The sequence below is a fragment of the Panicum virgatum genome, chromosome 1K (assembly GCF_016808335.1).
Source record: "Panicum virgatum strain AP13 chromosome 1K, P.virgatum_v5, whole genome shotgun sequence".
Lineage (NCBI taxonomy): Eukaryota > Viridiplantae > Streptophyta > Magnoliopsida > Poales > Poaceae > Panicum > Panicum virgatum.
The window spans coordinates 43,477,177-43,534,554 of NC_053136.1; the positions used below are offsets into that span (position 1 = coordinate 43,477,177).

Here is a 57,378-nt window from a genome sequence, read left to right on the forward strand (position 1 = left end):
GGCGCTGCACAAATCGTCTAGCGACTCCGGATATCTTCTAAGGGCTAGATCAGGGATTCATGTGGATGCTATTGACAAGAGGAAACCACACATAACCTTCTAGGATAAGAGATCGATCCAAAAATCCTAATTTACCTTGAGTGAGTCCTTACCTCCCCACAATGACTTGATTCTACAGCACAAATTCTATCTAGGCCCTACCCTAAGATGCAAGCACATGTTCATGCCCAAGGAACTACCTAACTCTCCCTAGAACAAGAGATCAAATCAAACCACTAGCCATTACCTTGGGGTCCTTGCCTTAAGAGCTTGAATCCAAGCCAACCAAGGATGAAGCACTTGGAGAAGATGATTTTCCCCACCCGATTGAAGCTCCCTTGGCCTTGGATCAATGGAGGATGGTTGGATTAGGGTCCTAGGGTTTGAGGTGAGAGTGGAGGAGGAAGAGAGCTCGGGCTCGGGCTGAGCACGGCTCTGGTGAGGGAAGGGAGTGGTTGGGAGAGAGAGAAGAGAATGATTTAAATGCTGTGGGGCCCAAAACCAACAGCTCGATTTAGACCGGTCAGACCGGTCGCCCATACCGGTCAGACCGGTCCGGGCTGAACTGGCCCAGACTGCCAGAAAACTATCGGTTTGATTATTGGTCGCGAGATTTGGAGCTAACGACGGTGATTAATTCAATTAATTCATGGATTAACACCTGAGTGTTACAATCCTACCCCCTAAAAGAAATCTCGTCCCGAGATTTATGGAAGTGTTAAATTGCAATAAATATAGAAGGGTAGGTACCTTGGTAAGTTTGTAACAACTCCGGATATTTGGATTTAAGAAACTCTTCGGTTTCCCAGGTGGCCTCTCGCTCGGAGTGATTGCTCCACTGAACCTTATAAAAATTGCTGGTTTGATTCCGTGTGACCCGAGTCTTGAAGTCAACAATTTTTATTGGTTGCTCCGGGTAGACAAGGTCGGGCTCCAGTTGCAATTTCTCGACGTCAATTACCTTTTCTGGAACCCGGAGACACTTCCGGAGCTGGAAGAGATGGAAAATATTATGGACCGCGGATAAGTGGGCGGGAAGTTCCAAGCGATACGCTACCGGCCCACATTGCTCAATAATAGGAAAAGGCCCAACATAGCGAGGTGCAAGTTTTTCTTTTACGCCGAACCGCTGAATCCCTTTCATTGGAGAGACCCGAGGTAGGCACGATCTCCCACTTGAAACAGGACGGATCGACGTTTCTTATCCGCGTAACTCTTTTGCCGGGACTTTGCAATCTTCAAATTTTCCTGAATGACCCGAACCTGTTCTTCTGCTTCATTCACCATATCCGGTCCAAAGAAAGTCCTTTCTCCAGCTTCTGACCAATTTAATGGCATTCTGCATTTCCGTCCATATAAGGCCTCAAATGGAGTCATCCTGATGCTCTCTTGATAACTATTATTATATGCAAATTCGGCCAGAGGTAGGCATTCATCCCACTTCTGACTGTAGGTGAGTGCACACGCCCTGAGCATATCCTCCAAAATCTGATTAATCCTCTATGTCTGTCCAACTGTCTGAGGATGATAGGCTGAACTGCGGATCAATTGTGTACCAAGAGCGGCATGCAAGTGTTCCCAAAACCGGGCCATGAATTGAGTACCCCGGTCCGAAATGATGGTCTTTGGAATTCCATGGAGACTCACAATACGATCCATATACAGCTGAGCGTACTGCTTCGCCGTATGTGTGGTTTTTACCGGTAGAAAATGGGCTGTCTTAGTGAGGCGATCCACAATAACCCATATGGAATCATATCCCTTGGAAGTCTTGGGTAAGCCGACAACGAAATCCATGCTGATATCTTCCCACTTCCAAGAGGGAATACTCAAGGGCTGTAAAGGGCCAGCTGATCTCAAATGGCTCGCTTTAACCCTCTAACAGGTGTCACATTCTGACACATATCTGGCAATTTCCCGCTTCATTCTGGTCCACCAGAAACGCTGCCTCAGGTCTTGATACATTTTATTACTACCTGGGTGGATGGAGTACCTAGAGAGGTGAGCCTCATCAAGAATCTGCTTCCGTAGCTCCAAATCTTTAGGTACCACCAGGCGATTATTAAACCACAACACACCAACACTATCTTGGCGAAAACAAGCAGCCTTAGGGTCATTTTCCCTAAGCCTCTGCCTGATCTTCTCCATGCCCACATTATTTTTCTGTGCAGCCACAATCCGATCTCGAAGCGTAGGTGCAAGGGTGAGATTGGCAATAGTACCCTCAGACACCATAGTCAAGTTCATCTTCTCCATTTCTTGGCACAAAGTGTCATGCACCGCTGTGGCTGAGGTGCAACTGCAACTTGCCTTGCGACTCAATGCATCGGCCACCACATTTGCCTTGCCTGGATGGTAATGGATCTCCAGATCATAATCTTTAATCAGCTCTAACCACCATCTCTGGCGCAAGTTCAATTCACTCTGGGTAAAAATATACTTGAGACTCTTGTGGTCCGAGTATATGTGAACAGAATTGCCCAGAAGATAATGGCGCCAGATCTTCAATGCATGTACTACTGCTGCCAGCTCCAGATCATGAGTGGCATAATTCTTCTCATGTCGCTTGAGGGCTCTGGAGGCATAGGCAATCACCCGCTGATCCTGCATAAGGACGCAGCCTAGGCCCGTACCTGATGTATTACAACAAGTATTAATGGCCGAATAATATCCGGCGGAAACAAACAGGGATGAGAACGGAGCCAAGACCCGTACCATAAGACTAGCATTATTTCTGGCCGTTAGAGAGTATCGTCCGGATTGTGACAGTATAGCGCACATGTCCATTTCTCTAGATTCCTCATGCTGGTATAAATTTGCATGACTTGCAAACCGTATTATGAAAAAACTAGTGTATCAATCCGTGCTCCCGCACGGGCTAGTTAAAGATATCTAATAATTATCTATCTCACGCTCTCTTTAACCAATTTAATATTCTAATTCAGTACTGTAAAGATACATATTTATCATTATATAATTGTAGTAAATGTGATAGGTTTATTTTTGAACAATTTTTCTCACTTTGCATCACACATCCATATATGTTTGATATATATTTAATTGAACTTTGTTTGAGTTACGTGAACAACATGAAAATTAGTATTCTTATCTCTTCTCTTATACATGAATATATGGTGACACACACATTATGGTTAGTATTTTTATATAAACTAGGCGTATAGCCCGCGCATTTGCGCGGCTAGTATTGAAAATTTAAAAATTTGCATGTCGTTGTATCCTTACTTAAAGTTTATACTATTTTTTTTACCATACATCATCATGTTCATTATCGTAAATTATGTCGTATTATTGATTAAAACAATTCAATTATGATCTACCTATAATAACAATTTGATTTGTTGAGCTTTAATAATATTATGCAGATAATTATTCTTATTTTTATTTTATTTTGATTGATTGTTGTTAACTTTAGTTTTTGTTAATAGTATATACTTGTAACTGATCCATAGCTAAATGGTATTTTATATTTAATTTTTCATAATGGCATTGTGGGTGATTTTTAATTAGACACAGGGGTATTTTAGGCTAATTTTTATCGTAATGGCAGTGGTGGGTAATTTTTATTCTTCTCCGATTAATGTGGGAATTTCTAGGCCTTGAGAGCGAACGTGGAGGCTCCGTTTGTTGGCCAATTAATAAAATAATAGATAATAACATAAATAATATATTAATAATAATAGAAATAGTAATTTATAATTTTATATTAATTTTATTATAATAATAAAATTTTTATTCAGATTTTGGGTTTATTTTAACTTTTTATTAAGTTATCATTGGATAATATATATAAAAATTTAGGGGCTTATTTGATATTATTTTATAATGGCATAAGTGGATAATTTACATGACGATTAGGAGGTTACTTTAGATTATTTTTTATAATGGCAGAGGTGAGTAATTTATATACATATTTAGGATGTTACTTTAGTTTATTTTTATAATGGCATAGGTGGATAATTTATTAGAAAAAGATTACAGATCCAATGGCTAGAGTTGCCGAATTGATGGCTAGCTGTTTCTGATTTTTGTGAGAATTTACAGAATTTCTCTATTTTTTTAGATTGTCCACCTAGATTCTTAGGTGGCTTCACCTGGAAGCTTCAAAAGGAGCTTCCAATTAGTAATAGTAAGAAGCTACAAGTTGGGAAGAGTTGCTCAAGAACCATGCAACCTCTGAAGAAGAATATGTGATCATCAGTACACAGACAATTCTCTGAATGATTGCATTGTGCTGGTGTGAGCATGTATACATGTAACTCGCTTCACTGTAATAAGTAGTACTTGTCCTGGACGATATGGCCATCAACTGGATATGTATCTGTATGTGTCCGTTGTGTGTTAGAGTATACTATACGTTGATACGGACACTGTACCCTACATCTACGTCAAGGGCTCGCTTGCCCATTAGCTGCCTGCCAACGCTTGACCCATGGGACGGATTCTGATGGAGTTCGCGTGTCTGTTTCAGATGCTAGCTGTTGCAATTGAACCTCCCAAGTTGACTCTGCAATCTAATCTGATACAAAATTTGAACAGAGGAAATTAAAAAGAAACTCGCGCTTCAGTCGCTCGATCATCAACATTTCAATCTCGGCGCAGATCTGGTCACAGAGTCATGTTTTGTTTAGTCTTCGAGATAAGATACAGCTTGGTTTGTTTAGTCGGATTTCAGTTTGGAGCATTGAATACAAGAGGACCGAGCTAAACATTGAGTTCTCTTCTTGACGAAACATATATATACATATCCCAAAACACCATACCACCATCAGACTCAGGATCTGAAAACTAAGGTTATATAATATTGTGGCACATGCTATAGTTAACTAGATATATTTGCTCGTATCAAAACAAGGAATCTGAAGCGCTATGTACAGACGGTATTGGACCATTGGTTGTCAGAGAGGTCCACAACTAACCTGGATTTAAGTATGAGAAGTGGCAGTTCAGAAATGATGAATGATAAGGAAGCTTCTTGCAATGTTGCACCATGCATTGTTTGCAAGTACCATTCATCTATCTCCAGTTACCTGTAGCGGCATCTTTGAAACAGCGTAACGATCCAAATTTTTTTGTGCAGCAGTTGTACTTGTTCTTAAAAAAAAAAGAATAGAAAGAAAGGCCGCCACTCCGCATGCCGTCGTAAACTAGCAATCATGGATTCATGGGTGAAACTTCTGTAGAGTGGGATGGGCCTTGCTCCCAGGAGCAATCATGCAGTAGTGGCGGCTACTGTGCATGTTGTTAACAGGCGATGGTGGAAGGTAGTGGTCACATATAAAATTAAAAGTAGTTGAATTATTATATAAAAAACTTGATTTAACTCTGCATGTGTGGGTGGGGACTGCTAATGATAGTAGCTGCTGTGATCCTTCCACTGTTTACCCTGCTTTTGCCAGTGATTAAACTGAAACATGTTTGAGTGGTCGGTATATCTCCTAAGAAAAAAGATTGGTACATCAGCACATGTCATTAGTAAGACTAAGTAAGATACTCTGGTTTCAGCAGCCAATGTTCAGATTTTCGGAATAGGTTATGGTTGGACAAGGACAGTCGTCAGACAGGCACATATATAGCACATAGTATCATTAGTCATTACACTTTCAACCGTGCCGCCATCAGCTCCTCACCGCAAACGTCCGCGTGGTGGCGATACGACGTGCTACGTTTACACCGCTAGCAACAATTTTTTTGAAAGGTACAACGCTAGCAATATTGGAGCGAGGCGCGGCTGGAATAATCTTCGCCGGAAAGCGTTTGCGCGCTAGAAAATGGAGGGAGGGGGCTCTCGCGCGTTCCATCAAGTGGGGAAAAAAATCCAGTTTCAAAAAAAAAGTGGAAAAAAAAACCAGTGCGTCGGCGGGGCCACACCTGCCCTGCTGCGTGCTGACAGTGCGGCTCTGTGCGTCATCGCCGTGGCACGACCTCCCCCGTTTTTTTGCCCCCACGTAGGATGTCGCCAACCACGGCGGACGTGTCTACGCACATTCTAAATATTTGTAGGAGTTGTTACGATCTCGGACAGAGCGTGCATGGCTGTGCAGATCAATCATCTATTCATCTCGTCAAACTTTCACGGGCATGCCCATGCATGCGTCTACGTCACGGTGAGCAGAGCACTGTGCACACGCGCCGCCCCAATTGGAAGAAGCGCTCCGCCCCTCTCACACAAGAATCCAAACGCTTGCAGACCCTAGGCTTGGTTGAACTTCATCAGGTCACGACTGGGACACTCAAAAAAGAAAGGAAAAGTGAAATAAATAAAGCGTTTTCTGATTGCAATGATCATTTGAAAAAGTGGATTGTGTGTGAGACTACAAACAAGCACGACCTATTCGTGCTGCGCTTTTCTATTCGACCAGCTGGGCAGCCCCATGCGGGCGCAGACGGGCGGCGGCCACGTACACGGGACACCGCATCCCCCGATTTGTTTAATTTGGACACCCCCAGCCGGGCCGTGCAGCCGCCGCGCCAGCAGATAAATCCCTTTTCCTAACTCCTGACAGCTAGCAGGAGTCCGGAGCCGGGATAAATCGAAGCCGTGACACGGAGCGGCGCGGCGGAGTCAGCGGCAGCACCCGGCTGGGAACGGGCGCCGCCGATGAGTTGGTGCGCGCGATCCCCCGCCCATGCATTGACCAGACGGCCCGTCGGTGGCAGACGCGCCGGCGCCGCGCGGCGCGGGAGGAGAGCAGGAGGAGACCGCCGCGCCCGCGTGCCCGTGGTCTCGTGGACGCTTCGCCCCCGCGCGGTTCGGGCTCGTGTCGTCGTTGGGTCCGCGGCGCGCGGCAGGTGCGTGCGAACGCGTACCGGCGACGGCTCCGCGCCGGCCGTGCGCGCGTTTAATTGGGGCCTGGGGGGGGGGGGGTGGCACGGCGCCCCGGCGGTACACGCACGCCGGAGTTGGCCAGCGAATCGCGCGGGGGGTGGGCGCGCCGCGCGGCGTCCCGAGCCCAACGGTCCGATTTGAAACCAAACCAAGCTTCCACCAGCCTCATGCTTGGGCGGAGCTACCTGTTCTGCAATTGCAAGGCGTTGAATAGTTGGGGGCAACGTGACGACCTCCCCCGGCCGGGGATGCAACTCGCGCCTTCTTTTGGACTTGGTGCACGCCCGCGTTGAATGCGGGGCAAAGGACGCTCGGCGTTTGAGTGAGAGAGTCGGTCATCTCCTGGTCCTCGACTCATTGGCTGGCGAAGCTGGAATCGCTAAGCTGCTCCGGCTCCCGTTACTTTCTTAGCTTCTATTTGAAGCAAGTCTCTTTCCGCTGTAAAGGGAAGGGGGAAGGGTCGCAAAGTCGGATAAATATATTTTTGCTTTTTAGACCCTGCCGCGCGCAGCAAAATGAGGGGGGAAATGCAAAAGCGCGGGGAAAGAAACGAAGAATAATCCAGGAACCAAGAATGATTCTGGGCCTACAGGCTACAGCCTACAGGTGTCTTCCCAGTTACGGTGGATGCCGATTTTACCTGTCGACAAGGCCATCGGAGGCAGACGCGTCTCGTACTGCTAGTAGCTGCCAGTTAGGTAGAAAGTGACCCACGTCCAATATGGGGAAAAATTAGCCGAGCCTAGGAAAGTGACGGCCTCCGAGAGTCGTCGTCATCGTCACAGCCTCACAGGCTCACTCACTCACAGGCGCGCGCGCGCTCCCCCCCGCGCTGGGGGCTGGGGCGCGTCTCGAGCCGCATGCTACGTCACCTCCTCCACTGGAAATTTTCCAAAGCTGTTTGAGTGTAGTAGCGGCCAGTGCTTACTTATTCTGCACTTCAAAGTTCAAACAAAGGCCGTCATCTCACTGCTGGCCTCGCTTGGTACCGGATCACACTGGAGAAGTTGGGCGTGTTCTCGTGCCAGCCCCGTGACTAATTCCAATTTTCCAAGGCCTTGCATCGCACGCTGCGTGCTTAATGCCTCGCTGCCTGAGTACTGAAACTCTGAAGGCAGATGCAGGAAATTCAGAGAACGCTGATTAAATCGTCCTACCAACGTCTCGATTTTTCCATAATGCAACGGACTGGTAACGCGAGGAAAATTTTGCTGTGATGACAGCGCCTCTTGTTTATTTCGCAGCAAAGGGGGGGGGGAGAGAGAGAGAGAGAGAGAGAGAGAGAGAGAGAGAGAGAGAGAGAGAGAGAGAGAGAGAGAGAGAGAGAGAGAGAGAGAGAGAGCAGAGCAGAGCAGAGCACGGGGGCCGCCTTGGCCTTGAGGAAGGGTTTCGTGCCTATAAAAAGTCCTACCAACTGCGCGTCCTGTTGACAGGCCCCAGAGCGCTCCATTCCGAAGGCGTGTAGCCGAAGCCCCTCCTGTAGCGGCAAATAGCTAGCTGGTCTGCTCCCTCTCTGTTCTGCTGCTGCCGCCTTCCTCCTGCTGCTCGGAGTCGGGGGCTCGGCTCAGCGAGCTCGCGGTGGTGGTGGGCATTCTCCGGCAATGGTGTGCAAGGCGTGTGACAAGCCCAAGCCCAACTACCGCAAGGGCCTGTGGTCGCCGGAGGAGGACGAGAAGCTCCGCGACTATATCCTCCGCCACGGCCACGGCTGCTGGAGCGCGCTCCCCGCCAAAGCCGGTAAGACCAACCATCCGCCGCCGCGCGCGTCTGCATTTCTGTCGGGTGCGAGGGGAGCGTAATTCAGGAGGCCTCGGGTGCATTGCACCCGGAATTCAGAGCTTGAGCGGCGGCAATTGCCGATCGGCGAGGGCAAGAAACAAGAACGGGGTCGTTATCCGGAGGAATTAATTCCTCCGGGCCGGCCGGCTCACTCTGAACTGGAATTGGCCGGCTCTGAGAGAGAAAGTTCTGCCGCCTGACGTTTTCGTCACATGTAGTAGTAGTGTAGCACTAGTAGTATACCTCCATTTCATCTTACCATAAGCAAACGCGCATTGATCTTGGAACTGAGAATTCTCCGTGGTGTCGGCGTGCGTGCGTGCAGGGCTCCACCGGAACGGCAAGAGCTGCAGGCTGCGGTGGATCAACTACCTGCGGCCGGGGCTGAAGCACGGCATGTTCTCGCCGGAGGAGGAGGAGACGGTGATGAGCCTCCACGCCACGCTCGGCAACAAGTAAGCGCCCCTGCAGCTAGCTAGCCTGAAACGCCGCCTGTTCTTGGCCCTCCTCGCCCGATTCGCGCAAATGATTGAGGCGGCACACACTTCTCCACGTTGCCCTGCCTGCCCCCGCCACCTCTCGCTTTTGCTAGCATAATTTTCGACCACACTGCTACGTAGCAGCAGCAGTAGCAGTATCCCTACCCTTAGATCGTCCCTGCTGTCCCGGCTCGGCACGACGGCACCGGCCGAGCTGGCGACCTTCTGGAGCACGCAGAAAAGAACAGCGCGGGACTGATAGGGAGAACCGGTGACAATGGCCGCCGGGGGGCCCTTTTTTCCCGTAGTGGAGCCGATGCTGACGTGCACGCTCCACGACGCTGCGCGTTCGAATTTCGGGGGAGATCTTTTCCCGTTTCCTGCTCCTCCCGCTCCGAGAGCGCACGTTGGGAATTCGATGATTAGAACGGCTCTCTTTGGCGTAAACATTTGTTTATTTGCGCAAAAAAGTGTGGACCTGTGGCGTAACAGGGACAATTTTTTTTTTAACAAGAGGGACAAGTTGCGCCGGCGAAAATAATTCGGACCTAGCTTGGAGACGCTAGCTGCTAACATGCCATACACACTACAGTATTGAGTTGCGTCCGGCAGCAAGTTATCGAAAACCCATTTTTCCCCTCTTTTTTTTGTTTGGTCTGTTTGAATTTGTTTATCCTCGCAAAAAAAAGAATTTGTTTATCCTCTTGTTTTATTGGGTGTCGAGGGAATCGGAGCCCCTTTCGATTCGTAGAAACAGCGACGATAACATGCCGTCGACTTCCTTGGACAGTTGGACCAATCCCGTGTCGGCCTGCGAGTTAATGAAAACAGCTGCTTTGACAAAATCCCAACTGGCACGTAGCAGCCAGGAGGCTCACGAGAAAGATTAGATTCTTTATTGGGGGGGGGCCTCGCAATTATGCCCGCCAAAAAAATCAAAGGCCCGGGGGGACCCCCGCGTGAATAGACTACGTACACGCTTGTCACTCTCAGCCTAGTGACACATTTTTCTTCAGGCCATTGGCGGCACGGCGGAACCCCCTCCGCTCGTAATGCGAAAGCGGGGCGTTTCCACTAACCCCACCGACAGAAAAACGGGGCGCTTGGTTGAGTGAACCGCAAGGCTGTGCGTGGTGACATGCGAGCCTGACTGTTCTTTTGCAACGAAACGGGATTGATTTTGTGGCTGCTGCAGGTGGTCGAGGATCGCACGGCACCTGCCTGGCAGGACCGACAACGAGGTCAAGAACTACTGGAACTCGTACCTCAAGAAGAGGGTCGAGGCAGGCGCCAAGGAGGGCCCGGGCACGCCCGCGCCGCCCGCGACCAGCTCCGGCGCCGGCGACACGGAGGACTCGCGTCAGAGCGCCAAGCCCGGGGAAGACGGCGCGGCGGCGGCCGACGGGCCGGCGGACTCCGGCGGCTCGTCGGAGCCGCGCGAGTCGTCGTCGGCCGACTCGAGCTGCCTCACGGGCCCGCCCGCCGCCGCCTGCAGGCCCCACGCGCCGCCCGTGGCGCCCAAGGTGATGTTCGCGGACTGGCTGGACATGGATGTGGTGGACTGCCTCGGCGGTGGCCCGGGCGCGGCAGCACCTGGTCTGGACGCTGCTTCCGCGGGCGCGGTTGGTGCGAGCGACCAGCACCACCGCCAGGTGATGAGCCAGGGGTCCGTGCAGGTGGACGGCCCGTGCGGTGTCGATGTGTCCCTGCACGGCTTCGGCGACAGCGGCGCCAGCTGCTGGGAGTTCCAGGAGCACTTCGACGGCATCGGCATCGGCATCGATCAGATGAGCACCACCGGCTTCTGCGACCTGCTCTCCATGAGCGACTACTTCGGGCTCAACTAGGATCGCCCCGGGTTGGTGGTGATCGTTGGTGAACGGATTTGCGGGGTTCTTTTTTTTTCGAAAACTTTATTTAGAAGTTTCGGTGAAAGGCTTGTTTGTGATTGTAAATTATTGTCGTGTACGTATAGAGGAATTTAAAAAGCAGATAAAGTCAAGGGCCATGATGATTGTTGCCGCCGTGTAAAGTATTGCCGTGTTTGTTGAGGTTTGCTTTGGAGAGTACAGCACCGACGGAAAGGAATGAGGAATTAGGAATAGAAGAATGCTGTAGGAGTTGCACGCTTGCCTCTAGCTACTGGGCTGCACAATTTGTGGTTTTGTTAAGTCAAAAATGGGACATCATCTTTTTGTGCCTTTCTTTCTTTTCTTTTCGGGGTGATGGGAGCTTATTTCTTATTGCAATCATCTCTTGTTAGCACTCTGTCGAAAAGGTATCACCTACGCAAATCTCACTTTCACGGGCCCCCCTCGAGGTGGCTACTTTCTTTTTCTCCATTTCATTCATTTGCGTAGGGATGCTAGCCATGCATCTTTACATTATATTGTACTATACTATCACCATGTACATATTTGTACTAAAATATTGTTATGGTAATATAGCTTTATTAGGATAAAACATATAGTTTCGTAAATCAAAGTCTTCATTAAAAGCCATAGACGCATGCCTACGGACAAAAATAAGAATGTCTAAAAGGTTAGTACGGGATAGAAAATAGATAATTACATGCCGAATAAAGTCAAGCGTGGGGTGTGGCATCATTTGAATTGTTTTGGATTTATGAACGATCTTAATCGCTCCGCCATTAACTTAATTTTTTTTATCAATCTAACACCTGCAATTTCTTATTTATTTGGTGTCAAATTATATATGAACTGGAAATCTTATTAAATAATTCCTGGACATTGAAAGCCACAGTAGATAACTTGTACTATCCTCGGAGCCAGGCCTTATGATGGTATACGAGTGCAGTGCGCGCGCTATTGCGCGCGTAGTATTTTTCTTTGATTCCGTTTGGCAATATTTTTTTTTGTTTGCATTTGTTGAAATTCAAGTAGAGTGAACGTATTTTAAGAGTATATTATATGTAAGCAAAGATAGTATATTACGAATCGCGAAGAATTTAATGAGGTCTTTAACCGCATAATTTGATGATAATTGCTGTAGCATCATTGTAGCTAATTATTGATTAATTACCATCACCAAATTCATCGCGAAAAGTTATACCTATCCTAAAAAAAGTTTTGCAAACAGACTTCATTTAGTACTTCATGCATGCAAGGTTTTTATCGGCGGCGAATGTTGGTTTTGTTTGGTTTTCTAGATTTAGAATCTAGAACGCACTTTGACCACTAATTAGAAGTATTAAATAAAGTTAGTTTATAAAAGTAATTCCAGTACCCTGCGCTACGAACTATGAAGAATCTAAGTAGACCTTTGATCGCATAATTTGAGGATAATTATTGTAGTTTCGCTGTAGCCAATGATTGATCAATTATCGTCATCAGATTCGTCGCGAAAAGTTATACTCATCCCTAAAAAAGTTTTACAAACAGACTTCATTTAGTACGCCATGCACGTAAGATTCTTTTCTAGATTAGATTAGATTAGTTTAGAACAATTATTGATCAATTACCGTCATCAGATTTGTCGCGAAAAGTTATACCCATCCCTAAAAAAATTTTGCAAATAGATTTCATTTAGGACTCCATGCACGCAAGATTCTTTTCTAGATTAGATTAGATTACAAGTTACAACAATTAAACAGGGCCGTTGGATCGCGATCGGAACAATTAAATAGGGTCGTTGGATCGCGATCGGACGGGCGGATGAACCGTGAAGAATCTAAGTAGACCTTTGACCGCATAATTTGAGAATAATTACTGTAGTGTCGCTGCAGTCAATCATTGATCAATTATCGTCATCAAATTCGTCGCGAAAAGTTATACCCATCCTAAAAAAGTTTTGCAAACAGACTTCATTTAGTACTCCATGCATGCAAGATTCTTTTGTAGATTAGAATAGATTAGAACAATTATTCATTGATCCGTTATCATCATCAAATTCGTCGCGAAAAGTTATACCCATCCTAAAAAAGTTTTGCAAACAGACTTCATTTAGTACTCCATGCACGCAAGATTCTTTTCTAGATTAGAGTAGATTAGAACAATTATTGATCAATTACCGTCATCAGATTCGTAGCGGAAAGTTATACCCATCCCTAAAAAATTTTTACAAACAGGCTTCATTTGGTACTCCATGCACGCAATATTCTTTCCTAGATTAGATTAAATTGGAACAATCAAACAGGGCCGTTGGATCGCGATCGGGCGGGCGGCCGAATTTCGGCCGACGTGGCCGGCCTGGCCGCCCGCCGCCGTCCGGGGCTTTCATATATAGAAAATCCTAACAAAGTTTTGCAAACAAACTTCATTTAGTACTCCATGCACGCAAGATTCTTTTCTAGATTAGAGTAGATTAGAACAATTATTGATCAATTACCGTCATCAGATTCGTAGCGGAAAGTTATACACATCCCTAAAAAAATTTTACAAACAGGTTTCATTTGGTACTCCATGCACGCAATATTCTTTCCTAGATTAGATTAAATTAGAACAATCAAACAGGGCCGTTGGATCGCGATCGGACGTGCGGCCGAATTTCGGCCGACGTGGCCGGCCTGGCCGCCCGCCGCCCTCCGGGGCTTTCATATATAGAAATAGCATCACACGAGTTATGGATGCCAAAATGGTGAAAAAGAAGATGTATATTGTTTTTTTTGTGTTGTTCAATGTGAGTGCGGGCGTGCCTATAGGCTTTTGTAGCTTATATTCAAAAAGATATTTCGAATATTTCGTATTTTTTTCTGGTGTCTCAACAAGCAACTAATTCCCTGTTTAGTTTCCAAAAAAAATTTAAGCAGTATCTGTCACATCGAATGTTCGGACACATGCATGGAGCATTAAATATAGTTGAAAAAATAACTAATTACACAGCCTAACTGATTAGCACGAGACGAATCTTTTAAACCTTATTAGTCTATAATTAGATATTAATGGTAAAAAAACAACGAAAGTGCTACAGTGTCAAAATTTAAAAAATTTCACGGCCTAAATAGGGCCAATTATAACAGACGTTGGGGGTGTCTCTGCAAGTTTCACCGCAAGACTGCAAGTCCGCAACGCGCCTGCCGCCTAGCCCGCCCGCCGCCTACGCAGCGGAGGTGCGGAGGTTGCCACACGCCAGGGCCATTCTCGTAATTCCTCCTCCACTAATCCTAACCCACCGTTGCCCTAGCTTCGACGATCCGGCGACGCTCCCCCTCCTCCCCCACCCACGAACCCTCCTTGAGGGGTTCGAATTTGCTCCTGATCCAAGCGCCAAGCTCCTAGATTCCGCCTCCCAAATCATCTTCCCGATCCGATCTGCCAGTTCCCCTTCGATCCCGCATCCCCCGCCGATTCCTGCGAAGATCTGAGCCCTCGCCACCATGGATCCGCGCGCCAGGTACCCTCCGGGCATGGGCAACGGCCGCGGCGGGAACCCCAACTACTACGGCCGCGGACCGCCGCCGCAACAGCCGCACCAGCACAACCACCAGCACCAGCAGACGTCGGGGGCGCATCACCACCAGCAGTACGCGCAGAGGCAGCAGCAGCAGCACAACCTCAACCACCCCCAGCAACAGCAGCAACACCACAATCACCACCAACAACAGCAGCAGTGGCTGCGGCGGAACCAGATCGCCCGCAGGCCCGCGGGCGCGGCCGGTACCAGCGAGCCGAAGGCCCTGGTGCCATCCACGGCCGCCGATGGCGTGGATTCGAGGTGAGACGACTGGAACTTAGGCCTTTGGTGATAGGGCCATGTTGCCGTGGTGCGTGGTGCTCTTTACCATGCTGGAATTTGTTCCCCTGGCGAAATTGAACCAAATGCTGCTTGACACTTGCTATCTGTGCGCGAACTATGATAATTTATGTTTCACATAGGCATTTCTGTGGTTCGTAATGCCCTAACACGTGATTTGACTTCTGATGCCACATACGTTGGGATGGATAAAACTAGGGTTTGCTGCATTTCAAATTTGTAACTAAACTGGGCCGGTAGTATTACCCTGTACCTGTAGGTACTGATATTTCCCAATCGTTTGGTTTATTTATTGCTGATGTCACATGATTATTAGCAGTCACACTTGTGGAAATATTTGTTCAGCAACTATGTTTGTTTCTGTGCAGTTCACAAGATTGGAAGGCTCAATTGAAGCTGCCGCCTCAAGATACACGCTACAGGACAGAGGTAGCATGGCATTCCAAATCTCTACCCCCACCCCACCCCAAACACAACACACACAGCAACTAATTGTATCACACTAGGCTTAGAAACATTTAGTTCTCTTCTGCACCTTGTCCAGTTAGTGATTGTTTATTCTAGGACTAGGAAAAAATTGACGCAGGGCTCCATTTTTTGTTGCCCCAGTTCTTTGTCCATTGTGCCGCTTTAGAAAAATTCAGAGAAGTTTTTTTAGTTTTTAATGTCTTAAATTACAAAGTTACAGTGGAATAGTAATTCTGATCACCTGACATTTCTGAAAGACCTACTCATCCATGAATTATCTATAAAGACACCCATATCGTGTAGTTATGTCACATGGGTGGTTGATAGTAGCTATTTATATTACCAGGATCCACTTCAATTCATGTTAAGTCTTGATTATGCATTTGCACTGGTACGGTTTAACTCATGAATTTTATGCTGCCCTGCTTTCTAAAGAATAAGTGAACAAGACATGCTTTTTGAATAAGGGAATAAGAACGTGTCCTTTTAGTTTTTGTTTTCCAAACAGCAAACGAAGTTCTGACCAGCTATGATTGGATTTTTATGTTATTACCCCCCCCCCCCCCCCCCCAATTCTTGCTTTACTACCTACACTCTTGGTCGTATGTGGAGCCTTATGCAGTTCATGTACCACTCTGCATGCCTGATTTATTATCTTCTTTTCCTTTTCTTTTAAATTTTGTTCAGGATGTTACAGCCACTAAGGGAAATGAGTTTGAAGACTACTTTCTCAAGCGTGAACTCTTGATGGGGATATATGAGAAGGGATTTGAAAGACCCTCTCCTATCCAAGAAGAAAGCATTCCTATTGCTTTAACTGGTAGTAACATTCTTGCAAGAGCGAAGAATGGAACTGGCAAGACTGCTGCGTTTTGTATTCCTGCTCTGGAAAAGATTGATCAAGATAATAATGCTATTCAAGGTCTCTTCTAGACTCTAGAACTTTATTTGATATCTAACAGACTTTTGTATGGTCTAAGCCTCTAATGGTTGCTGTAAGATTGATCTTGTGTACAGTTGCGTCATTCCTTTTATTTTCAATTAGTCAGGTGCTTTTTTTATGTGCATGGCTTTTCTTTGATATTTAGGTATACTTTCTTTTCATTTCATTTTCTATAACGCTTCTGTATGATTTGCAGTTGTTATATTGGTTCCCACAAGGGAATTGGCTCTACAGACATCACAAGTTTGCAAGGAGCTCGGTAAACATTTGAAGATTCAAGTTATGGTTACCACTGGTGGAACCAGCTTGAAGGATGATATTGTTCGTCTGTACCAACCTGTACATTTACTTGTTGGAACACCTGGGCGTATTTTGGATCTTACAAAGAAAGGTGTTTGCATTTTGAAGGACTGTTCGATACTTATTATGGATGAGGTAATTTATTTTAAGCTTTGTCTAAATGCTATCGTGTTGCTAGTTTGCTAAGTTTTACCAGTCTTGTGCTACATGTTATTCAGCAATGTATCTTGCCCCTTGTTTAATCCATTAATGTCTACCCTTTTGGAAGGAGATATTCAGCGTTACATTTTTAATTAACAACCAACACTAGTGACCACCATAAGCAAAAATTGTCAAGAAGCCACCGAACCGTTGTTGGAGTTGCACACTAAATAGATTACCTAGTGTTTGATTCTGCCTGCCCCTATCGAGATCCGGATTCCACCCTGAACTTGTTTGTCAACTAGCTACCTTTTGCAGTTCACATAGAATGAATTTTTTTTAAAAAAATATGACAGGGAAAATCTGAATATTAGATCTAACTCATAAATAGCAGGGGTTTGTGTTGTATGCAAGGTGGGAGCTCTTTCTTGGAACCAACCTGTTCATTGTGTCTGTCATTTGGGCTCTGTTTGTTGCATAAGATGTGTAAAATAAGAAATAGCAAGGTGGCTAGATGATCCTGATTCCTGAAAGATCATACGTCTAGACTCTTGATGCTAACGAGTCCATGTAAAAGAATCAAGTATGAACTATGAAGCTATGGTTCTTAAAGCCAAAAGTAAAGTTGCCACTGAACTTATTTTTAGACTTCTGTTGTTTTGATTGTTTCATTATTGGGATTTGGTCCTTCTGTCTTGGCCTTTCCACCAAAATAATACTCGTGCTATTTTTCAGGCAGACAAGCTTCTCTCTCCTGAGTTTCAACCTTCTGTGGAACAGTTGATTCGCTACCTCCCTGCTAGTCGACAGATTTTGATGTTCTCAGCAACATTTCCTGTGACTGTTAAGGAGTTCAAGGACAAATATCTGCCTAAACCTTACGTGATTAACCTTATGGATGAGCTTACACTGAAGGGAATTACACAGTTCTACGCGTTTGTTGAAGAAAGACAGAAAGTTCACTGTCTTAACACCCTTTTTTCCAAGGTTTTGCTGATGAACACCTCTATTATTTCATGATGTTTATTTGACTTGGCATTTTTCTTCCCTCTTAAATCATATAGCTTACATGCAATTTATTTCTTGATTGTTTTGGCACAGCTTCAAATCAACCAGTCAATAATATTCTGTAACTCTGTCAATCGTGTTGAACTATTGGCGAAGAAGATCACAGAACTTGGTTATTCTTGCTTCTATATTCATGCGAAGATGCTGCAAGACCATCGTAATAGAGTTTTCCATGATTTCCGTAACGGGGCGTGCAGGAACCTTGTTTGTACTGGTATGTTGTTAATTTTCTTGTGGGCTCGCTCTCACATAGATTTTTTCCTTGTATTCAAGCTTATCGGTAGTTTAATGTCAGTTTTAATCACTTCCCTCCCTGTTGACATTTGCCAGTTTGTAGCATAATTCTGAACCACTAAATGTCGTTAAGTTGGTCCATAGCTCACAATACGCACTAACCAAGGAAGTATTAGACACAAGCAATAAATCAGTGTGAAATAACCATCATACCTGTACTGAGTGACACAATGCAATCCGCTTTCTTCTTCCCAAGTAATTTGAGGTAGAGAGGGAAACATCGCACTTTTTTTTAACTATAACCATGCTCTTTGTTTCCTCAATAGACAAACATTTTGAAATGTATTCTCCCAAGGCTGTAGACAAGAATAGTGAAACAGAGGGAGTGCAATAAGATTACAAACCTTTATACTAATTTAGTTCATGCAGTGAATACTGAAATGAGAAATCCTTTCCATGTTTTTGGCAACTTTTTGTTATATTTATTAGTTATTAGAATATTAATAAGTGAGATTATAAGAAATGGATGAATGCCATGCATTCTGTTAAACATGTAAAGGAGCATTCTTAAAATCTTCTTCTAGCTTTTGTACTTAACTAGCATGTAGGTAGTTTGGTGCACTGCTTGGTCTCTGTTTCTAAAAATATTTCTGTCCCTTTTCTTTTGCAGATCTTTTTACAAGGGGAATAGATATTCAAGCTGTCAATGTCGTTATCAATTTTGATTTCCCGAAGAACTCTGAAACATATCTCCACAGGGTAGGATTGAACAAACAGCGCCTTTTTATTTTGATATTTTGACTCACCATCTGTTTTGGCAGTTTTGAGGCACCTTGAAATATAAAGTGCTTACCATTTATTATGTTAACGGCTTATCCTTGTTCATATTTAGGAACCAAATATATGACTTGCATTTTACTCTTGGTTTCCATGTCTGCTAATTTTAACGCTCCTTTTTTTACCAGGTTGGTAGATCTGGGAGGTTTGGACACCTTGGTCTGGCTGTGAATTTGATCACCTATGAGGATCGGTTTAACTTGTAAGAAGATTTTCCCACTGCAAGTTTGTTCACCTTTTTAATTCCCCACTTTGTTCTGACGGTTTCATTTCTTGGAACAGGTATAGGATTGAACAAGAGCTCGGGACTGAAATAAAACCAATTCCTCCTCAGATAGACCAGGCTATATATTGCCAATAATCTGATAGTTTTCACCTTCAGTCATTTCTCCAGGAGTAATAAGGAGGCAACTTTTGTAAATACCAGCTCATCAGGTAAACCTTTTTTTTTTAAAAAAAATTGGGTGTGTTGTCTGCCTCCATGATCCATTAGCACCCGGTACTAGGTTCTTTAAGCATAACTTCACTAAGGCCTCAGCAACGCTGTTTCATCTGATCTTTTTGCATACGCCATAGACTGGTTCCATGGTTTTGTTGCTAGAGCACTTAAAAATTGCTCATAATCTTTGATAAATAAAATTCACAGTTTGAGCTATATAATGCTATCATTTTTTCCTTTTAGAAATACATGTGGAAGTATGAACTAAGTGATTTTTACTGTTTGCTAGTATGTTTTGACCTGCAATTTTTACATATTAGTAGTCTAGCTTTAGTTTCTTGCTCCTTGGCAACTTAGTTCAGACCTGACCTCCATTGAGTCATCAACTTTTTTAACTGCTTTACACATTTAATATCTTGTCATTCACAAAGTGGCAGAGCTTTGCACTGTTGTTGTAGATTATTAATTCATGAATTTAAATGGTTCAAACTTCAAATCTAAATTCAAATCTGAAGATGGTAACATTGTTTCCCTGAAATTCCGTTGCTGGAGGTAATTTAAATGTCACCCATTTGGTTTCTACCCTGTGATCAGAATACCTGCAAGATTTCAGTTGGTCGTGTTTTATGTGTTTCGTGTGTTTAAGCCTGTGGGAAGAGCCAGTATCCAAAAGCTTAGCTGACCTTCTGTTATGTATGCAGGTACTATGGTGTGAACTCCTGTGGCGCATCGAGACAATTTTATGTTGGTGGATGACGTGAGATGAGGCATCCAACATTTCTGAAAACCTTGTTATGCTGACACTATTGTGGCTATCTTGAGGGCGTACGTCCTGCCACATTTAGGCACATAGTAGTGTATATTGCTAGGTGCCTGTTCCTAGGGCTGTCCCGGTCTAGTTTCTTTGTATTTCTCACTTTTTTTTTGTCAATCTGTGTCGTTAGCTGTTTCTCACAGGACATTTTAACCCTGTTGCTGGTTCTGGGCTTGTGGCCTGTGGGTGCACGCAAGCGTGTTTCCAAGTCCAACTTGGTGCTATGTGCCGTGGATGGGTAATTGGGTGTGACGAGTCGGCCATTGAACTTGAGGTCAGAAGTCTGAACTGTAGTAGTTGACTGAAGGTGTGTGTCGTGTGAAGTTGAAACAATTTGCCAATAATCTGTGGTACGCTGCATCATGGTAAGCTGTCTTTCCCTTGCAGCCATGCCACTTAGCTTGTGCCATGTCGTCATTTGGATTCTGTAGGCCTTAAGTGAGCATGTAATTGTCGGATAGAACGTTCTTCACCTGCCTATTGTCTTGTGCAGAATTGTTTTGTCAGGCACATGCAACATGTCAAGGTTATGGGTACTACTGTTTCATGATGTTTCTATCATAATAAGATACTTATGTATTCTCTGGTGTTTTTGCACCTAAATTACTGGGCTAGATGTGCTCTGGTTTAAGGAATCCTAGAAAAAGTTTGTTTCTTTAATCATTTTGAATTTGAACATTTCATATATTAGTGACCACCTGGTTGTCCTTTTTTCAACGATCATTTTCCTTGCCTTAACAATGAAGCCTTTTCGTTAACAGGGATGCTTGCTTATTTAAAATGGTTAACGTCAAGTTGCCTGTCGATCAATCAGTTTGTGTTGTTTAATAAATTTAATTCTGTTCCTCGTCATAACGCTACATTGGGGCTGGTGGGTTTCCTTATCTGTGCCGATCCACATGGTTCAGATATCGCGACATGTTAATGCCAATAATAAAAGGGGAACTAGATCATACGCAATGAATGATGCAAGTTTCGTGGATTGAGCATTGATTCACCTTCCCTATCTGGACGAACCCTTTTTTTCTCCATGGCTTTGGCCCGGTGAGATGAAAGTGGCAAAATGATCTCTCCGTCTCTCCACCCTCGTGACACACCTTTCTTGCTTCAGTCCGGGCAGCATGAGGGTGATCAAGCAACACCCATGGAAGCAAGAAATAGCCATATGCTTCTGCAGTCCCGCATGCACTGGTGCACACAGCATCAGCAGGTCTTTCCTCATTCCTCCTATTGATTTTGCAGTTTGTTTTGAGATTCAAAGCGTTGCCTGCCACGCCTCTTTTTTTAGACAACTTTCTGTTTGCCACCATATATGAGGCCAGCAACAAATAGTAGTACCTTGCATTCACAATTTGATGCAAAGGAGTAACAGAAAGAGAGTACCACCGAATTAGAATTATGCGCATCAGCACATATGGATCTCGATCATACGCACATGACGACAGGACTAGATGTTCTTACCCGAGCCGCCGAGCACAGGTCTACAGGTGGTGATTCTGAGCTCTGGCGACTTCATGAATCATGAGGTATACTACTTGTTGAGTTCCATCAATACGCGTAATCTCATCGGGAAAGTAGTAGAGCTTCTCGCATGATTGAGCCAGAAAATTCGCAGCATTACTCTGGTCGGGACCATCCATACATCATTTTGAGAGAGAAAAATACTAGTATCCACGCTACAGAGTAGAGACCCTGTGCACACACACAAGTACCCTGTACCGCCAGCAAATTTAAAGTGAGCAGTAGCAGTGTAGCACTACCAGCGTTGAGCGTACACATCCATCCAGCCAGCGCCCGGCGGAGAAAAGGAAACCTAGCAGCGGCAGCGGTGCGGTCCTGACGTCCTGTTGTGTCCTACTCCCGAGCCCGCGAGCACCTGTCCGGCCGCATCATGATTCGATGCCCCTCGCCACACTGCGGCAGGCCAGCAGGCAGCAGCAGCGACGGCCAGCGTCCGCAGCGAGACAGGAACTCTCTGAACTCCGCATTTACTCCGACCCCCTTGCTCAAAATCCGAGCTACACTCGTAGGTCAGGCCCCCGCGTTGAAGGCCAGTCCATGCCCTTTACGTCTTCATCCCCGCGTCGTCGTCGTCGCCGCCGGCCGGCCCGATTTATTTACTCGGCCGCAGTGTGGTACACACCTGCGCGGCCCTGCTCGTCGCTCGTCGGCTCTCATCGCCGTCCCCTGTGGACGTGCGATGCGGCGCCTCCCATCCTCACCCACTTGTGCGCCGGATCCATGGCGAAGGAAAATCGTCGTGTGCCGGTCAATCGGAAGATAACTATTTTCTGCTATCTCGGTGTTACTTACGCTAGGTATCGGAGTACTTTCTACCGGAGGCGGTTCCTCGGACTCGCTCACACCGACATGCGAGTCCTATAGCAACTAGGATCCACCTGTCGGTTGGGAGTTCCTCTGCAGTACTGTTGAGAAGTCTCGTCTCTTACTCACCGCGTTCGGCAGGCTGGAGCTGGAATGGTGTGAAAGAAAAATAATGTTGGGCTGGCTGGAGCTGGAGCTGGTGGCTGGAGTGGTGTGAGAGGAAATTACTGTAATGCTGGAGCTGGTGGCTGGAGTGGTGTGAGAGGAAACTATCATGAGTTGGAGCACTCTCCACTCTAGTCAAAACGTGTTCGACGAGATTGGAATCTAGGCTGTGTTTAGATCCGTAAAATAGTGGTAAAAAAGGTCACATCGTACACTGTAGCACACTGTAGCACTTTTCGTTTGTTTGTGGTAATTGTTGTCCTATCATGACCTAACTAGACTAAAAAGATTTGTCTCGTCGTGTACATCAAAACTATGCAATCAATTTTTTTATTTACTTACATTTAATACTCCATGCATGAAGCAAAAAATTTGATGTGATAGGTGAATAGTGAAGTTTGGAGAGAGAAATTTTAGAACTAAACACAGCCCTAGTCTACTTACTCTAAAAAAAGGTAGCGACAGTTCCGAAATCTGCTTCTTTTATGCTCCCTTCGATCACAAATATAGTCTCATATATCTTCATAATTTTCCGAACATAATATACTGTTTGGATCACCCAACTAGAGCTAACTAGCTAATCTTGGTGCTATCTGATTCAAACAGGTTCAGTTAATTTTCAGCCAATAACTATATACCTGGACTAGGTACTTCCACCAAGTGAGCAGGAGCAGTGTTGCACGACCAGCCTTTCTTAAGATGCTTTGGAACTTTCTTCCAAGATCTACTCCGCCAATCTGCGAAGGAACTGATCCTGAGGCTAGGCGTCAAGTGTTCTAACTCCGACGGTTGTAAGACAACGAGCCAGAACTGTTTAGCAAACACGCAGGAGTTAAAAATGTGCTGGACTATTTCATCGGCTTGGTCGCATAGGGGGCATTGTTCTGGACGAGGGAGGCCCTTTTTCTGCAAACGATCCGCTGTCTAACAGCGGTTCCTAATTGCCAACCACACAAAGGTCTTGCACTTGCTAGGAGCCCATGATTTCCAAAGCCTCTTCCATATCCATAGTTCAAAGGTGACCGAGCCAATAAAGAAGTTTCTGTAAGCTGATCTTGTAGAAAATAATATTCCTGAGATTTCAAACTTCCACTGGTGCATATCGTCAGGTATGTCGAGATTCCACTCATTTAAGATATCCCATAGTTGGTATTCTGCAAGACCATGCCATCCTAGTGCTCCTCTGATATCAGCCACCCAAGTGTTATCTTGCAAAGCCTCTTTCATAGCTCTTGCTTTTCTTAACCTCAAAGGAACACATTTGAAGACATTTGGGGCCAAGTCTTCTATGTAGCTACCATGCAGCCAATGATCAATCCAAAACTTCGTATTTTGTCCATTGCTAACTGTGGTCACAATCGATAGAGCAAACATGGCAGTGGTATTCGGATGTACTGGGATTTCTAGACCAGTCCATGGCCGATTAGATTTGGTCTTCTCTAACCAAAGGCAACACATTTGGAGGGCCCATCCCATAATCTCAAGATTGTGAATATTAAACTACTTTTATTAGACACAATATGCAATATATTTTGATTGTTCATTTATTTTGACATTGCAGATGTTGATATGCTTTTCTATAAACTCGATCAAAGCTAGAACATAGGAAATATTTTTAGTTGACCAATCCTTTCTATTTACTATCATTCAATCGGTAGCGTAGTTGTGTATATAATCTTTTCGATCCCTAAGGTTAACACTTAAAAGTGAAGTGGCAAATCCACAAGCAGGTTCGTGGTGGCCACAATAATCTTAAGAGGACGGGACAACGGGACGTTATCATGTTGGATTGGTGGTGTCAAATTAAAGTCGGATGAAAGGAGACGATCTCAAGCAAAGCTAGGTTAACATGGTGAGGGCGTGAGGGCAATATACGTGGAGCTATGCTGGGACACGGTAAGAGACTTATGGACTGAGTCCAAAGGTGAGGAGGAAGAGGAAAGAAGTCACGCCAAGGTTGAAAACAATCAAATCAAAATTGTGGTCTTCTTGGTAAAATCATCTTTTAAACTTAACATGCTTGAAATATAACATTATAGAATTTGTTACCACATACTTGCTTTGTTCCAAAAGGCCAAAATAAGTGCATTTGTGGCTTTGTCTACCACCCTATTTTTAATACTTCCACCATTTTAAATTATTAGTCATTTTGGCATTCTCAGATACATAAATTTTACTACGCATCTAGATATAATATATATTTAAATGCATAGAAAAACAATTCATCTAGAGAAGTCAAAACGACTAATAATTAGGACAGAGGGAGTATCACACTACTAAAAAAAAGTCTCGGTTGGGAAGGGACTTTAGTCACGGATTGCCAACCGAGACTACCAATCCGACTAAACGATGTGGAAGGTAAAATAATGGACAAAAGCACCACCAATTCTGCACTTCACGGAATTTGTGCCTTGTGTATAACCTTTTTACCACTCCATCTATATAGAACATGTGGCTTTTCATGTGTTTCCTTTCGAACTCATCCGTGAAGGACCCTTTAGTCGGGATTGGCGATACCAACCGTAAAGGTTTGAAATTTTAGTCCCGGTTGCAGTCACCAACCGAGACTAAAGATATCTTTAGTTCCGTTGGTAGCTTCAACCGGGACTAAAGATCTCTCGTACCGTACCTCCTAGGCGTAGGGTCTGGGACTAATGCCTAAATTAGTTCCAAGACCAACTATGGTCAGGACAAATATCAAAGATCAAATATAATTTATGTACTAGTGTCAAATAAGTATTATTAGAAATATATTTTTATAATATATCTATTTGATGTTATAAATATCGATACTCTTCTCTATAATTATTTGACTTATAATAAATCTAAAGTCCTTGTCCCATGAATATATTTATTTTGTGAGAGTAAGAGTAGATGGGCGAGCTGATCCCTCCTCCCTATGTGTTGGTGTTGCATTTGCACTCCCATGAATCCGCCATGGACCCGTCGCCCCGCCCCCGCCGACCCCGCCGAGCTCGAGGCCGACCCCGCCGAGCAGAGAGAGAGAGTGGGGATTCGAATCCGGGCCGCCGCCATGGATCGACTATGTCTCTGTGCGGGCATCTGTCATGGCCGTCGCCTCCATTGACCTGCCACGGCCGCCGGCCGGGGAGGAGGAGGCGGAGCCCGAGCAGGCCTCACCCTCGCCTCGTGTGGCCCGAGAGGAGGGAGGGCGCTAAGGTCGGTGGCGCCGGAGGGATGAAGGGGTTGTGGCCGCCGCCGCCGGTAGAGGAGGCAAGGAGAGGGCGGTGGAGGGAGTAGGGAGGGAGATGGCGGCACATCGTGCGAGAGAGAGAGAGAGGGGCTGGAGCCTGGAGGAGGCCAGGAGAAGAGAGGAGAGAGACGGGTGTGAACAAAATAGAAATAGAATATGGCACATGAGTTCCACTTGTAATACTCGATATAGAATATAATAAATAGACGTGGACCAACTAAATACAGACAAGAGAATATATACATGAACGAAATAATTTTTTAAAGAATCAAAATTTAGAGCAGCAGCAGCAGTGCCAGCGCCGTATCCAATCAATCAGCCACCTCATCGTCCCTCGGCCCTTCTCCCCTCACGCCACCCTACGCGGCCGGGCCGTCGTCTCGTCGCAGCCAGCAGGTGAAAATCTCCGGCATTAAAGCTCGCCCCGGGGATCCTCCTCGGCCGCAAACAAAACCCTCCTCGTCATCTGCGCCTCGCTCCCTGCTCCCCTGTCTCGCCCAAATCTTTTTCTTCACCCCACCTCTCTCCCCTCCTCTCACATCACGCTCACAGCCCAGAGCGCGTGTGCGCGCCGCGCCATCTCTTGTGCTTGGCGTCAACGCGTTAGTTTCAGCGCGCGCGCGCGTGTGGGAGCGACAGGGGGGAGGGAGCGCGAGCGGTTCGGCGGCGGCCGGCGGCGGCCGGCGGCCGGCGGCCGATGGGGAGGGCGCCGTGCTGCGACAGGACCAAGGGGCTCAAGAAGGGGCCCTGGACGCCGGAGGAGGACAAGCTCCTCGTCGACTACATCCAGGCCAACGGCCACGGGAGCTGGCGCCTGCTCCCCAAGCTCGCAGGTCAGGATTCCAGATCCCCCAGTTCTTCGCAGTCTGAGTCCCCCCGTCTTCTTCCGAGTTCTGCTGCTCGGCCTAGCTCGTCGCCTAGCTAGCTGTTGCCCGAGTCCTTGTCCTTGTGTGTGTTCGGCAAAATCCTCGTCCTTGTGTGTGTTAGGCAAAATGTTTGGTTTATCCGTCAAATTCCTCGTGGGTGTCATCAATCCGTGCTCTGTGCTCGTGCCCCTGGCAGCACACGGGGGGTTGTGCTCGGCTGGCATGATCTCAGGCAGCTGACGGCTTCGCGTTTGCACGCATGCAGGGCTGAACCGGTGCGGCAAGAGCTGCCGGCTGCGGTGGACCAACTACCTCCGGCCGGACATCAAGCGCGGGCCCTTCAGCCCCGCGGAGCAGAAGTCCATTGTCCAGCTCCACGCCATCGTCGGCAACAAGTAAGCCCACCATGCCGTGCCGAGAGCTCGCACGGGCAGGAGTACTGCCCGGGGCAGCGTGCCACTGTTGCTCAAAGCATCGCCGCATTGAGCTTGCCGGATGTGTAGCTCGTAGTAGTATTTACTAGAGCGAGCCTCTTGGTCTTTGTTTCTGCCATGGTAAATGGTCTTGATGGGTCTTTTCTGGTGATGGTTCTGGTAATTAACCTCAGGTGGTCCATGATCGCGGCGCAGCTGCCGGGGCGGACGGACAACGAGATCAAGAACTACTGGAACACGCACCTCAAGAAGCAGCTGCGGCGGATGGGGCTCGCCGAGCCCGCGCCGGGCCCGGCCGCCGGCTGCCCCGCCGCGCGCCACATGGCGCAGTGGGAGACGGCGCGGCTCGAGGCGGAGGCGCGCCTCTCCCTCCTCGCCGCCGCCTCGTCCTCCTCCGGCGCCACGTCGACCGCCGCGGCCACCACCACCACCTCCGCCTCCTCCTCGTCGACCTGCGCCGCGGGGGCCGAGAAGGCGGCGGCGTCCAAGCCCGCTGACATCTTCCTCCGCCTGTGGAGCTCGGACATCGGGGACTCCTTCCGCCGCAGGACGGCCGCGCCGCCGGCGCCCGTCAAGAGGAAGGACGACGCGGCGGTCATCAAGCAGGAGGCGCGGGCGCAGCCGGGCCCCGGGGACGACGACTCCTCGGCGGCGTCCAGCGAGGAGGCGCTGGAGGTGTACCAGATGTTCCTCGACTTCGCCGGCGAGGAGCTGGGGCTGTTCCACGGCCGGCACGGCGGCTTCTCGCTCTTCCCGCCGCACGACGACGTGCTCGCCGAGGCGTCCCTGGACACGGCGTTCTGAGCCAGTGAAGACGACGTGGCGATCTCCACGTACGTACTTTATACGTACGTGTACACGTCTACGGCTTGCTATACGCACCCGCATGCGCACATGTATGCATGTATATACGTACGCATGTGTCTCGCGTATCGCGGAGTACGTGGTAGTGGTACGCACGTGTGGCTCGACGCATCAGGGAATTTTGGGGTTAGGGCAGCAACTGCCTGTTAACTCGGGTGGGCTAATTAAGGCAGGACATCATGGTGTATTATTGCTTGTATTGGGATTCTCCAGGTGCATGGCCCTGGAGATGCTTTAATACATCTAATGATCTTCTTCAGATGATTTTGGAACTGCCTCTTGCACCAGAACCGGCTCAATGAACCTTTGGCCTTGTTTAGTTCAAAAAAATTTCTACAGTATTCATTATATCGAATCTTCAGACACATGCATGAAGTATTAAATATAGTTGAAAAAATAATGAATTACATAGTTTAATTATCACGAGATGAATTTTTTAAGCTTAATTAATTCATGACTAGATATTATTTTCAAATAATAACAAAATGTGCTACAGTGTCAAAACTCAAACTTTTTCACCAATTGGCTGATTACCAACTTATTTGTTTTATTTTAGAATGGATCTCAAACCATCAGTTTCTCTCAAATTCTTCCTACGCAAATTCGCATACCTATCGCAGGATTGCAGGCAACATGACATTCGGGGACAAATGTCTCAGAGTCACTTATTAGCAACCACGCAGACACTAAAAATGTACTCCCTCAGTCCTAATAATTGACGTTCTGTCGTTTATTTGCTTGTCTAGAGAAGAATTTGTTTTAGGGTTATTCTAAGTTATATAGCCGCTTCAAACTGTAGTTGCATTACTTTACTCGAGTCAAAATGAATATTATTTTAGGATTTATGTCCGGCAAACTTTTTTAAATTTTAACCATCATCAATACAAAATTTTGTAATTTGACATTTGTAAGATATATTATTAGACACAACACAAAAAACACTTTCAAAATATTTAATGGCATTTCTTTGAAATATCATATTTTTATCAGAAGCATTGGTGAAACGTGCACCTGCTGTAGCCCAAACAACATGCACTTGGCACTAAATAGAGTACGTTTTATGTGTTGAGTTTTGATGCTTGAGAAAAAAATAGATAAAATGAGTAGTGTTGTCTATAGAATTAGATTCATGAAAGTGAGAGCTTGATTGGTTGGGTATCAAAATCTACCTGGCCAAAATTTTAGCAAGTCTATATTTTAACACTTGTTTAGTTGAAATAAAAAATATCCCACCTAAACAATTATTATTCTAAAATTACAAAAGTTTTGGTAAAAAAGAGTGGCATGCCCATATTTTGGCATCACAAATTTTGGTACCCAACCAAAGAGGTTCCAAATTGCATCACTAGTGTTATGGTAATATACCTCCTCCGTCACATGAACAATCCAATTTTAACATTTAAAAGGTCCCACAAAGAATTATGTCTTAGATATCGGACCACCTCACATGCTAAATGCATGCTACCTAATACTCCCTGCGTCCCAAAATAAGTGTTTGTTTACAAAGAGTAATTTTTTAAGTTTATAGTGAGATTCGTCTAATTAAAGTAATAATATGAAATACCAAAAAAAATATAGAAAGAGAAGCTTATGGAGCCAATCAAATGCTTACTAGATGCTACGTTTCTAGTTCCAATGTATATGTATTTATTAAGAATATAGAGAATCAAATAAATAATGCAGTTTTCAAACATAACTACTGTAAGTAATAAAGGGCAAAGAGATCATTTATCATGATTAGTAAGTAGTGTGTGTCTGAAATTTCTAGTATGGAGGGAGTATATTCTAGTACGTGACATTGATGAATTTTGATTTCCCGTCCTCAATAACATGCATGTTGGTTAATATGCCCGCAGATAAAAAAAAGGACAGAGTTATTTAATTGTTTGGATGAGTCTAGTTTAATAAGGACACCGTACAGTAGTGCTAATCTATCTTAATACTACAATTGCATTTTTTTAGAACATACTGGTAAAGTAGTATATATATTGCATTTACTCGTAACTTTGTGGAGATTTGAAAATGTAAAAAGCAGCCGGTGGACATTGCACGGGAGTCCGTGGGTCCACTCTTGTGCATGTGCCCCTGGATGTTTCGGCTGATGCAACAATGGCACAATGCAACCCCAAGAAAAAGGGTCCATCATCATACGCTGCCGCGCCATACCTGCATGTCCTCCAGGGGATTCGATCATTGCGTGCCCCCCACCCCTAGCGTGCCATGTACTACATGCTGAAAAATTTCACCACCAGTCTACTGATGCTACAGTATTGGCGCGCCGTTCGGATGCCTAGGGTGCCTGGACACTGCCAGTCTCTCTACCCTATAATCTGCCCATGGCGCAGGAAAAAAGCTAGGCCGCCAGCCTGATGAACTCGGCGCGAAGAGATCGCACACGCGTGAAACGAGGTTGCTCGAATCGTGAAACGGGTTTCAGCGTGCGGACGCTTCTTCACCATACGTGCGCACGAGATGTGCATCCAGACAGAGTAACACCGTCTGTGCTAGTTTTACCGTCGCACTGCTGGTCCATTGTGAGTTGTGACATGCTTGCGTGCGTGCTGCTGGCGCCCAACGATTTAGGATCTGTGGGCCAGGTCAAGGCTGAACGGAACGTACAATACGATCGATGATGCTCATTGTGTAAAAACTGACTGACCTACTACCGAACATGTTCAGAGACAAATACATTTGCTCTCACAAGAAACCGGGCAGGCCCTGGTAGACATTGACCACCACATTGCTAAAACTACACGAACTAGAGATAGTACCTCACTGTTTTCTCCGATTCCTCTTTCACTCCCACTGGGTCGTGCAGTAAAACCGTGTGGGCTCTAATCGCAGCCCGGCCCACAGGGGGTGGGGGTCCCCAGCGAACGGCTGTCTTTGACTTGTTTCCGTTCAGTAATTGAACGGGGTCGCGCGGGGGGAGAGGGGTCCAACGCGACGAGAGAGAGAGAGAATTCATTGCCGAGTTCAGGCAATCGGCCAAAACGGGAGCAGTGAAAAGTTTCCCAAACACCTGCAGCCGCCCGTGGCTGGGGAGAACAGAGAAGGTGCAGTCGCAGAGCCTCAGCTCGTGCTCGCCCCTGCGCCAAGGCTAATGATTATTTCCTCTCCGAGATAGTATTAAATGCCACGGCAACTGCTGGTATCATGCATGGTCCTGAAACTGAAATCGCTGCGGTAGCCTGAGTATCCTGACGGGCGCATTCTTGTTACTGGGATAATTAGCTGAAAATCATGCTAAGCCCACGACTGCTCACAGTGTCCCGCTGCAGTAGTCGGATTTAAAACGGAGCGTTGCGATTGCGAAGCAGATGAGCGTGGCATGGAGAGGCCGGAGAGACGATGCGTCGGCTGGCTAGGGCATCCTTGGTCTTTGGCGGCGTCGAACCAACGGTTGCGAATAGTCAGGTGGAAACTGTATGGCGGCCAGTGATGGCGGCTGCTGGGATGCCCTCGGAGCTGGTGGAAGCGGCCGGGCAGGGAGTCTCCGAAGATTAGCAAAATCTCAGCCGCATGGATAGCGTCTCCCGGTTCAAATGCTCATTCTGCCCCCGCTCTATTTTGAAACGTTTTAACAAAGTTGAAAAAAATACCACGACACGTCATGGTAAGAACGAGCTACAAATAAACTCCAAGCCCTACACCTTTGTCGAGTGGGAACAAACAACAGGAGCCCGAGTCCAATGAAACAGCGTCACCGCACAAGCGGAAAGGAATCGACCGTCCGCTCCGGGGCTCTAGAGGGAACGGAACGCGAGCGCGGGCCAGGCAGCAGGCTACAGGCCGTCTCAGAGCCGAGCTCGTGGCCTCGCAGCCGGCGGGCCGGTCTCCCGGAGCGGCCACGACGAGACGAGCCCACGACGGGCCCGGGCGGGACGGCCTTAAATGCGGCTCTGGGCATCACGCATTGAATGCGGGGAGAGGACGAGGGTGGGGGAGATCAGAGGGAGGCCCGAGGTCGTGTCCATGCCTCCTCCATGGCCGTGCGTGCCTACTGCCCTTGACGCCGCGCGCGGCGACGCACGGAGCATCCGCCGCGGACAAGCGTCGGACGGGGCAGTAGGACGGGAGTGCAGCCGGCCGGGAACAGCGTGCGTGGGGGCGAGGAGAAGAGATTTGCAGGCTTGCAGCAGCAGCAGCAGCAGCAAGGGATCATTGATTGCTTGCGTGAATGTGCACTGCCTCTGCCACCCACGTCCGCGGTCGGGGCGATTTGAGCGGGACGGAGCGGCGCCGACGTGGGCGTCTGGGCGAGAGCGCCGGGCGGCCAACCGGAAGGATGGCGACACCGAGGCAAGGCGCAAGCGGGCCGCGGCGAGGCTGAAGCTCCCTTGGTGCACGAGCGTCGCCGACCTCCCCGAGCGACCGCCTCGGCAGCACCACCGGCGATCGGCTGCGTGCGCGGTCGTACGCGGGCCCCGCGCCCCTCGTGCCCGAAAGGAAGAGGAAGACAGCGCAGGGCAGGACAATTACTCCGGCCGGAAAAAGGTGCGCTGCCGCTGCGCCAGGGAGAAGGGGGACTACTGGGGAGAGCGCGAGAGGAAGAGGAAAAGGCTGTGCCGATACGGTGCGTCAGAGCGCATTCAATGGTTGGGGGGGGGGGGGGGGGGGGGGGGTGGCACAATCACAAGTGAGCACCAACGTTTTCTGTGCTCCACCTTATCCTAAGCGAGGAACAGCACGGCACAGGAAGTTGGTTGTAGGAGCTTACCGAGTGTTTGGGTCAGCTCGTCTGATGATCTGAATTGGTATAAGGTTTCCAGTCCGGTTTCCACAACTTGCTTGTTGGGCTAGGGATGGGATGAGATGGAGAAGAAAGCCTAATTATTCTGTCGGTCTTTATGCTTTGTTTAATTTATTTCATGAATCTTTGTGTAAAAAGTAAGTAATGAAGTATCTCGATTCCAAATTGTAGGTTATTTTAGCAAATTTAAATATATATTGTATGGTCATTTTTCCTATGTAGCCAAAATGACCATACAATTTGAATTGCATCTTACTCTTTACATAGGAAAAAATTGTAGTGACCTTTTTTTCTTGAGTCCTTTCTCCGTGCACATTGATGAATCTCACTGTAGCTCTCTACTACTGTATGCCTTGCCCTCGTCAGCGGCCGGTGACAAAAGACCAAACCTTAGGTACTGTGCTCTCAGCAACAGGGACACGTCAGTTTCACTGCACTAGGAAAAATGAGAAAATTCCCAAGTGAGCTATATGGCATGGGACGGGAATCCTGGCGAGCGCTCCGTATCCAACTACAGTCACTGTAACGCTACATGTTGCAGACTCGCAGTGCCGCAAGTAATTGCAAACTACAGGAACTTTTCTTGCGTTTTCTTGTGTGCCTTTTCCTGCCAGATTATCTGTTCGGGGAGCAGTGCTTGCGCAGAGAAATAGAGATGCGTAGTGGTTCAGAAAGGTTACATGAAGAGTTAGCTGGAGCAGTCTGCCTCGGTTGTCTTTTGAAGGTAGCGAGTAATCGGCTTTTGTTAGCGTATGCGTTTCCTCTTCCCTGGGTAATTAGACTCCGCCTTGTGTACTTATTCGTTTGCACTGCTTTTTAGTACAAAGATACGCAATTTTTTACGTATTAGCGAAAAATGCTTGATTTTATGGCACCTTTTAATCCAATGTTTAGGTCTTCTAAAATCTTAGAGAAATTGAAAATAACACAGCGGTACAATAGTTTATTTTGACGAAATTATCAAATAGTCTGAGACAGCTTGAGTGCGTTTGGATTTCTCCAGGCTGGGTAAGGCTACCTACGACCAATTCAGGTAGGGCCGTAGGGGCGACGTCATCTAGAAATGCGCACGGGTATAAGCCTGAGCCGGCGGCCTACACGACGGTCCAAGCAAGAGGCGCCAAGGCTAAGCCCAGCTCTCTCGTAGCCTGCCTTTCGTAGACATCAGCCCACCACCCTACTCTTCGTGTGCAGGGGCCCAGCCTAATCTGGCCCAGCTGTCGTTGCCTACCGCCGCCCGTCGCAGCCGTCTGCCGCGCCGGCCGGGCGGCTCGCCGGCTCCCCGATGTGGCGACGTGCTCGTGCGCGACTGGTCAGACCGCGCGCGGCAGCCCTCGCACTTCTCCGGCGCGGGGTGCTCGGCTCGACGCACCGCGTCTGCAGCTGCGGACCAAGACGTCTAGGCGCCGCCAGATCCCAGTCGTAATCCGGGTCGCACCGGCCGATCACACGCGCCGCCGCCGCCCATCGAGCCGCGCGCGCGGCAGCGCGGTCCTGCTGACGGGAGCAGGCACCTTCTGAACTTTTTTTTTCTTCTGGGTTTAGCTTTCCGGGTTGTTTGCCCCCCTTTGATTATATCAATGTGATCTGCGTACTAGCACATGTTTGAAGGTTTCAATATCAAGTTGTTCGTGCGCAACTTCTGAAGTTCTGAATCTTGACACGAAGGGGATGGAACAAAATTGCGATCTGCAGTGAACTGGAGCGCGAGGCTTATTTTTTAACTGCACATGTGAGTGTTCCTTGCCTTCTCACATTAGTAACAATATAATAGTTCTGCTATATATTTACCGACAGATTTCTGTCTCAGACACAGCACATTTTGCAACATGAAGGGGTAGGCTTTACCTTTACAGAGAATATAAGCAGGGCACATTTACATGGTATGAGTAAACAGCACAATATACTTGTAGCGCGCAAAGAAACAAATAACTTGTACATGTGGCTGTGGCCAAATTACCTCCTGGGCCCGGATCATCAACTTCAGAGGGTTCCTTATGCTCCAAAGCACCCAAGAAATTTCTTTGGGGCTACCCCGGTGGCGCAGTACTTCGCCGCCATCTCCTCGGTCTTGAGAACTTCTTCACCACGCCGGGCCATAACCATCGCTCTCTTCTCTTCGGCCCGCCTGTGGATGACTGCCTTCTTGTTCTTCATCTTCTCAGCGTATTCAGCCTTCTTCTTTTCTAGTGCTTCCTGAACATTAGCACCGAGAGGTCAGACTAGATGTATTTTTTGCTTAAAAAACAATGACATATATAGATTATGATCTGCCTATCACCAGGAGTTTTTTTTTCCTTCTGAAATGCAACTAGAACATCAACACTAAAAACTAAACCTTTTCTTGGCTCTCTCAAAACAAGCACTTTTGAAGACCTTAGGGATAATATATACAATTACTGAACAGGATAGACTCATCGATGAAAACAAGATGTAACAAGAACATTGAAAATGACAGCTTACTTCCTTATTTTTCAGCTGAGCTTCTACGACTGCCTTCTTTGTGTTCTCCCATGAAAGTATAGTGGATACTTTCTTAGCAGCCCTGTAAGGTAGGTATTAGTTAATTTATCTAAAGTCTATGCACACAGTAAGGCGTAACGTCATTAATACCATTTCCTTCAACATTCAGTGATCCAGCTTACTATGTTTGTTTCTCAGTAGCATTATTTGAATTAAAATAATAAAATATATAGCACGGAGGCATATTTAATAAATTAAGAAGGTTGGGGTGAGAGCCGTTCACTACTGTTTGAACTAGACATACTATACCATTACGATTTGATCTCAAAGAGGGAGATTTTAGTTGCCATCAATAAAAAAATTTATAATAGCATTTTCCAGGAACGGGCAGTATTGGTTTGTTTGAAGAACAATTGTGTTCAAAGAAATAACCGAAGGATAAACATACTTGTTCACTGCTTTCGCCTTCTCATTCTCTTCCCATGCTTTAATCAAAGAGTTCCTCTTTTCTGTTTCCACCTTTGCAAGAGCAATGTCTAAGCGTAGATTACTTTAATTAGTCAATTATTCAGGGTTGCATTCAGTAGGAAGGAGAAGAATGGCCAGTTACTTACATTTTTCATTTGAGTTCCTCGGAGTGTCCTTCTCAGCAGAAGGTTTGTCAGCCACCTCTGGGAAGCATAGAAATGTATGAAAATAATTCATAAGTTATTTTAAAATAAATGACTTGACTGAACATAAGGAAACAGGTAATAGCGTTCACAAAATCATGCATACATGAACTTCAGGCACCTTTTTCTGAATGTGTTAGAACAAATCATACATTGTTGAGAATTGTTATAAACTCAAACATACTCCTATTTACTAATCGCAAGCCTATGATGTTCCAACTTTCAAATTGGCGTCAAAGTAATGTTCCCTGAAACATCACTGCTATGGATTGGACAAGGCATTGTTTTTTTCCTGCACTTCGATAGCATCCAACATTATAATACGGTAGATACTTAGTAAATTTCTCCATCCGTATTGTAGAGTACCTTGAAAGAGATGAGTCAATATTTCACTTATATTGAGGTTTGGAGTGAGATTGGATGCTACGCAATTGGCAGGATGTGTTTGTTCACCAGCAGGTCTGCAACTTGCTGTGAGAAAATCAGTTTCTGAAATGGAACGCACACGCCTGCAGCTATCTGTTCTGGGTCAGTTCCGTTATGCCGACAATTGGTGAATTATTGGAGATTTGTAGTAGGTAGTCGTGATGTAGGAAAAAGGTAGCAGCAGAGAAAAGGCCTTTTGGAGACCAAAACTTGGACATATCAGTCTGAAGAGATTTGCTATTGACACAAGGACTATGATCTGCAGAACAGATGTTTCTTGGCTAACTGGACTGATACTATCTGGAACGAAACTGAATTTGATACGATTGCACAACCCAAACTGTCAGCGCTCTGGAAATCCACGAGGAAAAACTGCATGTGCTTTGTTCTAAGAAACTGAAACTCGCATGTCTCTGCTGCTGCTGCTGCTGCTAACAGAAAAGTAAGGTGAAAGGAAGAACTGGTAGCGAAGTACTACTCACTGTCAGCGACGACAAGGGCCTTGGAGTCATCGGCCGGCGGCCCGGGCGCCGGGACGCCGGCCTTCTCCTCTGCCACGGCCGGCGCCGCCTCCGCCTGCTTCGGCCCCTCCGCTGCCATCGCCCAGCTCTCACACGCAGGCGGACCGGCGCACGGAGCCGAATCTTCTCGAGTTGTTTTCGCCGCTGCTGGGCGTGTACGTGGCCGCACGCTGGCGCTCCCTGATAATATATAGAAGCGTCGCCCGTGCCGGCCGGGTCTAGCTGCCGTGGCCGGGGGGGGGGGGGGGGGTGCGGGGGGGGGGGGGAGGCTCGGAGCTTGGAAAAAAAAGGGCTTTGCGAGCCGGCGTGCGAAAGCAAACGCGAGTTGAGTGGAGCCGTAGGACACCCGCTGTGCAACGGTCTCAACCGCTCGTTCCAGAGCAGCAGACAGCTTTGAGAGCCGTCTTCCGTGGAGGCTGAAAAATTATGGATCTGTATCAGCCATGCATGTTCTCTGTACTTCTGTGGCTATTGCAATGGTGCGCGCATTTGTCGCCGCGGCGACGGCCGTATCGGATCGGAGCTCGGACGGCAGCCGGTGGCGCTGGAGTAGTTGGCGTGTTGAGCTGTGGAAGTTTTGACGGGCATGGTGCCATTTGCCGAGTTCTTCAGGTGGTGTGGCTGTTCAGGACTGAAAATCGGTGCAGCTTCCTGACAGGTAACTAGGTGAGCGAATTGATGCCACTGTGTGGTTGGGTTCTTCTCTTTTTTATTGAATCAGAAATCAGATACCATTGTTTGACAGCTGGGATGCGAATGATTGTCGGCGCTAATCGAGCTTGGATCCAGTGCAAAAGCTCAATCATAAGCCTCGTTCTCCTTCCTTTCAGGTTCCTGCATCCGTCTTTTCTCGTTTTATTTCAGGCACATGCTGATAATCTGCAAAAACAACCGCACAACGATCGGCTACTTTTTGGTACGCGTTAAATCCCCGTCAGGACGCACATTGGCCTATTGTTTATGCATTGCATAGTCTGATAATCTCCCGAGTAGTGTTCTTCTGTCGCGTTGTCTCCTTCCACCGAACTTTCTTCAGAGACCTTTTCCCCCCTTCGATAAAGACTTGCATTTCTCAGTGGTCATGAGTCATGACAGTATGGATGATATCTGGCAATGAGCTCCTGATGGTAATGGTTGTCGATTATCATTGCTATTATAAAAAAATGAACATATTCTGACAACTTTAACGCGCTACAGCTAGCTAAGCATAATCTTGAAAGTTCTACGATCTATCTATAAAAAGTGTATGAATCGTTGGTTTATTATTTTTAAGACACTCAAACTTGGGAGGAGTTTATCAACTGGCCACTACAGAAACTTCAGCAGAAACATGTACGAGTTAGTTTTGCACAGTAGCTGCGCAACTTCGTCGCCAACGCTGACAGTTTTTGACGAACCTGTTCATGTTTGGAGGCAGGCTTCGTATCACGCTCCCAGCGTGAGCATCTCGCACTTTTGTGGTTGGAAACTTGGAACACGCGTACGTGTCTAGTACAATAGCACAGTGTTCGATCCAGCGCACGATTGGGCCACTCGTCAGTTGTCACGGCAATGTGGTGCACGGTCTTCGTGGCTTGTGTTCAGCTTCTTTTTACTCACGAGATCGACTGGCTCTTTCCTTGGTGGACACACAGCCTCACATTAAGTTATGAGCGTCATGGTGATATGAAAGCCTGTCTAAGTGTGTAGTGATGACGTTGAAAAGAAGTTTTTTTCTCTCCTTCTGATCGATATCCTCTAATCGCTCAACGTGGTTCTGTAAGGTGACTATGAGGGGAGAAAGCATCTGAAAATGCAAAATTTGCTTTCAGGTTACACATCCTCATGGGTCCACGGTTGAAGCATTTTTTTTAGAGGATGAAGCATCTATTTATTAGACCGGTTCAACTGTCCAAGCCCATGATCATCAGTGTTCCTGGGCCAGTCTAAGCCCGTAAGTAAGGTCCATGATAACTTGTCCTCATAGTAAGTTCAGGCTTTCTCTTCTCCTCTCTATTCTCTACAACTAATAAAACCAAGAGGGCGACGGTACGTCGCGGCACCGTCGCGCCCCCCAGTCCGTCGTAGTCCCTCTGGGGATTTTGAGCCGCCTGATGCCTCTGGTTGCCGCTTGGATGCTTTGATTTCTTTCCTTGCGAGACTTTTTTTTTTCCACGCGAGATCATCGCCGCCGCCCAGACTGCTCGCACGAGACTTTCTTTTTTCCACGCGAGATCATCGCCGCCGCCCTAGACTGCTCGCACGGGCGAGATGAGATCCTTTCCTTCCGGGTTCTGCTGCGCCTCAACGCCTGGTCGATCGTCGCCTCCGATCGCCGGCCCGGGCGAGCTCTGTGCATCGCCCGCTGCCGTGATCTGCGTGCGACCCTGGGTCGAGCTGCCGTGATCCTCGCACCTTTCCTTTTTCCCGTCGCCTGCGCGATCCGCATCTGCTACGCCATCCCTGCCTCCGTGGAGAGACCCGAGTACCCGACGGCCCGACCTCGGTCTCTGCTGCCGGCCTCGTGATTCTGCGCCGCTTCCCCGGCTGAAGGTTTCCGTGGCCGTCGGCTCCATTCCCCGCCAGGCGGTCCTGTGTTCCCGCTCCATCGGGCACTACCGGCCGTGTGCTCCGCCTGCCGTGATCCCGTGATCGCAGCCCGCGCCGTCTGCTACGTCTGGGCGACGTCGTCAACCCCGTCGCCGTGGTGAGCCCCCCTGACCTCGGTCTTCGCCTGCCTCGTCGGTCTCCGAGCATCGTGATTAGATTCTCAATTCGATTCTACATCGTCGTCGTTTTGCCATGAACGTTATTCCTTAGCTGGCTCGCCGGAAGCGCATGAGGCCTGGACGGCGGGTGGAATACATCGGGCCAAGTGGTGGCGCCGCCCGCCCGCCGGCCGGCCGGCTTGCGCGCTCGGTGGTGGGGGTGCTTGCCAGGCGCCAAGACGGCACGCCTTTGCTGGCTTGCTGCTGTGCTGACCTGAACCTCACCTGCTCACTGCAGGGAGGAAGGGTACGGTCGTCGGTTGCTCAACAATCGCAGGGGAGGAGCACGGCAGGCTGCTAAGTGCTAACCGATGCCTATAATGGCATGATTAATTGGGTTACTTAGTATGCTCTCGTGTTCATTCTTTCGCTGACCACGACGGGGAATGTTGGTACTTGGTAGACGAGATCAAGGTAAGTGTTGGAACACGGCAGGCACGGGATCGGCTATCAGTTTGCGCATTCACGTCGGGCGCAGTCGTGCAGGATACGTCGCCGCCAAGCACCAGTGGCATCACGCCCTACGAACGGGCGTGCCTCACACAGGTGTCCTCGCCGCCTGCCGAGCTGCACGTAGTCATCCGTCTTTGGTTCCTCCTCAGTACTCCTGGCATTGGATTGACATCCAAAATCCAATTGGCGGAGTCCAATTGAAATCCATCTAAAATCAAACATCCATCCAATCCAATCCTAATAAGTAGTCTCCACCTCCAACTCAGTCCAATCCAACTCCACTTAATCCAAATCCATCCAATATAATCCAAAATCCAAGCATACAGTGCGAGATGTCCTCCTCATCCGCAGCAAACTCGCCGGCAAAGAAGCTCTGCGGCCTTCGCTGGCCTCATCCTATGGCCATCAAATGTAGGATCAATCCCTTCTACCAGAAGCACCACGACTTCTTCCCCATCGAGGGCTGCAAAGGATGATGCGTCGCGAGCGCAGAGCGGCGAGCCAGCGAGTACTGCAGCCTTAGGACTCAAACCTTCCGCTCCCAGACTGGGCGCGTTGCCGCGAGGCTGCACGGGGAGAAAGACGTGCGACGCTGCCGCCATGACGCCAGCATGGTCTTCCAGACCTGGTAGGCAGCCAAATGATGAATCGCCATAAAAGCTAGTCGGAGACGACATGCGCGGCCAGGCGCCACCGCGCCGCGCCGGTCCTGCATGCCGTGAGGGCCTTCTGAGCAGAGCCAAGTGAGAGACGCGCACACGACACACGTGTGGAAGAGGTTGCCGATGAGCAGGAGCAGCTTGGGTCCAGCGCCCAGCTGCCGCGGTCAGTTGCCTGATGTCGTTCCCTTCATCTATTCATCTAGTCCAGTAAGATTTGGATTACCCTCTAATTTTTATCCAACATAATCCAATCCTATTAGATTCAAAGCAAATGGATGTCCATATCCAATTAGATCTAAGTCCAAGAGAATTCAAGTGTCAAAATCCAATTGGATTTGGATTTGACCCAATCCATTCCCAGCAGTACTCCTCAGGTATGATCTAATTTAGGGCTGTCATGTGTGTCCTGCAGATCGCCGGTTCGCTGGTTCTGCAAATTTTTACTTTCGTTGGTTTGATAGTTGGGCGAGTATGGTTGCAGCCAGTGATGCATGGGTTCATCAAATGATCAGAGAGCTGGTAGGGTACCGTTTGGGGACGTAACAAATATCCACGGTGATGATTTGCTAATAATTAATCAGATGGAGTCTGTCAGTTGTTACGAAATTTGTGTCAAATGATGATTTGCTTCTATCTAATTAATCAAATGGTTTTGTGCAGGTACTCAGTCATCATCGTGTCTTAATGGTAAAGAGTTAAAACGACAGCGCCGGAGGGAGCGTACGTGTAGTATGACAGTAGAGAAGCGGGAAGAACACAACAAGCGTCGACGAGAGGCTTATGTGAGGAAGAAACACCAGGATTTGGGAAAATACACGACTAGGTACTAGCTACCTCCTGCCACTGCTGCATTAAATTTTTTGTTAGTCGCATCAATGGATAGAAGATAAAAGAAAATTTACTGTAGTTTTGTTTGTATATGAGTGACCTTCGATGACAATGACGTACTTACAGATTTATTTGGAACTATGTTATTTATTACTCCCTCCGTTCCAAATTATAAGACATTCTAACAATTTTGGAGAAAAAGTTTTTTATATTTGACCAAAATTATATAATAATATAATGACATTTATTATATAAACTAAGTACCATTAGATTCTTTATTAGTTATATTTTCATAGTACATCAACTTGATATCATAAATTTTTTATATTTCTCTCTATAATCTTGGTCAAACTTGAGATTGTTTTGACTCTCCAAGATTCTTGGGATGTCTTATAATTTGAAACAGAGGGAGTTGTAGTTTTACAGAATATTCTTGTTTATTCAAGCAGTCTTATTTCATCTCTGGATAATATTTCATTTATTGCGTATCAAGTATATATATTTAAGCACTCATAATTATCTCGATCACTGATGTGTTTGTTTATAAATTTTTTTCTTGTAGCAACGCACGGGCATTCTCCTAGTCTACTGTAAAAAATTAAGTTCAGAGTTTCATCCAGAAAATGAATCTGCACCAGGATTTTGTAGTAGTACACTAGTACTAATATGTTGAGTGCACAGTGCCATCCGGTAGAACTGCTTTTAGTCTTTTACGATGAAGAACCGACAGAAGTGAACGTGCCTTTATTTTTTTTGATGTGTGGACGTGCCACGTGCCTTTATGGTGAGTCCCATTTCTGAATCACACCGTTACGTGGAGTTTTAAATAAACGAGGTTTTTGTATTTTTAATATTTTTTTACAAAATTAGGTTTTTTTGTTGTTGGAAAAGTGCTTTCCATTAACGAATGGACGCAGCGCGATCGCTGGTCACGAGATCCTCGACAAACGTCGGAACATTCTCCTAGCGGAGACTTGTTCCATGAGGACACTTACAACCAAGAGCCGCTAGGGCATGAACAACCTTATTACATGTTCTAGGGACAGATACAACTTCAAAGGCACCAAAATTAGACGCTAGCAGACTTTGGATCTCCCAAATCAACCCACCTGTGGGTGCCAGGCGAAACGTTGAACTATTCAGAACTTGTGCAAGCACCATGGCATCAGTCTCAATAACGATCTTCCCCACACCCATTTTTCCGGCGAGCATCACTCCTGCTAGACAAGCTTCCACCTCAGATTGGAACGCATCCATGAGCCTAATTGATTTTCCTGCAGCGGCCTCCACAACCTCCCCCTCCTCATCCCTGATCACCACACCCCACCCTCCTCCTGTATTTCCTGAATATGCCCCATCAGAATTTATTTTCATCCAACCCGGTTTCGGTCGTTTCCAAAGCTCTGATCTTCCCACACGGATAGTGGAGGTTTTCTTGCAGATGTCCAAGTATTCTGAAGCATATTGTTGACATAGGAATGAGATTTCTTCTGCCGATCTCCTTCTTTCACCCTCACGGACTCGGTTGCGTTCCTGCCACCAGAGCCAAAGCAATGTAACAATGATCATGTGCGCTTCTTCCTTTAACTGCAGAATATACTTCACTGCCTCCAGTGGGGATAACATCATCGACAGGGTATTACGATGCTGCTCCAAACCAAGAGCTGACCATACTGGCCTAAAACATTTGCATTTGAAAAAGAGATGGGCACCATCTTCGTCATATCTGCAGCATAGGACGCATCTGGTATCTAGTTCCATCCCTCTGCGTTCCAGCTCCTTTCTGATCGCTAGACTATTATGTGCCACCCGCCATAAGTGATGTTTTATTTTGCCCGAGCAATTCAAGCTCCACAACTTTTTCCACATGAGATTATTCAATTCGGTCCCATCATTTGAGAGGAGGCAACACCTCTCCTACTCTCTCATTTTTCATGAGCTCTTTGCACCTTGTATGCTGATCGCACCGAGAACATTCCCCTAGTATCATAGTGCCAAGCGACCACATCATCCATCTCCACATGAACCGGGATCGAAAGGATCAGCTCCACATCCTGCGACCAGAAAATTTGACGTACTAGCTGCTCATCCCATTGCCCCGTGCTTGGGTCAATCAGCTCCTCGACATGAGTCAGGATATTATTCATCCTCGGTGTAATTGGACGTCTGGACCATTCTCGAGGGATCCAGGGGTCTTGCCAAATTCTGATTCTGCTCCCATCACCTATCCTCCAAATAATTCCACGCTTCAGAACTTCTAAACCTTTTAGAATACTTCTCCAAGTGTATGACATGTTCCTTCTGGTTTTTGCTGCCAGAACATTACCATAGTATTTAGCTCTCAGGACCATTGCACACAGCGAGTCAGGGGTTTGTATAAATCTCCAGCTTTGTTTTGCTAGCATCGCCATATTAAAGGTATGTATATCTCTAAACCCTAGACCACCTTCTCCTTTTGGCTCAGTCAATTTGTCCCACCGTATCCAGTGTATCTTCTTTTCATTCTCCTGGTTACTCCACCAGTATCTACAAATCATTGTACTAATCTGGCCACATATCTCCTTCGTGATATCAAAGCATCCCATTGCAAAGGTTGGGATTACTTGCGCAACGGCCTTAATCAAAATTTCCTTCCCAGCTCGAGAGAGCAATTTTTCCTTCCAACCTTGAATACGAGACCAGATTCTTTCTTTCAAATATGCAAACACTTTGCTTTTGCTATTCCCCACGAATACCGATAAGCCCAAATACCTTTCATAGTTTCTTTCGTGATAGACAGCTCTCGCATCACGTCTTCTTTCACATCCCTCCTAGTATTCGGACTAAACATAATTGCCGATTTTTCCTTATTAATCATTTGGCAAGAACTCTCCTCATATAGGTCTAGGATACGGGGGTGTCTGTTTATAGCGCGCGCGTCTGGACGCGCTGCTATCGCAGAAGCCGGAACCCCATTGCGTGATTAAGCCTCCACTGTTAATAGCACGTGTAATCTAGATAAAAAAGTCTTGTTTCTCCTTTAAAAGCAAGAATTGTTCTGGAACAAATAACAATATTCTAGAAAATTATCCAAATAGAAACAAAAATGTTCCACCAAATATAGTTTGTTTTGAGAAAAAACAAAACATTCAAAGAACAAAACAAAATGTTCAAAAGAATTGTTCTGAAACAAATAAAAATGTTTTAGAAAAAATATTATCCAAATATAGTCAAATGTGATCTAGTTTGAAAGATCTCATTGTAAATAACACAATGATGCAATCAGAAATTGATTTGGTTAACTAATTTGTGAACTACAATTTTTCTTATTTGAATGTGTTCGCACGAAAACCGAGTCGATTGTCTTCTTCGGATGGGAGTGGGACTGTGGGAGAGGACGGACCGTGCATGTAACAGTCTAGCATCGTGCGGGCGCGTGGCAAAATTCTTCTGCGACACCACAGCGCCCAGACGCGCGCGCGATGAATAGAATCGCCGCTAGGATACCCTGTAAGTGTTGTGCATCACCCCCATTTGCACGGAACAGAATCAAAGAGTCGTCCGCAAACAGCAAATGTGATACACTCGGAGCCCTCTGGCACACCTTCACCCCTTTCAGTCTACCATCTCCCTCGGCCTGACTTAGCAACGCTGAAAAACCTTTGGCACATAGCAAGAACAGATAGGGCGATAATGGGTCGCCCTGTCTTAGTCCCCTCTCTGGCTTGACCATCTCACTTAATTCTCCATTGACCCTTATGCGATAACTCACAGTCGTGACACACTTCATAATAAGATCAATCCAGCCCCTTCTGAACCCAGTTTAGCCATCATAGCTTGAAGGAAGGGCCATTCGACCCGATCATAAGCTTTGCTCATGTCCAGCTTAACCGCAACATGTCCCTCCTTCCCTTTCTTCTTTTGCTTCATGAAATGTGTGAGTTCATAGGCCACCAATATATTATCCGAGATCAGTCTACCAGGTACAAAGGCACTCTGTGCGGGAGAAATAACTTCCGGTAGAATTTGCTTCAATCTATTCGCCACAACCTTTGATACTATTTTATACAACACATTACAGAGACTAATCGGTCTAAGATCCTTCACCTGTTCTGGCCTATTCACCTTTGGGATGAGCACAATTGTTGTTTCATTCCACTCTGAAGGGACCGGCCCTCCATTCAGCACCCCCAAAACCTCCATCACAATTTGATCACCAATTATATCCCAGAACTTCTTATAGAAAATGGCCGACATACCATCTGGCCCCGGGGCTTTGAGATCACCAATATTATCTAGAGCTCGGCGTACTTCATCCGCCGTAAAATCCTTTAACAGACTATCATTCATAGGCTCAGTTACTTTGGCTTCCACATCATTAAGAATTTGCTGTGAAACCTGGTCACCTCGTGTCCTGAAAAGATCCAAAAAATAGTTAGCAATAAAAGTTTTTTTTTCTCCTCCTCTCCTTCCACCCAGCTCCCATCATCCTTCCTCAGTCTCACAATTCTATTTCGTTTTTTCCTTTCCTTGCACACAGCATGAAAAAATGAGGTGTTACGATCACGCTCCTGCAACCACCTCACATGTGCCCGCTGTCTCCAGTACATGTCCACGTGGTTCTCCAGCCTTTCAAGCTTGAACCGGAGCACCTCCTCCCTCACCACCTGATCCGGACCAATGACCCTCCTCCTACACTCCTCCAAATCTTTTTTGATTTTTTTAATTCTTTTCTCCAAATCCCCTAAAATATTTTGGCTCCAGTCAAGCAGGTCCCCAGCTACAACTTTTAGAGCATCATAAGCACTCCTTTGCTGCCCATTCATAGCTTTCTTCCATGATTCCCCTACCACTTCTCCGCATTTCTCCTCTCCCAACCAAGAAGCTTCAAACTTAAAACCACCGGATGATGGTCCGAATGCCTTGGATCTCCATTGATCACACGGTAGCCAGAGAATCTCATCATCCATAGATCATTTGCAATAGCTCTATCCAGCCTCTCCCTGATATAATCAGCCGCCGCATGACTATGGTTCCTCCAAGTAAAGATATCTCCCTCACACCACAAATCATGCAGCTGACAGTGCTCCATTGCTTCTCTAAAGCGATCCATACACCCTTGACTCCGAGGTCTACCTCCTTCTTTCTCATGAGAAAATAGAATTTCGTTGAAGTCGCCTGCACAAAGCCAAGGCTTCGCGGGCTGCACGTGTAGCCCCTGTAGGTGTTCCCAGGTGCGGTATTTCAGATCACCTTGCGATTCACCATACACTCCTGTAAACCTCCACTCAAAACCATCATCCTCCCTCACATCAACATTGATGTAGTATCGCGATGTGTTCCGCAGTGACACATCGATCCCCCTCCGCCAAAACACAGCAAAACCCCCTCCTTGACCTTCCCCTTCACGAACAATCATGTTCGGCAGCCCAAGCATCCATCGAAATCTCTCCATCCTGCGCCTGTCTAGTTTAGTCTCCGACAGGAATAGGATGTCAGCCCCCTCCGACTTTTGGAGTTCCAGAAGTCCACGAACTGCTGAGCGTTTACCCAACCCCCGGTAGTTCCACGCTATTATCTTCATTGGGTCTCGCAGGACTGGTTCGCCAGCCCCGCCTTCTTGAGTTTTTTTGCGTCTCCTTCCACCGCACTCTCCTCGACTACCCCCCCATCCAGCACCATATCCACGGACAGAGCATCTGCTCCCCTCTTTTGACCCACCGCCCTAGCTTCCTTCCCTTGCTTCCTCGATTTCACCCCTCTCTCCACTCTCTTGTACGTCCCACGCTTCCTCTTTTTCTCCTCTTCAGATGCCCCCTCCCTCCCTGGATCGTTCAAAATGTGGTCCACGTGCATGCCCTGTAGGGCACTGTTCACGTCGGTTGGGACCGCCGCCACCACCTCCTTTCCCTTCTCTTCTTGCCCTAGCCCCTAAACTGGGCTGCCAGCCTGCACCTTCTCCTTCTCTACCACCTGTTCACCACCCTTCCCCTCCATGAACAAAGCTCATTTGGCCAGATCTCCCGCCGATCTTTCCTCTCTGACCTCAGCTGGGCTGGTAACCTCATCCTCTTCCCCACTTTTTCCTGCGATCACTTCCTTCCCGGCCTCCTGTGTTTTCCTCCAGGATGGAGCATCACTTCCTCCTCCACTGGTCAAAAAACGACCACCACTACTACGACTTCCACCACTCCCGGATCTCCAGTTACTCGAGTTTCTAGCTCCTCTGAACCTTTCTCCCCCCCAACTCCTCCACTCTTCTTTTTTCAGGGATAAAGTGCAAGTGCTTCCCATACTGAGGTTGCTCACCCTTCTGAAGCTTCGTGTGGCAGACCTTGTCAACATGTCCAATCAATCCACAAATGTAGCAAAAGTCTGGGAGATATTCATAGATCAGTGGGCACCACAGATCCCTTCCATTATCTCCAACATTTAGAGTAACACCACGCATCAGCGGTTTGCGGATGTCTATCCGCACCTTAACTCGCAGAAATTTCCCTACTACAGTACCATCATCCTCCCCCTCCATCTCCAAAAACTCACCAATTTCCTCCCTGATTGCCTCTCCCACCAGCCTGTTCATCATACCCAGAGGTAATTTCGTGACCCTAACCCATATAGGGATGAAAGCGAACTCCAATTCCTCCACCAGCTTTGTTTCATCATAATCAACAACAACCACCAGATCCTTCCCGAACATCCACAGGCCATCCTCCAGTACCCTTCTCTTGCCACTATGCTGGAAGAATGTAAACAAGAAGAGGTTATCTCCCAAATCCTTGCACCCTATCCCCTTAATTGGGCACCAAACTCTTCCCAGCGCCTGTGCTAAACCCTCCGCATTGACCACCTTTTCTGCGAACACTTTTCCCATCGCTCTTGGATCTGCACTCCCAACCCTAGCCGCCGCCTCCTTTGCAATTTTAATCCCTTTCTTCTCCGTCGCCGACAGATCCATCCGCTTCATCATTTCCTCCACCGACTCCATGATCGAACGCAGCCGTCACCCGATGCGATCTAGGTCATGGCGAGACACAAGAGGCTAGCAAAAATTGGGCTGGCTCCACGTGGAGAGTTTGACCTGGACGCGAGTGAGGGATGGGACATGGACTCGAGGACTAGATCACAGTGAGAGATCCAGCCAGGAACGAGAGAGAAGGGAGAGGGAACCTGAAACCCTAGATCGCCTCGCAGGGAACCCACCCTGAGTCGCCACAGGCGCCATGGACCTTTTTACCTCTCGCGCGCTTGGAGTTGGAGATTGGATTGGAACGACAGTAATTCTCGCTTACAAAATTAGGTTTAAGCTGGTTGTATTTGTATTTTCATGGCGTAGCCCCTTTGGTCGCGCTAGCCTGGGCAGCGCCTGTTCATGGATTAGCGGATTACACCAAACCATTCCAAATAGACCGAGACGAAAGGTAATTCATTTATGATAGTGAACTCGCATATAATATCTCTCACTTCTGTTATTTTTAGGCAAAAAAGAGGCTGCGTCTGAACCAGGACAACCCAAAATCAGATCAAGATGCAATTAAAAGAAACAGTAAAACAATAGAGATAAAATTTTTATCAAGCAGGATATCAGTCTTGCATATATTAACATACTGAAATTTTGAGTATCACAGAATGTACACACACACACACAATGAAGATGCATTATCTTCTTATTGTGACAATTCCAGTACCTTTTTTTTTTCTTTTAAGTAAAGAGATACGAATATCTTATCTCCTTATGGTAACGGCCAATCCAGTCAACTATATATATTCTGTACACTTCATTTGTACTAGTTTTCTGGGATTGGAGCATAACCCTGTGGTTCTTCCAGGCGAGCCGGAGCTACAGCAGCTACCACGACAGAAGCACCAAATAGCACGACAACCAATGCTGTGAAGTTCACCAAGAATGCCTCGGTACCATATTTGTCGAGGCCCGAGCTCTCGAGAAAAGTGAGCTTCTCCAGAAAGCCGAGTTCTGCATTAGCCAGTGCTAAGATGTAGACGAATAGCCCAAACAGTATGTGCCAAGGAAGGAGGCTCCTCCTCAAGTTTGGTGCAGCACCAGGGAAGAAGAATGTAACGAATCCAAATATCCACTGTGATAGATAAGGAAAACGTAAGGACATACGGACATTAGCATAGGCATATAGTGTCTATTCTTGGGAGTTGGGAGAACTGAAACTAAAATTTAATTTCACAGTTCAGTAATTGTGTTATTCTATCTTTTAGCTCTGAAAAATCATCAGTTCCTCATTATGGTTAGTTGTTAACCTAACTGAAAAGAACAATTAGAAAGTTCACTAGCTCAAGTGGCAACACATGCCATGCTTTATATAGAATAAAACAGCATATCTATGTTTGACATCAGTTCAACGGAAACAGTCAATTCATAACAAGATAAATAGTGTATCAATTCATAGTCATAGAAGGAATCCAAGTTTGTAAGCATGAAGTATTACCTGAATACCATACAAAGTAATCGTTCCGATCCCAAGCCAAGAATGCAGACTGTAAAGGTTGGCAATCCCACTTTCATTGTGATTTTTGAAAGCAAAGTATATTCCAACCGCACCAAGGACAAGCGCGATGCCATGTAGAATAAGATGGATAAGCTTAGCCGTGTCATGTTTCAACGTTGGAAATACCTTGTATACCATTATAGCTGCCCAAACAAAAGAGATATTACTAAACTGGAAATTTTGTTCACGTCCCTAGGCCTGAAGACATTCTTATCATTACCTTCACTGCCGATAATAACATATCCAATCAGCATAAGAACAGGATGAACCTGCAATATATCAACATAAGAAAATATTTAAAATGTGATGGATTTTGAAATGTTAATGAAAAGTTAGTCAATATTAAGATGCATTAGCAAGTAATTAGGTGATGGTTGATGACTACCAGCAGAAGCATGTGACAAGTTATAATTTAAGATACAAATGCTTTTAGTTGTGCTCCATTTCTGTTTCTATATAACATAGTCAGCATCCAACCATGATTGGGAATCCTCTCTTTTCCCATCAGGTGGCCAACAATGGCATGTGTTGACCAACAATGGCGAATGAGCATCCCCCATCAAATTCCTAACCAAGACCAAAACAAAAGAAAAATGCTAGCGCCTTCGAGTAAACAAGGGATCTTCTATTGATTATTGTACCTCTTGTAGTCACCACTTCAGAACACACTAACCTGCTAAGCAACCTAATTGGAAACTCTGATGCTAGGCTCAAAGTGTCAAACAGTATGGGTAATGGGTCTGATATTCCTATTAAGCAACTCATGAGCCACGTCCATCAAAAGAAACTAATGTTTACGATACTTTGGTCAGATAAACTCATGCTGATTAATTACATCCCCATCCTGAACAGATTGGCCCAATTGTAGTGAAAATGGCCTCTCATGCCATATTTCAATATAATATTTTGGCGATTGATGACACACACAACACTTGGACTAATATATGTGTTAAGATGATCATTATCAGGCTTATAGGTCCAAGGGATGAAAAGATACAAAACCCCGAAGAAATCAGGTCAAAAGGACCAAGACAGAAGTAATTTGCACTCACCGGTTAAACCGACGTGAGGCAAATTACATACACTGGTGCAATGAGCTCAGAGAAGACTCAGTCAGCAGAATGCACCGGATGAACCGACGATGGGAAAAATGATGGCGTCGGTGCAATGGACCCAGAAGCTGAGGCTAGGGTTTGGCGTCGGTTGAACCGACGATGCCTGAAGACAAGCGTCGGTGCAGTTGTCCAGAGACTCCGTTTTTGGGGGTTTCTGAGCTTACATACACCGGTTAAACCGACGGTGCTTTTCAAGAGCGTCGGTGCAATTGATCAAGTAGCCGTTGGACCAGTAACGGCTAGTTGCTGGGAAAAAGCATTCACCGGTTGAACCGGTGATGATAAAAACTGAGCGTCGGATCAACCGACGTTAAGAAATTTCGTCAGCCTTTTCCCAACGGCTAGTTTGAGGGGTTGGGCTATATATATGCCACCCCACGCCTCATTTGTGTGTGCTGGAGACTAAGGAAGCATAAAAGAGTTGAAGATCCTCTCCATCCACCTTAGAGCTTCATTGTATATCATATAGACTTAAGCACGCTTGTGAGAGTACTTAGTGCTTGATTAGGCTTAGTTCTTGAGAGAACTAGCTTGAGTGAAAGCCTTGCTGCGGCAAGCATCTTGTGTACTCGTCGTGTGACCCTCCGACTTGGTGTGGAGAGGCAACGACACTTTGTGCGGGGAATGAGACCCCTCTTGGTGAGAAACTCCGATAGCGAAGACGGTGCCGTTGGTCACGCTTCGAGAGAGACGGTGGCGGTTGCCTTGTCTTGGTGAATTGGGGTCACTTAGCCTTTGCTTGCCGGAAGCCTTGGTGGCGAACGCAAGACGGTGATCAAGCGAAGAGACTCGGCATCACACTTGTTCTTGTTGGACAATTGGCCGTGAACGTAGGGAGGGACTTGGTGTCCTAACCGAACCACATTAAATCGTGTGTCTTGGTGTCTTCACGAGAGTTTGCATATTCTCTCCCTTACCTCTTTACTTACCATATTATGTTTCCGCATTTACTCTATCTTGCGTGCCCTTACTTTCCTAATTAGTTTGATTAGGATTGGCTCTAGGTTGCAAGTCTTTTAGGGTAAGTAGAGAGTAGCATAGATAAATCTTAGTCATAACTAGCATGTGTATGACGTGTTAAGTTTATCTTATGCAAATAGATTGAGCCCTAGGATTAGAAATCAAATTAGCGACACTATTCACCCCCTCCCCCTCTAAGGTCGGACACCCCGGTGATCCTTACACCAATTTGATTACGTACCTACGACTTCAAGCACAGACAAAGTCACTCATAGGATCCTTTTATCACCAGGTACTACTAAAGAGTAAAGACTAAACAGAGCCTTCATATGAGGAAAGATAAGAATCAGATAAACTCCCTCAAATCAGTAATCAAAATCACTAGACTGAAGTATACAGCAAATGGGTTAAACATAAGTACTCAGTACTATACTATTTCCTCTTTTAAAAAAAATTAATCAACGCTCAAATTTCTGCACTTTTTAGCTCCTGAAACTGCCTAGCCACGCGACATCTATCAAATCTTCCTGATACAGGACAAAAACAAACAGCGCCTTATCCAATCCAAGAGCAGGGAGTCATTTCCAAAGAGGAGGGAAAACAAAACAAAACAAAACCCAAGAGCACGGCACGGAGGAAGGCAGTACTCACGTTGAAGATGAGGTTCTTGTCGGTGGCCTCGATGGCGAGCCCTCCGCGGAAGTGGATGGCCCACACCAGCACCATGACCGCCGCCGCGATGGCCAGCGCGTGCGCCACGTACGTGAAGGGCGCCGCCCGCACGCCCAGCCCCATCGCTCCCCGACCCTCTTCTTCCTTCCTTCCTTCCTTCCCCTTCCTCCTCGCCTCGCGGCCCTCGGCCCCCTTTTCCTTCCCTGCGACGCTGCTGCTTGCCAACGGCGACGGCGATGCAATGAGTGGAGGGGGAAGATTGTGGGAGCGCGGCGTGGTGTCCCATCGCCGTCCCCTAAATGGCAGGAATTTGGGGATATTTTATCTGGGTTTCTTTAATTCTTCTCAGAGTTTTTTCTAAAAAAAATTCAGTTTGGCGTCTGGTTTTGTTTCCGCGCGCCCTGTTCCGATAGTGATAGGCCAGGTGCAGGTGGCCGGAGGGTCGATGCGAGACAGAGAGATTAAATTAATTTTTTTACATGCTTTGTCAGTTTCGTTATAGCTCTTTTAAGATGGAAAAAAATAATTTGTACAAGCATCGCATGCCCAATGCCCACGGAGGCCAAGGTTTTTGCGAGCTGCACTACTCAACTGGTTCTTCTAGCCTGATCTTCATTTTTTTTTTGAAAAGACCCGATCTTCATTTTTGAGAAGCTACTTCTAGCCTGATCCGTAGAGTTCGTGGCCCCGTCCGTATGGCTCGAAGACGCGTCCGCCGCGGGGCCCAACAGAGAAAGCGACGGCGGAATCGGGGTCGTGGAACGACCAACACCGGGCAGCCGGCGACCGCGAAGGTTGTTGAAACTTGTGATCATGGCGGCACCGGCCCCCACCTCTGCAACCCAAGACCAAAGAGGGAGCCGTTAGCCGCCGTGCGTATCTGAAACTGATGGCGATTGACGCGGTAACTGCGTGAGAGCTTTGCCCAGGCCTCGAGCGTTCTGGAGCTGGTGCTACCTGCTCGTAGCTCAGTAACTGCGTGAGATTTGCAGGTTGACGGGGACGCCTTGTCCTGGGATCTGAGGAGCGTCCCGTGGGCACCTGGCAGTAGTCCGCCATTGCTGCCGCGTCAGCGGATCATGTCGAGGGTTAACGAAACCGGTGGAACCAGTCCGGTTTGACTGGTTATCGGTCAAACCGGTCCGGCCCGGTTACGGTTTGTCCGGTATCAAATCGGCCTCAATTCAAAATTCAAATTTGAATTCAAAAAAATAAAAATTTCCAAACCGATCATACCGACCGGTAAACCGGTCAAACCGGTTTACCGGCCTCAATTCAAAATTCAAATTTAAATTCAAAAAAATAAAAAATTTCCAAACCAGTCATACCGGCCGGTAAACCGGTCAAATCGGTTGGTATACCGGTCGGAACCGCTTGCACATGCGATTTTGAATTTGAATTTGAATTCAACTTGTTTCTACCAGTTTCCGGTCAAACCGGTCCGGTAAACCGCTACCAGAGGGCGGCGGTTTAACCGGACCGGTCGGATTTGTAAACTCCGATCATGCCCCTGCGCGCTCCTTACTTCCTCATCCAGCTGGGCCTGATTTAGAAAGGCGACTAATTAAGTCAGTTAACAAAATTTAGCAGCAAAGGGCATTTGGTCTAGTGGTATGATTCTCGCTTTTTAACCGTTTTTTTACGTCTTCCGTTTTTGGATAAACTGGTACGCAAAAAAAATGATGCATTGCTGAAAAAAAACAATCCGGCAGGCACAAAAATAAAGGATTATAAATCTGAAAAATAAATTGCATTTTACCCCTTTCTTCGTGTCATGTGAGTTCACAAATTGACAAGCAAAATATCATCTATCTTTTAAAAAGAAAAGTATTTCTATTTTGCAGGATAGGGACATCCAAGTGACCATACCGTGCCCACGCACAAAAAAAGTCTAGCTCTACTGTGCTAGCCTAGCCTAGTCTAGCTGGACCGATAAAATGGGACACCCTCTAGCTTGATTTGCTACTACTATCGTTTAGTGCTCGGGAACTGCTGCTTGGCTCGTTCACTTGATCCGGGGCGCCGCTAGTAAACGACCGTCCGTTTGGGGGTGGCGGACAGTCCGCGACAGCCACAAGACAAGTCTCGGTGCATAATCCTATTTCAAATTATGCAACATCAATTATAGATATATGTATTTCTTGTGCATTAGATTATAGGAGTTGAATGTAACCTTCGATGCATAACCCTTAGGTACCATGAGTTTCTATACTAGTATTTGTCAGACGATAGACGTGCTATGCTAAATTGGGTTTGGACGATAGACGTGCTATGCTAAATTGGGTTTGGTAGAAGTCGAGTAATATTTGGTTACTCGCGAGATATATGATATTTTTATGTTTCCATATATGAGTTACTCATATAGGATATTTTTATGTTTCCATATTATGACACCCTAGGTGTCTGCACAGTAGTTGTGTATCTATTGTGTGCATCATGTGCTTGAATTGTTTGAAAAATGATTTTTTTTAAATATAAAGGTTATATGTGTAATTATGATTTTATGCAAGGTCTTTTTTATAGTTATATTTGAATAGGTTGTGAAATTATAGTTTTTGTGGAGGGTGTTTTTGTAAAATGTGGTGTAATCATTACATGGCAGGAAACTTTTCAAATCAGCCTAAGTTTGAAGTGAAATTGTATTGAATTTGACAAAATTCATGGAATTCAAAATCCCTTTTATGTTTTCAAAATTAGCTCTTGAATCTTTGATCAAATAAATTTTTGCACAACATCAAAGTTGTAGATCTTGAAAAGTTGAACAACTTTAATGTTGGGCACTTTTTCATTTGAGCCCTATTTTAAAAGTTATCTCTGCTTTACAGTTTGGTCCCTGGAAAGTTCAGAATTTGTGTTTGGGTCCTTTTCCCCTTCCTCCAACTCCTTTCCTCTGTTTTCCCCGCCGCCGCTGTGCAGAGCGCCACCCGCCCGCCGTGGAGAGCCGCCTCCCCGCGCCACCTCCTGCCTGCTAGCCCACACGTCGCTCCGGAGCTTCCCCACCGCCCTTTGCCATCGCGCTGTGCCCCTCCTTGCTCTGCCACGCGCCCCCGCCGAGCCCAGAGCCGCCCGCGCGGCCGCCACCTCGCCGCCGCGGTGGCGAGCTCGCTGCAGAGGCCGCCGCCCTCTCCTAGCGCGCGCACGAGCCTTACAAAAACCCCCGCGCTCCATTCCGCTCGTTCTTTCGCTTGCTCCTCGCTCCCACACCCCAGAACACACCGCCGCCATCCACAGAACACCGGCGAGCTCCACGCCGCCGTCGAACCCACCTCTCCGCAGCTCCTCCGCCCGCGCTGACACCCTAGCGAGCTCCGCCATGAGCCCGCGCAGCTCCCAGACCACCTCCCCTCTCCCAACCCTCACCGAAGCACCCTCGCCGTCGTTTGCCTCCGCCACCGTCTCCCTGTCCACCGTGGACCGCCCATCTCCGGCCATCTCTCCGCGAACCAAGGGTACCTAGAGCTTCGCCTCGGCCTCCTCTCCCTTTTCCCCCCACATATTCCTCGCTACCGGCGAGCCTTGACGCCGGATTCGCCGGTCAAACCACCGCCTCCCCTCTCTGATCCGGCCAAGGACCTCGGGTTGGAAGAAAAAAACCCAGGGGGTTATTTGAATAGCCGTAGACACATATGAATAGTATCTCTAGGGACTCCTTTGTAATTTTTGCAGTGAACTTTAAAATTCCATAGAAATTCATAGGAAATTCAGAAAAATATAAACTTTGATGTTTTGGAATCCTTGAGAGTAGCTCTTTGCAGTAGAATCAAAATGTGGTGTATGTTTGTTGCAAGTTTTTGCTGTACAAGTTGTTTTATGTCACTAGGTACATAAAGACTAGGTGTTTTATCTTTTTCTTAACTGATGATTGAAGCCATGTCTTGCAGTGAAATTTTTTTATGGTAGTTTGTTCTTGTAACACTAGTATTGCTATAAAAATTTCGTGGTCAGTTCTCATGTGTAGCTATTTCTTTGATTTAATCCATGTTTAGTAGACTTTAATTATGATAAATAGCTTATGCTGATGATAAATCATGAAAATATTTCTGAGTGATATTTTTTGAATACTTTAGCTTGTACATAAAGTTTGAACCCCATTTCCTAACTAGAATAGGAGCTAAAAATGAATCTTTCTAATCTGATGTCTGTTTTGTTTATTTTCTCAGAATTGATTCTGCGTAGATAAAATCATGAAAAATTCACAGTAGCTAATTCATCCCAGTGTAGGCCTTCTGTTAAATTTTGAGCTTTTGTTTTGCTATTGTTTAGCCTGTGTAATTCAATATTTTTCTAGGTGTTATCTGGATGAATGAAATGTTGTGATTAAATGGCTACATGTTTTGGCATGAATTTTATAGGATAGCATAATCTGTTCATATTCTGTTTAGGATAATTTTTGCTAAATTTATTACTGTTTGTGCTCTGAGTTGTTAATTTATTAGCAAACCTTGATTTAATTGCTATAGGAATCAACCACCACTTACTTTATGAAGTTAGTATAGCTTTCTTGTGCTATTGATCATGATGCCTTGTGTAGTTAGAATTGTTATTTAACTACTCTATAAACGATTGCCCATGTGTGTTTATAATACTGTTCTTGCATTACATATAGATACGACTGCTTTGTCGGACGGGATGTACGAGCTG

General features: G+C 46.6%; 5 protein-coding genes across 5 annotated transcripts; 3 read left to right on the forward strand and 2 right to left on the reverse strand.

Moving 5' to 3' along the window:
- The first annotated feature begins 8,303 nt into the window (after positions 1 to 8,303).
- On the forward strand, positions 8,304 to 11,345 carry LOC120710538 (transcription factor LAF1-like). The gene is made up of 3 exons (XM_039996202.1): positions 8,304 to 8,623; positions 8,991 to 9,120; positions 10,340 to 11,345. Exons 1-3 carry the CDS (start codon positions 8,488 to 8,490, stop codon positions 10,989 to 10,991), a joined length of 918 nt encoding a protein of 305 aa, XP_039852136.1. The 5' UTR covers positions 8,304 to 8,487; the 3' UTR covers positions 10,992 to 11,345.
- A 2,854-nt stretch (positions 11,346 to 14,199) lies between these two features.
- On the forward strand, positions 14,200 to 20,760 carry LOC120710526 (DEAD-box ATP-dependent RNA helicase 8-like). The gene is made up of 10 exons (XM_039996193.1): positions 14,200 to 14,817; positions 15,225 to 15,285; positions 16,012 to 16,246; positions 16,464 to 16,702; positions 17,444 to 17,695; positions 17,810 to 17,990; positions 18,681 to 18,769; positions 18,976 to 19,049; positions 19,130 to 19,282; positions 19,988 to 20,760. The coding sequence occupies exons 1-9, from the start codon at positions 14,480 to 14,482 to the stop codon at positions 19,206 to 19,208; spliced, it is 1,548 nt and encodes a 515-aa protein (XP_039852127.1). The 5' UTR covers positions 14,200 to 14,479; the 3' UTR covers positions 19,209 to 19,282; positions 19,988 to 20,760.
- A 5,391-nt stretch (positions 20,761 to 26,151) lies between these two features.
- On the forward strand, positions 26,152 to 28,258 carry LOC120710549 (transcription factor MYB17-like). The gene is made up of 3 exons (XM_039996208.1): positions 26,152 to 26,637; positions 26,936 to 27,065; positions 27,278 to 28,258. The coding sequence occupies exons 1-3, from the start codon at positions 26,502 to 26,504 to the stop codon at positions 27,906 to 27,908; spliced, it is 897 nt and encodes a 298-aa protein (XP_039852142.1). The 5' UTR covers positions 26,152 to 26,501; the 3' UTR covers positions 27,909 to 28,258.
- Positions 28,259 to 34,471: 6,213 nt separating this feature from the next.
- On the reverse strand, positions 34,472 to 37,032 carry LOC120710562 (remorin-like). The gene is made up of 5 exons (XM_039996214.1): positions 36,764 to 37,032; positions 35,799 to 35,855; positions 35,633 to 35,720; positions 35,185 to 35,266; positions 34,472 to 34,917 (listed from the first exon to the last, which is right to left on the reverse strand). Exons 1-5 carry the CDS (start codon positions 36,879 to 36,881, stop codon positions 34,717 to 34,719), a joined length of 546 nt encoding a protein of 181 aa, XP_039852148.1. The 5' UTR covers positions 36,882 to 37,032; the 3' UTR covers positions 34,472 to 34,716.
- An 11,994-nt stretch (positions 37,033 to 49,026) lies between these two features.
- LOC120710574 (ascorbate-specific transmembrane electron transporter 2-like) lies at positions 49,027 to 53,032 on the reverse strand. Its single transcript, XM_039996223.1, has 4 exons — positions 52,717 to 53,032; positions 50,211 to 50,259; positions 49,931 to 50,133; positions 49,027 to 49,567 (listed from the first exon to the last, which is right to left on the reverse strand). The coding sequence occupies exons 1-4, from the start codon at positions 52,858 to 52,860 to the stop codon at positions 49,259 to 49,261; spliced, it is 705 nt and encodes a 234-aa protein (XP_039852157.1). The 5' UTR covers positions 52,861 to 53,032; the 3' UTR covers positions 49,027 to 49,258.
- Positions 53,033 to 57,378: the final 4,346 nt, after the last annotated feature.

What these genes read in the sequence shown, in the direction of transcription:
- LOC120710538 (XM_039996202.1), top strand. Translation starts at nt 8,488, where the DNA reads ATGGTGTGCAAGGCGTGTGACAAGCCCAAGCCCAACTACCGCAAGGGC. An exon ending in CGCGCTCCCCGCCAAAGCCG is followed by an intron (nt 8,624 to 8,990) that starts GTAAGACCAACC and finishes GCGTGCGTGCAG; the next exon opens with GGCTCCACCGGAACGGCAAG. An exon ending in CACGCCACGCTCGGCAACAA is followed by an intron (nt 9,121 to 10,339) that starts GTAAGCGCCCCT and finishes TGGCTGCTGCAG; the next exon opens with GTGGTCGAGGATCGCACGGC.
- LOC120710549 (XM_039996208.1), top strand. Translation starts at nt 26,502, where the DNA reads ATGGGGAGGGCGCCGTGCTGCGACAGGACCAAGGGGCTCAAGAAGGGG. An exon ending in CCTGCTCCCCAAGCTCGCAG is followed by an intron (nt 26,638 to 26,935) that starts GTCAGGATTCCA and finishes GCACGCATGCAG; the next exon opens with GGCTGAACCGGTGCGGCAAG. An exon ending in CACGCCATCGTCGGCAACAA is followed by an intron (nt 27,066 to 27,277) that starts GTAAGCCCACCA and finishes AATTAACCTCAG; the next exon opens with GTGGTCCATGATCGCGGCGC.
- LOC120710574 (XM_039996223.1), bottom strand. Translation starts at nt 52,860, where the DNA reads ATGGGGCTGGGCGTGCGGGCGGCGCCCTTCACGTACGTGGCGCACGCG. An exon ending in ACAAGAACCTCATCTTCAAC is followed by an intron (nt 50,260 to 52,716) that starts GTGAGTACTGCC and finishes GATATATTGCAG; the next exon opens with GTTCATCCTGTTCTTATGCT. An exon ending in TTACTTTGTATGGTATTCAG is followed by an intron (nt 49,568 to 49,930) that starts GTAATACTTCAT and finishes TATCTATCACAG; the next exon opens with TGGATATTTGGATTCGTTAC.
- LOC120710526 (XM_039996193.1), top strand. Translation starts at nt 14,480, where the DNA reads ATGGATCCGCGCGCCAGGTACCCTCCGGGCATGGGCAACGGCCGCGGC. An exon ending in AGATAATAATGCTATTCAAG is followed by an intron (nt 16,247 to 16,463) that starts GTCTCTTCTAGA and finishes TATGATTTGCAG; the next exon opens with TTGTTATATTGGTTCCCACA. An exon ending in CGATACTTATTATGGATGAG is followed by an intron (nt 16,703 to 17,443) that starts GTAATTTATTTT and finishes GCTATTTTTCAG; the next exon opens with GCAGACAAGCTTCTCTCTCC.
- LOC120710562 (XM_039996214.1), bottom strand. Translation starts at nt 36,881, where the DNA reads ATGGCAGCGGAGGGGCCGAAGCAGGCGGAGGCGGCGCCGGCCGTGGCA. An exon ending in GAGGAACTCAAATGAAAAAT is followed by an intron (nt 35,721 to 35,798) that starts GTAAGTAACTGG and finishes ATCTACGCTTAG; the next exon opens with ACATTGCTCTTGCAAAGGTG. An exon ending in CTCAGCTGAAAAATAAGGAA is followed by an intron (nt 34,918 to 35,184) that starts GTAAGCTGTCAT and finishes GCTAATGTTCAG; the next exon opens with GAAGCACTAGAAAAGAAGAA.